General features: G+C 41.7%; 2 protein-coding genes across 6 annotated transcripts in view; both read right to left on the bottom strand.

Annotated features, from left to right (window-relative positions):
- The window catches only part of PACSIN2 (protein kinase C and casein kinase substrate in neurons 2), a 113,671-nt gene extending 107,440 nt beyond the window's left edge, over nt 1–6,231 (bottom strand). For 2 of the 4 annotated variants that reach the window (XM_026652273.1, XM_026652271.1), the window contains exon 1: nt 6,134–6,213. The gene's annotated coding sequence lies outside the window, so the exon portion shown is untranslated. Of the gene's footprint in view, nt 1–5,842; nt 5,864–6,133 lie in introns of those variants that run through there. The other 2 variants (XM_026652274.1, XM_026652272.1) reach the window with 2 other exon arrangements.
- A 15,927-nt stretch (nt 6,232–22,158) lies between these two features.
- On the bottom strand, nt 22,159–49,623 carry TTLL1 (tubulin tyrosine ligase like 1). Of its 2 annotated transcripts, none has more exons than XM_024213960.3 (10): nt 49,592–49,623; nt 43,542–43,658; nt 40,154–40,362; nt 36,394–36,574; nt 34,840–34,974; nt 34,559–34,667; nt 29,053–29,196; nt 26,919–27,005; nt 25,745–25,908; nt 22,159–24,065 (listed from the first exon to the last, which is right to left on the bottom strand). In XM_024213960.3, the coding sequence occupies exons 2-10, from the start codon at nt 43,652–43,654 to the stop codon at nt 23,936–23,938; spliced, it is 1,272 nt and encodes a 423-aa protein (XP_024069728.1). In that variant the 5' UTR covers nt 43,655–43,658; nt 49,592–49,623; the 3' UTR covers nt 22,159–23,935. The 2 variants fall into 2 exon arrangements, with proteins under 2 accessions (XP_024069728.1, XP_024069718.1); XM_024213950.3 differs by lacking the exon at nt 49,592–49,623 and adding an exon at nt 43,781–45,073.
- Nucleotides 49,624–67,373: the final 17,750 nt, after the last annotated feature.

Consider the following 67,373-nt stretch of genomic DNA (forward strand, 5'->3'; position numbering starts at 1 on the left):
GATGATATAGACACAATGAATATCAAGTTATTGCAAATAAATCACTTTGTAGTGAAGATTACAATAACATCACATTCATTCAATTTCAGGATTGTAGGAATCTTATACTTAGCAATTAGAGTCCAAAATGATTTCCAGGTACACCTCTACCTCTATATAAGCCACCCGATATAACACGAATTTGGATATAATGCGGTAAAGCAGTGCTCCAGGGGGCGGGGCTGCGCACTCCGGTGGATCAAAGCAAGTTCGATATAACGCGGTTTCACCTATAACGTGGTAAGATTTTTTGGCTCCCGAGGACAGCGTTATATCGAGGTAGAGGTGTATATGGATAGTGATTGCTCTCAGAAGATTTTAAACATTTTTTTTTCCCAAAGGAGTTTACAATATTACTGATTACCTAGGAACTTTGCACATATTCCTGTGGAATCTGTTTCTCCTTTGTTATGCATCTGTAAGTATATCCCATAAAGGAGTGTTGAAAAGAGAAATTAGTTTCAACACTGACCTGTTACATGTAAAATAGGATTGGAACTGTGCTTTGATGTGCTCTTTCCATTCCATCTGCTCGCTTCCTCTCCATTCCTGAAGTAGTGAATAATAAACTAGGTTACCATACTTTCTTTCCCCCTTTACTATTGGGCAGAGAGCAAAGAGACTTTAGATGCTTTTCTCAATTGCCAGCATGATCACAAATGTGGTATCTGAGCCAGGACATTTTTTAAATATTTGCATGATTTAAACTGTTAAACCAAATATCACCACAAAGCCTTAGAGAAATTTTATTTTTTCCTCAGATCTAGCTCAACTATTTACTGTTGAATTCTTATCCACACATATTTCTACACCTGTTTATCAATAAGGGCTGGGTGCCTTCTCAAATATTGACACATCCTGTCCACTCAATATCATACTATGCCCATGTGCAATAGCTGACAATAGCTCATCAAGCAGACAGAATTGCTCAAATTATTTTAAGTGCACACTAAGGGAGGTTCTGCATTTACGCACCACAGAAATTCTGTCCTACTGTTCTGATTCTACCCCAACCTTCTCTTTTCAAACATGTCTCCCTGCAGGATATCAGATAAAAGAACAATGAGAGTCAAGATAGGGTGACCTTTGCATTATTAACAATAGATCCTAAACTAATTGTTTTTCACTGAATACCCACAGTAGGTTGTCTGCCTTCTCAAGTTCAACTTCAATCAAAATAATTTCTCAATCCTAATGAGCTAATCATCCAGACAACATACACATTTCAGCACAGTATTAAAATCACAGTTCCACCTAAACAGATTCAATGTTTAGCTGTATCTCAGAACACAAGTACATCAGTATTGCTATTTACTGATGTATTCCCCTTCATGTGCCAAAAAGAAATTCCTCATGATTTCAAGTTAAGCTCAAACTAATAATTTGTTTGAATGGAAAAACTAGTTAATATTAAACAAAACCTAATAAATAACTAGTACCTGTGAAATCTCTTTAGCTAAGCACAGCTTTTTAGCATATTAATTTCTGTATGACAACAAGGACAATTTGCTCATTTCCCTCAGTAAGCCTATAAATCAAATTAAAGGAGCACCCTTCAAAGTAAATGCACCAACGTTTCCCAAATGTCTTGCATAAAGGGAGTTTAATGCAGCCAGATAAATAGCTCTTGAAAAAATGAGCACAGAAAATATTGATTCTTGGAAACTAACCTATTGTGCATTTGAAACTGCACTAATACGTAATACACTAGTATGATCTGTATATTTAATGAGAGAGTGGAAGACAAGTTTAAAAATTACATTAATGACAGATAGCGTGAGAGGATAAAATAAGAGTTATTGAATAGGACCACTTATTTCATGCAACCTCAAAGGGCATTCTAGGCATCAAACCATTGAAATGTTATTTAGTTTAAAAAACAACCACCCTGTACTTAGAGTTAGGAATTGAGAAAGTTATTACACAAAAGATTCATCTGAAATAATTGGCCAGAGTCTGAAGTACATGAAGAAAGTTCTAGCATTCCAACAGCAGAAAATTACTCTATAGCTGTTTTACTTAGCCCCTATAGCTGGGGTCGGCAACCTTTCAGAAGTGGTGTGCCGAGTCTTCATTTATTCATTCTAATTTAAGGTTTTGCGTGCCAGTAATACATTTTAATGTTTTTAGTCTATAATAGATAACTAAACTATTGTTGTATGTTAAGTAAATAAGGTTTTTAAAATGTTTAAGAAGCTTCATTTAACATTAAATTAAAATGCAGAGCCCCCGGCCCGGTGGCCAAGACCCGGGCAGTGTGAGTGCCACTGAAAATCAGCTCACGTGCCGCCTTTGGCACGCGTGCCATAATTTGCCTACCCCTGCCCTATAGGCTCTCCTGACCATAGCATGATTTTTGGGTGACAGAGGTGCCATGTAGCTCTATGTCACCCCCTCTCAATGGCCAACACAGAAGACATGACATTTAAGGCACCTTGTGCCATTTTCAACAACCCAGAATCAGAAGAGAACACAAGTAACTTAAGGACATCTTTGCATATGACCCTCCTGAGCTCAGTCAGCCACTATCTGAAACTATTTTTTCCAGGTATGAGTCCAGTAACTAAGAGACTGAAAACTTTTTTTTTTTTTTTTTTAAATCAACATACTCACGGATAGCTAAAAGAAATTGTTGCATTATTACCCAGATTTCTTAGGGGAGCTTCTACATTAACAAAAGACAGCACAATGAATATCAAGTTACTGCATACTTTCATTCTGTGGACCACTTTGTAATTAAGCCTCTCCCTCAAGGACTGTCTACCTTCCCAAATCTGACCCTTGGTTCTCAGATATTTTATTCTATGAAAAGAGAATAGTGGTTCATAAACCCAAGTCTGAGAACCACTGGTATAAACAACAAGCTAACACCCTAAGGCCTTGGCTACATTGGCGGTGTACAGCGCTGCAACTTGCTGCGCTCAGGGGTGTGAAAAAACACCCCCCTGAGCACAGCAAGTACAGCGCTGTAAAGCGCCAGTGTAATCAGATCCTGCAGCGCTGCACGCTATTCCCCTCAGAGAGGTGGAGTACATACAGCGCTGCGAGAGCATTAAATTCAGACATTTTTCTGAAAAAGTTATTTCTAGACATTCACAGATCAAATATTTTGCCCAATTCCTACATTGTATGACATAGCATAAACTGAAAGTCATTATATAAATGTACTTACAGAGTCAAAGTAAACAAAAGACTAAAATAAAAAATAAAATGAGATGTACAATGCTGGAGAGTACTAATGCCACTTAATTTACTTGGACAACTCATGAATTATGCAGGCCTTCCCAGATACCCAAAGACGTGGCTATAAAAAGATTTACATCATCTATGTCCACACGGACATACATCACTAGCCAAACACCACTCACACAGTTAAAACAATCGTATTTGTTAATTCAGCATTAGCTATCACGGATATAGATCCTTAGGCATATGCATTTTTGGTGGGAGGGAGCCTTGAGCAGAGAAAAAAGATGCTACCAAAACTTTATCTCAAGATAGGTTTTTGATTTAGTTGGGGATTGGTCCTGCTTTGAGCAGGGGGTTGGACTAGATGACCTCCTGAGGTCCCTTCCAACCCTGATATTCTATGACTCTATGAAGTGTCTGTCAACCATTAATAGGCTGCTTCACCACAAACTATGTGTGTGTACGCTGTCTTATTTCTGAGGTATTGCTGCTTGACCAGTGGTATGAAGCTGCATTCCCCAAGCAATCTTTACTTTTAAGTTAAGTAAATACACTCTTGTTTAAGCTAGTTTAGTCATAACTAGAAGAACATAGAATAAATATAGTCTCTTCTGAGACAAAAATGTAAGTCTGATAAGTAATTCCAGACAGAGATAAAGTGTGGTATGGAGGATAAGCCAATCATCAAACTTAATACTTAAAAACATAATTAAGAAGACCTGCTCTATATGCTTACTGTACAATGTGCATGCTGCCTTCTAATTTCAGTTTAAAGATGAGAAATCAAACTAAGTCAGTCATGTTTGTTTCATCCCAAAGAGAGCAAAAAAACAAGTTTTTTTCATAGCTTGTCTTAATATTAGACTAGTTTAATAAAGAGACCAACAGACAACCTAAGTCATCACAGTATTTACTCTCATTTCTCAAATATCATCATCTTCATCAACAGCTTAATATTAGCAAATTATTAGTGCATAACCTTTTTGAACTATTGGCCTTGTATTTTAGTTGGCATAACCTTGCACAGTAGCTGGCCAAGCCCTGATTAAGGTTCAAACAACCACAAAGGAAAGTTTCCAATGGAGAACAAGAGAAAACAGTCCTATTTAGCTACCTTTCAACTAGTTTGTGGATGGGAATCAGGTGTAGATAGTATCAGGAGGTAGCCGTGTTAGTCTGTATCCACAAAAACAACAAGGAGTCCGGTGGCACCTGAAGAAGTGATGTTTTTTACCCACGAAAGCTTATGCCCAAATAAATCTGTTAGTCTTCCAGGTGTAGATAGGAGCACATTAAGAACATTTCACACAGCACTCTGACTTGTTTATCAAGCTATGGGGAAAAAGACTTATCAAACTTATTGGAATAATTATAGGCTAAATGAATTTACATTCTGGGTTTGAAATACTTTAATCAGTCTATGATTTTAATCAGAAGGGTGGGCCACCAAGAAAGCTGAATGTTTTAAACTGTGTAAATGGGTATCTGGGGCCACTTTCACATGTTTCTAGTCTCCTTTGCTCTTAAAGAGAGAGAGAGAGCAGAGGGAAGCATGTATAGGCTGGGCATACCAGCTTCTGACTACCTTCAACCAGAGTTAAACCAACTGGCTGGGAAAGACAGATACAGCCAGACAGATACTGTAGATACCAGTCAGTCTTAGTGGGCTTGACCCATATTAAAGAGACTCTGGCTGCTCACTTCCAACAAAGTCAAAAGATGTTTCACTGTGTAGGATGATGTGATCTGATTCTTCCTGGCAAAAAGGAAAAAGAACATAAAGGAAGGGGCGTGACAGAAGGCAGCACAGCCTAGTTGTGTCATTACCGGTATTCATAAGACACCATCCACTCTCAAATTCAAGTCTCCTTGGAGAATTACACTTGCCCATTTTATTTGTGGGGTGTCTGGGTAGTTAGTGCAGGGATCACTACCAGAGACTGCATTCGATTTTCTTAGGATTTGGGGAGCGAGCGCTTTAGTTTTAGGGCTGTTCTTCCCCCCTCCCTACCAAATGGCTCACTAAATTTCAACAAGCAGCTCTCACCTTCCCTGGTACAGAATCAGAACCTTCCCAGTGTCACCCTCCTGGCCCCCTGTAGCCCTGCCCTCCCCAAACTTCCCCAAGGGAAGCTTCACCTTCCCCAGCTCGAATACCCCAGATTGGGGGCCAGGGAGAGGAGTGACCCTGCAACCCCAGTGCTGAACAGAAACAAGCCAGTGGGTCAAAGAAGCAGAGAAAATGTGCAGCAATCAAAATACATTCCCCCTCTGCCCCCATCGACCACCTCCCTCCCCCACAAACTCCCAGCCCCTTCCTCCCTGTCCCCATCCAACTCCCAGCCCCTTCCCCCCGTCCCCATCCACCATCCTCCCCCTCAACTCCCACCCCTTCCTCCTGCCCCCCCCACAAACTCCCAGCCCCTTCCTGCCTGCCCCCATCCACCACCTCCGCCCCCCCCACAAACTCCCAGCTCCTTAGATCTCCAGCACCTCGCCACCCCCACTCAGGCACAAGCTGCTCCCCTCATCGCGCTCAGGGGCTGGGTGCCCCCCCCCCAGGTTTGCCAGTTTTGGTAGGACCTATTCCTGGGGGTTTCCTCACAGGACACACCCTTTATTTCCTGGAGACTGGAGGACACTCCCGGAGGCTCAGGAACCCGCCCCACACGAGCCCGGCCGCCGGGTGACATCGGGTCACGGGCGGCGAGGGGAGGAGGAGGCAGCCCTGGGGCCGGCGAGTCCCTCTGCAGCCCCATCACTACCCCCGGGGGGGGCACTCACCGGCCCGCCCGGGCCCCGCCCTCCAGGATGACCCAGCCGGAGGTGGTGGGGGGCTGCGCACCACCTCCTCCTTCCCTCCCGGCAGCGAGGTACGAGTCCCGCCCGGCAGCGCGTCCCTCACCTTCGGCTGCTCCCCGTTTCCTTTGCGGCGGGTCGGGGTCGGGCGGGAAGGTCCCTGCTTCGCTCGGCTCCAACCGAACCAACTGTCGCCCACCCAACTTGCGCCAGTCCGCGAGCCACGAGCTCCCATTGGCTGCCGCACAGCGGTCTTCTGATTGGACGAGGAAAGCTACGTGTAAACCCGCTTCCCATTAGAGCAGGACAGAATGCCATTGGCTCATTCTACTGTCGATCAAAATCACTTCCTCGGCGAAGAAATCTGAGGAACTGGAGGAACGGCGGCAGAGCGAAGTGAAAGTCAAAGGGGTAGGCGAGTGGCTAGCGCGGCGGACGGTGAACGTATAGGTCATAGGTTCTAATCTACTGATGCTCTTGTTACTAACATAAAATAAAAGCTTGTCTAGGTGTGTGCTTGAAGATACGTTATCTGATGGCAAAGTTCTCAGAAAATAAACACTTTAAAAAATGCCATTGTGTTGCTTGTATTAACTAAGTTTCTTACAGAATCAATGGATGGCCCAACGTTGATAATTTAATATTACTATTTAGATGTTACTAATACTGTTATTAATTCTGTACCTTCTCAGATAGTGTTAACATACAGCTCTCAGGGTTAGAACTCACAGAAAGAGAAGCTTCTTCTTTAATCGTGATCATCTAATCAAAATATTATACATTTCTATAGTACTCTTCATGCTAAAAAATCCTAACACTTTGCCTACCACACAAATGCAGTCAGTTCTCTCAGATGAACATGGCTGCTCTCTAATGGCACAGAAGTAATACTGCGCAATATTTTAGCATCAGAAGCAAAGAAAAATGTCATGTCCAATATTAACTACTGTGGGAATGGAGGAAAGCAAAAATTAATTTTCCTGAACTGGAATTTGATCAAGAGTTAAAAAGTGTCAGGAAATTTTTAATGACCCAAAAAGGTCAAGACCTCAATTTTGCTTTTCATCCTCAGGATGCCTCCTTCAGTAACACAGTGCCCCCCCGTCCTGTCTGACAACCAAAGCCCATAATTAGGACCCTACCAAATTCAGGGTCCATTTTGGTCAATTTCACGGTCATAGGATTTAAAAAATAGTAAATTTCATGATTTTGGCTATTTAAATCTGAAATTTCATGGTGTTATAATTGTAGGGTCTCTGACCCAAAAAGGAGTTGAGGGGGGTCGCAAGGTTATTGTAGGAGGGATTGCGGTACTGCTACCCTTACTTCTGCACTGCTGGTGGTGGCAGCACTGCCTTCAGAACTAGGCAGCTGAGAGTGGCCGCTGCTAGCTGGGAGCCCAGCTCTGAAGACTGAGCCGCCGCCAGCAGCAGCACATAAGGATGGCATGGTATGGTACTGCCACCCTTACTTCAGCACTGCTGCCTGCAAAGCTGGGCCCTCAGTCAACAACTTCCACACTCTGGTCGCCCAGCTCTGAAGGCAGCGCAGATATAAAGGTGGCAATAGCACAACCCCCCTAAAATAACCTTGTGACCTCCCTGCAATTCCCCAGTTTGAGAAACGCTGGCTCCCCATCATGAAATCTGTATAATATTTTCATTAACGACTTAGATATTGGCATAGAAAGTACGCTTATTAAGTTTGCGGATGATACCAAACTGGGAGGGATTGCAACTGCTTTGGAGGACAGGGTCATAATTCAAAATGATCTGGACAAATTGGAGAAATGGTCTGAGTTAAACAGGATGAAGTTTAACAAAGACAAATGCAAAGTGCTCCACTTAGGGGAAAAAAATCAGTTTCACACATACAGAATGGGAAGAGACTGTCTAGGAAGGAGTACGGCAGAAAGGGATCTAGGGGTTATAGTGGACCACAAGCTAAATATGAGTCAACAGTGTGATGCTGTTGCAAAAAAAGCAAACATGATTCTGGGATGTATTAACAGGTGTGTTGTGAGCAAGACACGAGAAGTCATTCTTCCGCTCTACTCTGCTCTGGTTAGGCCTCAGCTGGAGTATTGTGTCCAGTTCTGGGCACCGCATTTCAAGAAAGATGTGGAGAAATTGGAAAGGGTCCAGAGAAGAGCAACAAGAATGATTAAAGGTCTTGAGAACATGACTTATGAAGGAAGGCTGAAAGAATTGGGTTTGTTTAGTTTGGAAAAGAGAAGACTGAGAGGGGACATGATAGCAGTTTTCAGGTATCTAAAAGGGTGTTATAAGGAGGAGGGAGAAAACTTGTTCACCTTAGCCTCTAAGGATAGAACAAGAAGCAATGGGCTTAAACTGCAGCAAGGGAGGTCTAGGTTGGACATTAGGAAAAAGTTCCTAACTGTCAGGGTGGTTAAACACTGGAATAAATTGCCTAGGGAGGTTGTGGAATCTCCATCTCTGGAGATATTTAAGAGTAGGTTAGATAAATGTCTATCAGGGATGGTCTAGACAGTATTTGGTCCTGCCATGCGGGCAGGGGACTGGACTCGATGACCTCTCGAGGTCCCTTCCAGTCCTAGAATCTATGAATCTATGAATATAGGGGAAAAGTGCACACAAGACCAGATTTCATGTGGGGAGACTAGATTTCATGGTCCGTGATGTGTTTTTCATGGCCGAGAATTTGGTAGGGCCCTACCCATAATGCACAGAGAAACAAAATGCATGGGCCTTAGTGTTCCTGTCAGTTAACTACATGTGAGATTGAGGTTGTCCTTGAACAAGTCACCTTTAAAATAATATTCTTTGGTTATTCTTCTATCACTAGAGGTGCACTGTACTTGAATAGTATTTACTATTGATAAAACTCTTCTTCTACGGCTGTTTCGGCCCTTGCAAACCTATTTATTTTAAACAGGGGAACAGCATTTCCTCTTAAGTCCAGCTCAAAGGCTACAGTAATCACATCATCTTAATTTCCCCCCTCCATCCTGTTTTCTCTTGTCTCTCATTAGGAGTCCCATGTTTTTAACTCTTTTTTTCCCCTTAAGTTTTAAAAATTCTCCTCCCACCTGCTGCACTTACTGCCAGCCTGCCTACAATGTTCTCACACTGCACAGTTTGGTTTGGATGTAGCAGGAGTACAGGATCAGCTCCTAGGGCTATGATACAGCTCTATAGTTCCTCATTCTATTATGGCACTTTTTGTTACAAGAGTGAGTATTATAGTCTTCTGTCAATGCATGTGCATAACTCGTTAACATCAATTAGAGTTACATATGTTCTCTGAGGGTGAAATTTATCCTAGTGCAGTGGCACACAAGGCACTGCAACTTTTAAGCAACGCTTCAGTGAGGAGCGTGTTATGAGGCCTCTGCACTTGGATGAATTTTACCCTCAGAAGATATATCCCGAGAAATATGATTCAGATTCATTATAGTCATAGGACTTAATTTGATATTGGATAGGAAAAGGTCAATGCTTCCTAGTTTAAAAAGAAGTTGATGCTTGCAACTTATTTGGTTACATTCCGTTTTCCATTTTGTTTTATTCCCCTGTGGAGACTGTCCCACTGCAGTATGAAATGAAGCTTTGTATCAATCAGTTAACTTCACAGAGGATTACAAACTTTTTCACATGATCATAAATCCAGGGCTGGTGCAAGGATATTTTGCGCCCTAGGCGAAACTTCCACCTTGCTCCCTGCCCCCCTTTGCACATTGGTTCATTGAGGGGCAAATCCCAATTAACCTTTATAGACCCCAGGGGCCCGCCTGCCCAGGGGCTCCTCCCCAGACTAGGTTTCCCCCTCCCCGCCCCCTGAACTCCCCTGGAGGATGCACAGCCCCTCCGCAAGCCCTCCCCACCACACCCTGGCGGCCCCCACCCCGAGTCCACTCACTGGCTTTGCCAGGCTTGGGCCACTGCAGCAGCTCGGCAGGGAGGAGCCGCCTTCCAGAGGCACTGGAGAGCCAAAGTGTCCTGCTTGCGGCGGCAGCGAGCCCCAGCCATGGAGGAGCCGGCGCGGCGCAGGGGGGCAGCAGCTCTGCAAAGGCAGCGGCGCCACTAGCGGGGAGCAGCCGCGCCCCCCGCCCCTCCTGCCCAGGTTGCGGCCCAGCGCCCCCCCCGGGGGCTCCTGCAGGCTGCAGCAGATGCATGCGGGCGCCGGCCCCCATGCGCCCCCGGCTCCTCCCTCGCCTAGGGTTACCATATTTCAACAATCAAAAAAGAGGATGGGGGGGAGAGCCCCACCTCACCCCCATCCACTCCCTCCCACTTCCCACCCCGACTGCCCCCCTCAGAACCTCCAACCCCCCCGCTCCTTGTCCCCTGACTGCCCCCTCCTGAGACCCCCCCCACGCTAACTGCCCCCCTAGGACCCTACCCCCTACCTGTCCCCTGACTACCCCAACCCTTATCCACACCCCCACCCCCAGACAGAACCCCGGGACTCCCATGCCCCATCCAACTACTCCCTGCCCCCTGACAGGCCCCCCCAGAACTCCCAACCCATCCAACCGTCCCCCTGCTCCCTGACTGCCCCCCGGGACTCCCCTTACCATGCCCATGCCAGTCAGACGCTGGCTCCATGTGGAGGCAAAATACGCTGCCGCGCGCACAGCCCCTCCCCCGCAGAGTGCTGAGGCAGCGGGAGGGGGGAGCTCTGGGAGGGGCAGCGGCGGCTCACATGCCCGGGAGCTGCAGAGCCTGAGCGCGGCAAGGGGGGCACATGGGGGCTGCCGACCGCATGCATCTGCTGCAGCCTGCACTAGCCCCCCGGGGGGGGCGCTGGGCCGCAGCCTGAGCAGGAGGGGCGGGGGCGCCGCCACCTTTGCAGGGCTGCTGCCCCCCTGCGCCGCACTGGCTCCTCCATGGCAGGGGCTTACCGCCCCCGCAAGTGGGACGCTCTGGCTCTCCGGTGCCTCCGTAAGGCAGCTCCTCCCTGCCGAGCCAGGGCACTGCTTTTTGGTGCCCCCAACCACTTGGCGCCCTAGGCGACCGCCTAGTTTGCCTAGTGGTTGCACCAGCCCTGCAAAAATCCTATTATGTTTATGGATGTGAATCAGATTTTCATTTTGCCTGAACACTACCTGAGCTAAAACTCACCTTTACCAAAGCACTTAGGCCCAGATCCCTCAAAGGGTATTTAGGCACCTAACTCCCTGATTTCAATGCCAGTTAGGTGCCTAAATACCTTTTGAGGATCTGGGCCTTACACTTTCCTCATCCTCAATCTCCATTAGGCACTTGTTTATTTCTTTAGCTAGACTGCATCATCCAAAAATGCTCAAACTTGTTAGCAGATTTAGGATAGAGAATGAACCAGAAACTAACTGTAGTTCACTGAGCCACTCTTGAAGTCCATACTCAGGCACACTGAAGTCAAGGGGAGTTTGACTGAGTCAGAACTCTGAGACATGATTCTCCACTGCCTTGCACCTTCTGAGTCATTTGAACCCGTGCAAAATGAGTAGCAAATGTATGTAAAACACTATCACCTGTTTCAGAGTTGCAGCCGTGTTAGTCTGTATTTGCAAAAAGAACAGGAGTACTTGTGGCACCTTAGAAACTAACAAATTTATTTGAGCATAAGCTTTTGAGGGCTACAGCCCACTTCATCGGATGCATGCAGTGGAAAATACAGTAGGAAGATATATCAATATATATATTACCTGTGTATCACTCTAATTTTACACCAATGTTACAATAGTGTAAATGGCTACACAAGATGCAAGGCTGTATACAATTAGGTCCCAGGTTCATTTGCAAAAAAATTCAGAGCTGATTTTTTAGCTGAAGAAGACAATTCCTCACTCATCCAAAAATCTGTCACTATGTGTGGACTTTTACATGCCTCATTTCTCCATACACCTGTTTTTATATTGATGGATACACTAAATTGGCCCTCCTGTGTCTTAGTGCAAAAGCAGTATGCCAGTCCCAGTCCTGCAAGCCCTCTGCATATGGAACTCAAATTACTTAAATGATGCCTAGAGGCCTTCCAAGAGTGGGCTCCATGACCCCAATATTGTATGAATCTGAGAATTATATAACAGACTGCCAAGCTTATGATGTCCTGAAGGTGCTTTAAAAGAATCAATAAGGATCTCTAGCTGAAGTGTACATAAATGGAATGGAAGGATGAACAGAACTGAATATTTTTAAACAACAGTTTTATGCTAAAATCTGGATGAAGATTTTTAACACTGCACATTAAGTGAGATTACACTGTCAAATAATCACATTTGCACATTTTTCAATATTTCATGTCAATTTCCCATATTTATAATAAAAGCTCTACAAAATTACAATGACAAAATAAATAAAAACAAAAGAAAATATAATTTAAAAGGAAAACAGAAAGAAAGAATAAAGCTACACTGAAAGAAAAAATTAAGACAATTTACATAATACATCTTAATTTAATTTAATATTTGAATGGTTGGTTGCCTTAGTGCACCATATTAAGGATTACTATTTATACTTTACTTGTGGCTAAAACCCTCTTCTGGTCATAGAATGCCTCCCACTCTTTTTTAAAGTTTGACTGTAAAGTGACAGGAAGTCTCTCAGACACCCGAGGAGGCAATAATATAATAATATAATTTTAATTGCACTTTCCCCCATTTTCTTGGGGGTGGTTTGGAAGCAATTAAAATACAGCATTGTTAAAATCATTCAGTGTATATCTTTGATCAGCTTTATTGACTTCCACGAGTTATACTAGATTTACATCTGAGCGAAATTTGTTTTTACATATAGATATATATGTGTGTGTGTGTGTCTGTGTGTGCGCGCGTGTATATATATATATATATATATATATATATATATATATACACACGCACCCAGAAACCCTGATTCTGTAAGCACCTATGAACATGCTTTACTTGACTTCAGCAGGACTATTCGCAGTAGTAAAGTTAAGCACACGATTAAGAGTTTTAAGAATGAGGACCATACACATTATACACTCAATCTCATAACCAAACGCTCAAACAATGCACATAAACATTTTCTCAAGTAATTTTTTCTCATTCATAAAATGTAAATTTTAGATTAAGAATCTGTTTATGTATATTCAGGCCCAGAGATCTCTGCTTTTACTGAATGACGTGAGACACATATCTACACATATTTCTATATCTACTGACAGATTGAGTGGGTCCTAGACCCTTCTGGCATGATGAGATAAGCGAAAAAGTTCTGCCACCATAAGGCAATCCATGATTTATTGAGAGATGCTGATGCATCCATTAATAGTTTAAATAATTTTGAATGGAACAATTAAAAAAAATCTCATTTTTCAAATTAAACTATTTTCTGGTGTGTTCTAGGCACGAGAAACTAATGGCCAAAATAATATTAGCTCACATGCAAATTAACGGTGGACCTTGATTATTCAAGTCTTTTTGAGTGGATTTAGTGTATGGTTGCAAATTTGGTCTGGCAAAGGTTATTTGGTAATCTTTTTTTAAATAGGAAGGCCAAATGCTGATAGCTCACATAGGCCTCCTGGTGGACAATTACATTTTTGGTTTTGGTATTAGGAACAGAACAGGAAGTTGCCCCGAAACATCTCTGATTTCCTCTCAACTTTGAATGAGTAGTGGATAGAAAAAGCTATTAGCAATACTGTCTAACTATTTTTAAATATACTTTTGTGTCCTTTGATACCTCCCCTAGTTCAATATGCTCTATTATGTACTGATAGTTTTCTCTGTATAGAAATTCCACCTACATTCCTTCAGTTGTTGCATGTCGTATAGCTATGTTTCTGTTATTCTTATATTTACATCACTTCAATTAACACGTTACCATATTCTCTTCAGAATGTTTATGTCCCAGTAAGAGTCCATCATAACTACAAAACAGATAATATCTGTATCTTTTAAAAATGTTAACATTTCAAACCAGTACGATTTTCTTTACGGTCAATATAGTTGCCTTAGTGTTTATATATACCCACACAGAAAACTCTGAATTTGGAGAGAGTTTAGCCCCACTGGACTCAGTTAATTTGACCATTTAAATGGTCAACTTATTTGGAAGGGGCTATTTGTATATCTATAACTTTCTGTGTCTGAAATGGTTTTTTTCCCTACCTTGTTTTTTCACATGTGAAATATTTTGGATCAGTCATTATACACTGTGTCTACTTTTTTAGTATTGGTACTACTAGAAATACTACTTTGCTGTATTGGTACTAGATGGTGATTTATAAATTTATTTTTATATTGATATAAAATACTAAAACAGAATAATCTCAGGAACTGGTGAATCTTGTGTAAGTTACAGAGTTATGTAGGTTACATCAGTGGCTCTCAGCCTTTCCAGACTGTTGTACCCTTTTCAGGAGTCTGATTTGTCTTGCATACCCCCAAGTTTCACCTTACTTAAAATTTTAAAAACTACTTGTTTACAAAATCAGACATAAAAATACAAAAGCATCACTGCATACTATTACTGAAAAATTGCTTACTTTCTCATTTTCCCTATATAATTATAAAATAAATCAATTAGAATATAAATATTGTACTTACATTTCAGTGTATAGTGTATAGAGCAATATAAACAAATAATTGTTTGAAATTGTAGTTTGTACTTACTTCATTAGTGCTTTTTCTGTAGTCTGTTGTAAAACTAGCAAATACCTAGATGAGTTGATGTACCCCCTGGAAGACCTCTGCGTACCCCAAGTTGTACATGTATGCCTGGTTGAAAGCCACTGGTTACACCATCATAATAGTTGGGGAAGTCTCAGCTGTGGGTTGATTTGACAATGGAATTTGCTGGACTTCTTCTGAGTTTGCTGCTACTTCTGTTTTCTTTGTAATTTAATACATATACACATACCAGAAATGCCCAGAGTATTAAATGGACACCTTTTTACTGTTAGAAATCAAGATGAATAATCTTTCAAATAAATTCATCTAATTTGTTTGAATTAAAAAACTGCCAAAATCAGTTTTCCTCAACTATATACTTTTATTCTGGCAAGAAAGTAAAGCAATTATGAGGCTGTTTTTCAGAAACAGCCTCCAGTTCTTCAGGGCAATTAACTGTGGACATCATAAGAACATAACATAAGAACGGCCATACTGGGTCAGAACAAAGGTCCATCTAGCCCAATATCCTGTCTTCCAACAGTGGCCAATGCCAGATGCCCCACAGGGAATGAACAGAACGGGAAATCATCAAGTGATCCGTCCCCTGTTGCCCATTCCCAGCTTCTGGCAAACAGAGGATAGGGACATCATCCCTGCCCATCCTGGCTAATAGCCATTGATGGACCTATCCTACATGAATTTATTGAGTTCTTTTTTGAACCCTGTTATAGTCTTGGCCTTCACAACATCCTCTGGTAAGGAGTTCCACAGGTTGACTGTGTGTTGTGTGAAAAAATACTTCCTTTTGTTTGTTTTAAACCTGCTGCCTATTAGTTTCATTTGGTAGCCCCTAGTTCTTGTGTTATGAGGAGGAGTAAATAAAACTTCCTTATTTACTTTTTCCACACCAGTCATGATTTTATAGACCTCTATCATACCCCCCCTTAGTTGTCTCTTTTCCAAGCTGAAAAGTCCCAGTCTTTTTAATCTCTCCTCATATTGCAGCCGCTCCATACCCCTAATAATTTTTGTTGCCCTTTTTGGAAACTTTTCCAATTCCAATATATCTTTTTTGAGATGGGGCAACCATATCTGCGCACAGTATTCAAGATGTGGGTGTTCCATGGATTTATATAGAGGCAATATGATATTTTCTGTCTTATTATCTATCCCTTTCTTAATGATTCCCAACATTCTGTTTGCTTTTTTGACTGCCGCTGCACATTGAGTGGATGTTTTCAGAGAACTATCCACAACGACTCCAAGATCTCTTTCTTGAGTGGTAACAGCTAATTTAGACCCCATCATTGTATATGTAAAGTTGGGATAATGTTTTCCAATGTGCATTACTTTGCATTTATCAACATTGAATTTCATCTGCCATTTTGTTGCCCAGTCACCCAGTTTTGAGAGATCCTTTTGTAGCTCTTTGCAGTGTGCCTGGGACTTAACTATCTTGAGTAGTTATTATATCAGTAGTATAACAGTTAATATTTAAATATCAAACTACCAGATGGCATGAAATTGTTCCCACAAATGTGGAGGCTTGAATGAGGCTATTTTAAAAATCAGGCCCACAATGTAAATTATCTTCTGGTTATACACCCACTTGTGTAAACTGGATGTTGATTGCTTAAGAAACAGAACTGTTTATAATTACAGAGCATTATTCTCTAGATAGATGAGCCTGATCTAGTGTGTTCCAGTTTTATAGCTTAGCACCGTATGTCTTCTGTGTAAATATGTGCATTGTTTTTTTAAATCTATAGCAGGAAGCCAGGCAGGAAGGACTAGGGGACATTCTAGGCAGAAGTTCTACTGTGAAGCAGATAGAAAAAGTAGATTTAGGGACAATACTATTTCCCTTATTCTAATAAAGCTTCTAAAGCAGAAGCAGAAAGCTATTCTTTGTGAAAGTTTTGTTATCTCCATACTAAAGAATTAATAGAAAGAAACATTAGCGTTTTGTGTCTAGTAAGCAAATTTCACCTATGTATCCAATTCTGGCAAAAAATATCCCCTGTATAGATGTGGTTATAACAATTATCTTACCTGTGTTGTGCTTGTCTGTTTAATTATTCGTACATTGCTGTCAGTCCAATAATCACTTGAGCATGTGAAGAGTAGTATTTTAGGGACAGGGAGTTTACCTATTTTAGCTCTGCCTGTCAAGTTGTTATGCTAGCTGAAGTCAGAATTTTTGCAGACTGTCCTTTCCAATGTATTTTGCTCCCCTGGGGCAGCTGCCAAGTCTCTCCAAACTTCTTTGCACAGCAGACCACATTTTAGGATTGCTTGGCCGAGTGCAGAGGTTAGCTGCACAGGACTAAGGGACTCCCTTATTGCCACAATCATCTCTTACTCTCAAATGAGAGCATGGTAAGCCTTAGGCTTTTCCCAGTCCATCTAGAAAAACCTTTCTGGATGACCTGAGAGTGGCTGTTGTCAGTTTTGTCTTAATTTTAGATTTAGTTAATGAGCAGTACAGGGTACTGTTCATCAGGAATAAACAATTTAAAATAAACTTATGTATATGCCCCCTTTGTTTCTTTCTCCCACTCCTGTTTTGACCCAGATCTGCAAAAGGTATTTAAGCAATGCGAGTTAGACACTTAAATACCCTTGAGGATCTATACCTGAGGCCGTGCTGTCCTCATGCATGAAATACTGTCACTCTGTGTACTGGTTTCAGAGTAGCAGTCTTGTTAGTCTGTATCAGCAAAAAGAACGAGGAGTACTTGTGGCACCTTAGAGACTAACAAATTTATTTGGGCATAAGCTTTCGTGGGCTAACACCCACTTCATCAGATGCATGCAGTGGAAAATACAGTAGGAAGGTATATATACACACACAGAGAACATGAAAAAAATGGGTGTTGCCATACCAACTCTAACAAGACTAATCAATTAAGCAGGGCAGGCTGGGGCTGGGTCGCTCGCTGCTGCTGCTGCTGCTGCCAGAGACTGAGCCCGAGCCCGGGGGGCTGCGAGCAAGAAAAAGAAATAAACACCTGGGCTGGTGAGTACAGGGCGCAGGTCCAACTCCTGCTGCTGGCACCAGGCCCCCGCTAGTCCCCCAGGCCGCCCTGCCCCCCCGAAGCACAGAGCCCCCCAAAACTATGGAGGGGACGGCTCTGCCCATGAGTGATGTAAGTTACACCAACCTAAGTGCCAGTGTGGACAGCGCTATGTCGGCAGCAGAGCTTCTCCTACTAACATACCTACCGCCGCTCGCGGGGCTGGAGTAGCTAAGCCGCGGGAGAGTTCACTCCCATTCGCTTAGATCGGTTACATTTAGAGTTTACAGCAGTGCAACTGCATTGCTGCAGCTCTGCTGCTTTAAACTCTCTAGTGTAGCTGTAGCCTGTATCTTTACTTTGTTTGAGTTCCTTCTAAAGAAGCACTGTTTTTCATTAGGACCAGATGTTAAGAAAAAGAAAAAAAAAATAAGTAGAGAGACAGTTTAACAATTGAGGTTCCTGCCTGTGATTTGCTCTCTGAATCTTGTCTTACTTATCTGTAAGTTCTTCAAGGCAGGGAATGTCTTCCTGTTTGTTTTCTCTACAGTGCTGAGCACAAAGATAGTGGTTAATCACATATTTTATACAATTTTTCTATTCTTGTTTCGTAAACCCCTGTTTGTGTAAGTTTTTATATATTAGAACTAAGAATAATCATTTTTACCTCTGCCAAAGCCTTGAAAAAGGACTTGAGGAGAAAGGGAAGCAGCCCAATACATCCACCCTGTGACCCATTGTTTTAACAACAAAGAGGGATCAGGAAGACAGTCATTCTGGTGGCAGTCTAAACGATTTAATTTTTCCTCTAGAAGAGAAGGACCAAATCCCTGGTTGTTCACTTATATCCACACACAAACTCTGAATTTGGGAAAAGGAGTGAATTTAGCCCCACTGGACTCAGTTAATTTGACTATTTATATGGTCATCTTATTTGGAAGGGACCTGTTACACACACGTTTATGGGTCTGCAGAAGACAGTTACAAAGACATAAAATTAACAGCATATACAATACTATAAAATGCTTTGCTATGCACAAGAGGCTTGAGTCATGGCCAGGACTTTGAATTTGCTGACATTTGGGTGTTTAAAATTAAAGTCACAATCTCCTATCATCACTGTAAATTACATACAAAAACCTGTGATCACGTTACATTCAGAAACATTTTGAGAAGGTTATGGCTTGTAAAATACCATTTTGCAAAGATACTTCACCACTGTGTTCAAAAACAAATTAAGAATATACTTTCCCAACAGAAAAGTGATCACAGATGAGAACCAGCCTCAGTCCCAAAATGACAGACAGCTATGCTACTAAAACGTCCTGAATATAAACAATATACAGATGTTCTATACCTTTGCTATGCTCTGTGTGACAGAATATTATGCATGACTCACACATGTAAATATAAACTTAGTATACACCATATGCAAAATCCTGGCTCTTTTGAATTAAATGGCAAAACTCCTCTGACTTCAACAGGGCCGCAAATTCACCCAAAGTCAGCAGAGGAAGACAACATGATTGGGAGAGATTTATTTATTTTTTTGATTTAAAGAAGGCCTAGCTCTGTAACAGATGGACCCCTGAACGCCCTCCACCTCTTCCCTTTTTAAAACAAAACAATTGCATAAAAACACCCAATGTGAATAGCAGGACTGAACCACTGCTGATTTGTCATCACTGTATCAGGTATAAAACACAATTTAAAAAAAACAGACGAGATAAACCAAATAGAAATGCTATCTTTGTCACAGGGTTGTGAATTTCAAAGGCAGGAGCCCAAGAAAGGACAGCAAGTGCCTCCTAGTTGCACTTAATTGTCACAGGATGATGGAGGTTTTGGAAACAACTATGTCCCAGCCTGGTTAATGCTGAATGTGAATTAATGGAAGTTAAACCTATAGCAGAGATGTACATTGGGATAAAGTTAGTATGTTACAGATAGATTTAAAAATATTGAGGGAGATGATCATCTCTAAAAGGCAAAGTGTCCTAGAACTAAGGAATAGGCAAAGCCAAGGCAACAAGGCACACTCCCTACACATAAAAGTGCTAAGGAAGTAACTGTGGAACACCAGTGATGCCAACAGTAACAGCATCAGTTAGGGGCCACTCGCATACACAGAATATTATCATCTATCACTTATATTGCAGTAATGCCTACCTGCCTTAACCAAGTCAGGGCCCCATTGTGTCAGGCACTGTACAAATAGGCAGCAAAAACCTGTCCCTTCCTCAAAGAACTTATTCTTTAGACTGTCAATGGGATGCCAGAACTGAGCAGCGGCATCACGAGTGTGTTCTGCAGCAAGTCTTTCTGCTAACAGCAGCACTTGCCCCTGCTATCTGTTGTGCAGTGGCCTGTCCTCTAAATCAATGGTTTTCAACCTGTGGTCTGTGGACCCCACTATGTCTAAGATTTCCAAAGAGGTCCCCACCTCCATTTAACATTTTTTATGAGTCTCCAAATGAAAAAAGGTTGAAAACCACCGCTCTAAATTGTCCAGTAATTGAAATCCAATTTAGCCTGTTACATAAAATTATTTCTCTGTCAGCAAAAGTTAGAAAAATAAGACTGGATTAGTCAAAAAAGAAGCTATCTATTGATACCACCCAAGAACTGCATAAGGATCATAACTGGCAAACAAAAAGAGAATGGAATCAGAAATTAATGTGTCACGACATTAGGCCTAATTGGATGACAAAGTAACAAGGGCATGGGCTAATTCCACCCATCACGCCCTTTTGGGTGGACTTTGAGAATTAAAATGGCAGTGGACTCCTGGGAAAAGGCAGGCAGGCCTCTGTCCCACTCCGGAGACTGTGTCCTTCATTGGGGACCCTCAGTCAACAACACCCCCAGACCTGCACACAAGTGGTGACACCCTGTTATCACTAATGGACCAGGAAGGACCCCAGTCTGATGCATGCAAGATCCTGCTGTCTTCCCTTCCCTCATGTTCCTTTCCACCCCCCTCTATCTTACTCCTGTCCCCCCCACCTTGGTTTTTCACCTGATCCTGAGACCAACTACATTGCACAGCACCAGTATAATGGGATGAGACAGCTCATCCAGCTCTGCCCAGCCTGAGAAGGACCAGTAAAGGAGAGGTACTTGACTAGACCACCCAGATGGGATCCCAGACCAGAGAAATGAGCCAGGGTTTAGAGAAACAGCTGTAGGGGCTGATCTGACAGCCCAAAGTATCCATCTGTGACTGAGATCAACAAAAGCCATACTGTATTTCCCCTGTTTTGCTATTCTATCTTCTCCCCTTTTGACTGTCTTGTCAAAAACAGGAAAAGTATGACCACTCAGAGCAGTCCACTTGAAATTCAACAAGACTAACCACTTCTTCCCCACTAAAAAGGATTGCTTGACAGAATAAGAAACTAATAATTATTCTCTGTCTGAAAAAGGGCCTTTAATAGGTTTTAAGTGTTTTGCGTAACCACTCAATTTCAATATGCTTTGTTTTGTTTTTTATTCTTTTTTCCCCTCTTGTGTATCCAATAATTTTCCAAACATATGTATTAATTTTTGAATGTGCTTGCCATGAAACGGTCAATTTTCCTGTACTCCAAACCCCAAATCATGTTTAACTGTTTAATGGTGTACAGTGCTAAGATCATACTATCATCTTTGACTCTAGACCCATTTATTCCACTGAAATTAATACAACATATCCCAGGCCTGTTCCTGCTCGTTCACATTAGCTCCCATCTTAGAAGCAGTCTTAATAATGTCACAATGACTCTAATGAAATAAAACTTAATTATACATAAAGGCAAAGAGTTTGATCTTGACTGCAAAACAGTCTGATTTCTCCATACACCATCTTCACCCCACTAAGTCCCTTCAATGAAGTATTCATATAGAAAAAGGGTAATGAGGTAGTACACATGATATGTAACAGCATTAGAGAGACTACTGTAATGGAACTATGAGAATGAATGTAGCCAAAAGCTACCAGATAGATGCACTGTGCATGGATGGGATGTAGAAAGGGGAGAAAGAGCCAAGAATCACAGTTTGGATGTTCTGAAATGAGAAAAAAAAATGGAGCTATAAGAGATTAAGAAATCAGCCATGGTGTTTAATATGGAGATATACCTATCCCCTAGAACTGGAAGGGACCTTGAAAGGTCATTGAGTCCAGTCTCTTGCCTTCACAACAGGAGCAAGTACTGTCCCTGACAGATTTTTGCCCCAGATCCCTAAATGGCTCCCTCAAGGATTGGGCTGGGTTTAGCAGGCCAATGCTCAAACCACTGAGCTATCCCTCCCCCCTAAAATACTCCTGTTTGCAGTGTAATATTTCCAAAGGCCTACACTATTGCACATTTCCTAGCAACAGGGGCTTAGGAGGTGGAGGAGGAAACTTCTGACCTTAAACAAGTCATCACTAATATGGCATTCAACATCTGACCACAAATCTATTTCAGACATAGGTTTCACCCTGCCAAGGCTCAAATGTACAAACAAGACCCAGAATGAGGGACACAACAATACATGAGGGAGCTGGATATGTGGATTTAATTTCTTTATCATGTAAAAAGTACTCCTTAATCTCAGTTCAAGACACAATCTTCTGATGACTTATTACAGTGCTCCTAATGAAGGGGGTGAATTTCCATAATTTTAAGGACCAGGGACTTGGTGGAAAGACATGCCATATTTTGTATTTGACTTTCTATATTTAAACAGAACATACAAGATTAACAATGATTAGAATTGCATATAAAATGTCCCTCATTCATTCTATATGGCTATTAATTGTTTAGGGAGATCCAAGTGCTCAGCAGAGTTTTATTATGATAGCACAAGTACTTTTGGAGATTTCTTTCTCCCCCAAAATTTGAGCTGTATGTTACAGCAGCTATGAGAATCTTCTTGATGAGTGCTAGAATTGTGACATCAGAGGTAACAGCCAATCATACATTTGACTAGTTTATATATATAATGTTCTACTAGTTAAAAGACTGCAATCATTGCCTTTTTAACTTCTCTCGCTTTATGCTATTTGTAGCTATTGTACCTTCTGACATCAGAGTCATAGGAGATGGCTTATTAGATGCAATGGAATTTTGTTACAGAACATAAAATATGTAAAATACAGACATATCTATATACATACTTACATACATAAATAAAGAGCTGTATAGATACAAGCAAAGATTTACAGGCATCACTGAGCAGTGGGGTTGACATTAATTACAGTATGTTCAAGAGGAAAAGCAGGAAGAAGTTTATTCAGGTATGTCTAAAATCACCTTAGAAGTAAAAATAAATGTCATATGTGATAACACAGCAACTTGCTATGTGAGAAATTCTCCCCTTCCATGTAATTTTAATTCCTGAGTTACAGCTTCAACACATCTGACAATCTCAGTATTTGGGGATTTATTTATTTTTAAATCTCAACATTAGCTAAAAATCATTAATTGTGCATTGACAATCACAGCTCAGCAAGGCTTGTATTGTAAATGTTGCCAGAAGAGACTGCACTTGTATCAAGGAATTTAATTGTCATCATGCCAATGTAAACTATAGAACAATGATAATGCCCAACACCTCTGACCTTTCTGGATTCTATTTTCAAGATTAATCCTGGAACACAGAGGAATGACATCCTGAGGTCCAAATTTTTTTCTAGGTTTTCTACAGAACCTGTAATCAAATCCTGACCACAAATTTTTAACACACTTAATTCATTACAAAGGAGTTAAAACTGTATAATAAATTACAAGTGTAGAGATAGATTACTTACGATGTACAGTCTGGAAAACAAAATATTGAACACCAAACCAGTGGTTCGTTTAAAAATGAATATTTAGAGTTAACACCAGATTTCTTAAGAAGGTTCTTTAAGAGAGTTATAAGCCAAAACAGCCATTTGTTGAAAAAATATCCATGTTTCTCAAGTCTGAGTAGTTATGCTTTTAAAAGTTTAAAGCAATGAATATGTTAATTCTTTATATTACAATAAATTTGCTATAGCCACATGCAGCATAATACTCTTGCAGTAAACTAGTGAGTTTACTATTAGAATAGCTGATTAGGTGCCTCACTTTACACAGACTTGTCTCATATTGGTACAAATATTTCTTTGACGTATTTTGTCCCGTTTCAGAGTTATTAACTCCCATACACAATAGAGAAGGAAGCCGTCCAAAGGAGAGAAAGCCCTGAGTCCTCAGTTCAAAATTTCCTGCCAAAAGCATAGCACTGAATTTCAGTAAAATATTTCTGATTTGATATTAATTTGATTTTGTCACTACTTCCATGTGGTGAGCACGGGCTTTCCTGAATCTCTTGCTCGATTTCCTTTTAGTCCAATGGATTGCCCAGAACGGCTTCTCAAATCACGATCAGCTCCATCACTTTGTGCCATCTCTTCATCATACCTAAAATATAATAATTTTTTCAGTGTCTCAGTCTCATAATCACTGGACAGCAGAGATCATAAGAATGACCTTTCCTTAGTTCTTTTTTGTTTAATATTTAACATTCACATTTTTTAAAGTATGGATCCTATTCTATAAACACGCATCTTAAAATGAACTATTCATGTGGGGTGAAACGCCTCACATAAGTTATTCATGTGGGTAAGCGTTCACAGGATTGAACCCTATGACACTATAGTAAAATGAGCCCTATTATACTTCACTATTTATGAAAAACAGGCACATCATCATCAGAGTTTCTATTATAGCAGACACAAATAATTGTAGAGCTTGTGAAACTATTTGAGGCATGTACTTCTGCATTTCTTTTCTCATCACTTCGTCTAATAGACTTGTGCATAAATAGAAACATTAGCTTGCTGCTTATGCAGTACTGTCACAATCCAGCGTATCAAACACAGAAATAACTGGAACATCAGAAAAGCTGGATTGTGACACGAGTTAATAGAATTAAGCAAGAAGGGTGGGCTGATTAGATATTCAAGATATAAGATTCAATCTGAACACAATCTATCAACATCAGAAGTACCTATTAATTTAATATATTTTTGATAATATGTATTTTGTAAAGCTTGCCACAGTGACAAGTATCTCTTTAAATGTACAAACTCAATATGGCCTGAAATAATCCCACTATCCATTGATTTAACAGTTGCTGGAGGCATCCAAAGGCAGAATTTGACTCTAAATATATAAATGTCAATAATCAAAATAGAAAGATACAGCTACAATATTTTTCAGTCAAACAGGATTCCATCTGTACCTATTAACTAATACTAAATGCAGATCCTCAGTGTTCATAGCTATCACGTAGCTAACATTAATTATAAAGGTATGCTCCAATCTTGCGAACACTTATGCATGTGACTAAATTTACTCACATGCATAAGTGTTTGCAGAATCGGGGCCTTAGATAAAATAGATGGTATGAATTAGTGGGTCAGCTAACACACTGTACTACAGTACTATTAATTCCTGACCAGGCTCTCAAACATTTAGCTTTTGAAACTGGTCCAAATGGAACAGGGAATTTGATTACAAATTCAGCATCCCCCTAAATGCATAAGCCAATCTCATACATTAAAATAGGGATACTCTTTTTCCAACGTCCCCCTTCATCGCACATTCATTATACCAGATTAAAAATAATCTTGCAATTCATGGTTTTAACATCCCATCAATGAATCACAACAGTTGGGTGACATAATTCCCATGATTTAAGAGAATTTTTAAAATTTTCTTGGTACATATAATGCATTTAACTGTTACCCACGCCTTATACTCAGTCTAAAATACATACTATATATCTGTTGGATATATCTTTAAGAGTGAAATTCATTTCACCAACATATACCCTGAATAAATCAACGTTTTTGCAGGTGAAGTGCAGGGGCTCACCAGGAAGGGGACATCAACCCACAACTAAGGCTCCAGGCAGGAGTGCAAACCCTTGGAAGCTGCTATTCCAGCCCTAAACACGGTAATTAAGTGATACAGAGCACTTTATGTTTTTCCTCCACACCTGGATGAATTTCATCACATCTACAGGGTTCTAAATTAATCTTCTCTCTCTCAAGAAGAACATGTTCATATTTACATAGGACATTGCTAAAACTTACAAAATCTCATAATTTCCAAGAGCTTCTTTTGGTGGAGATTTATTCCATTTACAGTCTGGAATTTCACCATTAGGCACAGCAATGTTAAGTGTGTCATTAATAAGATTATATTTGAGGATACGATCATTGGCTGTACTGGAGGTAAGAGAAGGGGAAGCATTGACCTATTAAAAACAAAGACATTTTATTTTCAGCAACTTCCTTTTGACTAAAATATGATCCCCTATAAACTAATCATCAGCATTTCAACATATAGCCTTTTCTTTGAACAAAACCATTGCAAGGAAACAGTGCATTTCCTACAGATTTTATTTTTGAAGTATCATTCATTCTCCTTAGGGTCTGACTGTAGATTTTTGTTGGGAGCAGGTTCATCTGTGCTAATCAAGCAGCCTCTGGGGATTTATACCTTTAGTTCACACCAAATAAAGAAGAGGCAAGTTTCTCACTCGCTTTGCCCCTTCCTAGCAGTTGTTACATATGGACTGGTGGGGCTCTTTATTCTGGAGTTATTGCTTTTTACCTGTATCCCTCCTCTGAACTCCCCATTTCCACACATTTCTCTGGCTGGCAAAGTGGGTAAGAAGTCTGACAGTTTTTTAAATGTATGCTTAACCATTATATATAAAGATAAGATGTAGGGGAAAATAATAGGGTAGTGATACATTAGACATGGGGTTTGGACAGGAGTTAACATACCATGGAAGTTTGTATAATTCATACAATAAATGTATACAACCCTGCATTATTTCAAGCTTATTCTTCTAATATGTATATCCCTTATTTTCTAGCTTTCCTACAATTTCAAGCTGTGTAATACACAGTATCTAAGCTTTAGCAGGGTTAGATTTACACTGCACTGAGCCAGTGCCAATCTTCCATCTACTGGTGCACTAGTAAGGTTGCTGGCATTCAGACAGCTCTTGGAGTCCAAGCACATCATGAATGCACCTGGTTTTGATTTTTGCTGACCAGACCAGAACACAGGTTTCTCCTGAATTCTGATATCCTGCAACTCCCACAGCCCATTTTGTTGCCTGTTTTACTTTCCAACAGCCTTCCCCAACCACCTTCATCTGGAAAAGGGAAAATAAAGCTCAGGTTTGAAAAAGCAGATGTATACTGTGAATGGAAATTGTGAGGAGGGTTGTTTATAAAATGTACATAACTTTACCTCAATAAGCCATGGTTTAAGCTTGTCATCGATGATAATATCGTATCCATAGCACTCAAAGCAGTGTTTATCATTGTTCATTACAGGCTGAAACAAGTTAAGAAGAAATGTATATTAAAGAAGAAACATTTACTAAGTAACTTGAAAGATTATACATTACTATATTTCTCTACTATTATTTTTCTAGGTATCACATACAAATATAATACCAATTGTCTATGGCAGTTTTCTTAGTACAAGTTTTCTGCTCTGACTTCCCAATACAACATTAATATATTTAGGATTCATTTTTTATAAAAATGTCATCTTCTCAAGCTGTGTCTGAGTATTATCATACTAATCAGTGTATTAACAGAACATATTTGACTACAGCGCTTTCATTTAGTTTCACCTGTGTATCTTACAGCATCTGGTGAGTATGAAAACAAGAATGTTAAAGGCTTTCATGCCATACGTGAAATTAGAAATAATCTTACATTTTTATCTATAAAAATACAAATTTACCTAATCATTAACGCTTTCACTTTCAAATTAAATGTGACTTATCCAAAGACACTTGTTTATTATAGTGTTGTAACGATGCAGCAAAGATGGAGTTCAATCCCAGTTACTGACTAGATCCTTATATTTAAAATACTTTATCTCTATATCATTATATTTAGCTCAAGTCCACTATGGCCATGAAAACTAAAACAGGTTAGGGACTGAATAATGCTGGGATGGAAATTCTCAAGAGATTCACTCGTTTTCCAGCATCAGCTAAGGTCTTAAAGTAGGAATGCCAGGGCATCTCTTCTCCTGTGCAAAAACACTCACCAAATCATTTCAAGCAGTGGTTCTCAACCATGTGTATGCCTACCCCTGGGGGTACGTCAACTCATCTAGATATTTGCCTAGTCTTATAACAGGCTACATAAAAAGTACTAGCAAAGTCAGTACAAGCTAAAATTTCATACAGACAATGACTTGTTTATACTGCTCTATATACTATACACTGAAATGTAAGTACAATATTTATGTTCCAATTGATTTATTTGATAATTATATGATAAAAATGAGAAAGTAAGCAATTTTTCAGTAAGAGTGTGCAGCAACGCTTTTGTATTTTTATGTCTGATTTTGTAAGCAAGCCGTTTTTAAGTGAGATGAAATTTGGGGTACACACGACAAATCAGATTCCTGAAAAGGGGTACAATAGTCTGGAAAAGTTGAGAACCACTGATTCAAAGAACCCTTTGTAGCAGGTCAGTATAGATGATTTCCATAAATTAATACTGAAAGGTTTTCAGTCTTGCAGGGCGTAGGGGAAGGAAGGAAAAGCATTTCTCCTGTTAAGTTTAGGAAATAGAAAGGAGCACTGAAGCTATCAGAACACTTCCTTCTCTGTACATTATTTGTTTTCCTTCCGCTCCTCACATTGTTTCTCTTCTCTTTTACAATTCTGTTAATATTGGGATGAACTGCCTTTTCTTCTAGCATCTAATTTGGCACTTTGGGAAACTGCCTTCTGTAAATGCCTGCAGCTACCCATATACTATAAAGCTCTGTCAAGCTATTCAGGAGGAAAGGAGATACATGATCGTGCCATAGTTTTTTGACATGAGTTTGGGATAACTATATTACTCATATATCAGAGAGCCGCAAATAAGTTACACAAATTCTCTAAACAAAATGGAAGAAAGAACCTTAACACCCTGGCATTTTGTTTGACAAATTGTCTTCCCAGGCTATTTCCTTCTACGACAAATTTGTTACTACTGAAACATGTCATGGCTGGGCAGAGGTTAGGGTAATTCAAAAGGGCAGTATACAGTGACTTTAAATGAGAGTAAGAGTTTGTGATGGTTTCAGCACATTAATTTACTCATTTAATATACACACAAAGAGCTTGCCCCCACAATCAGGTTTCTCCAAGCACTCTCAGCTCTACAGGGACACTGAGAGGTGACAGAGTTTTTAAAAAGAACAAAAAGGTAAGATGGTAGCTCGAGAGCATCAGCATTCAAAAACAACAATCCAGCAGCAGGAAATGAATTGCTTTAGTTTTTTTCTTTACTGTAAACTTGTTTTCATGACTATTGAAAGTCTGCAGCCACGAGGGTAACTCTGGCAGCATTCCATTAACACTACTCACTGCAACGGCCTTCAGCGACTGCACAATTATCCAATGAATGTCATCGAACAGTTTGCTAGTGACCTCCTTTCCACGAGTACTCTCTAGATACAAGCGCAAGTTACTCACTGTCCATTTGCCTCCGTGGATATGATTGTAGTCATCCTATAGAGTTAAGGAGTTAATTCAGTCTCATGGAGTTTGCAATTATTTAGCAGTTGTATTCTCATCCGTACAAACTTACACTTGTTTCTAAGCACAAGTTTATTTTTTAAAACTATTTTTACTGTATGACATTTTGCAGGATATGTAAGGCCCCAATTTGTACTTTGCACAGCCTTCTATGTAACACAGAACACATTTTAAATCACCTACATATAATTACATAGCAAATCATAAAAACAAGTGTTAGAACTTGTCTTGTGGTAATTACAATTACATAAGAACAATAATTAACCAGAAGCTGCATTTTGACAGTCTAACGATGTAAGAGAGGACAAAGGAAATGCAGTTTAGGATTGGAATGATTGGGAGATCAGATTTTCAAGACTGAAAGGAAAGGGCTAGGTTTGGGGAGAGGGTTGTTTCATTGGAGAGGAGGACTAGAAGAGTGGTTAATTTAACAATGGTTAAACCACTGTTAAGTTAACCTTTTAAAAAACATAGCACTGACAGCAAGTTTGAAAGTCTCTGAAACACATGAAATATGACCAGTCATTTCTATTGTGAGTAGTCAGTCTTTTCCCCAGCAGGAAAAAAATTTGATCTAATAGTCAGCACTCACTGGGAGACACCAGCACCAGTCTCAGTCATGAACATACAGAAACAATGACAGCAATGTTCTTCAACACTGTATTTAAAATTATTTTTAATTCATAATTTTGATAAAGTATATCTGGCTACCTCTAGAATTTTAGACTGTACTGCAACTGTAAATGGAAAAGAGGGCTACTCTGTATTTATCCCTCATATTTATCCTTTTAGGAAGCTAACCTGTGAAGTCTTGAAATATATTGTGCTTGAAAGGCAAAGAAGACAAACTGAGGGTACTCCAGAACTGGCAAGCAAGACACACACTAATCAAGCTCCTGAGTAACTGTGGCAGTTTGTATCCCTATGTTCACCCTTTTTACAAAACTCTAGTGGATTTTGTACGAAGTATGCCTTGTGAGGTATCATTTGAAAACTCATAATTTGCTGATCATTATTACCCTGGTAAAATATCTGGCAACACTGTATGTAAAATTATACGGTTCTACTGTATAACATTACTGAGACACATTCCAAGTTTAGAAAAGCAGGCACAAAACAGTTCCTCAAAGACAAAAGGCAAACTGATGCCTCAGCCAGGTGTCAACAAAATCAAATGGACTATCACCTGTTTAAGTGGCCACTCTTTGGTAGGAAAAAGGGTGCGAGCAAGAAATCTACATTTTGGCAAAGAAACAGCTGTAGATTCCCCTTCCCACAGACCATCTGTCTCCTGAACCTCAGCTGGAGATGACTTTCAAAGAAAAAGAGGACTATAAGAAAAGGGAAGAGAGGCTCCAAAATACTCCTCCCTTTCTTCTCAGGCATCAACGCCACCTGAAGGACAAGAAAATTAACACTGAACTGGGGGAAGTGGTCCTGGCTGAAATAAGACTAGTGAAGCATGTGACGAGAGAAACCTTTGCTTTAAATTCATTTAGCTTGTTAAGTAAGATATTCATATTCATCCTTTTATTTTCTTGTAACCAGTTCTGACTCTTATGCCTGATTACTTGTAATCACTTAAAATCTATCTTTCTGTAGTTAATAAATTTGATTGTTTTATCTAAACCAGCGCGTGTTTGGATTGAAGTGTTTGGAAAACTTCATTTTGGGATAGTAAGATTTGTGCATATCATTTCTATTAATGAAATGATGGATTTTACATCATTTTGTATTGTCCTGTGCTGGGCAGTACAAGACACACATTTCTGGGGGAAAGTCTGGAACTGGGCGTTTGCTGGTGTTGCCTTGAAGTGTAATTGAGGTGTGGCTGGCTATAGCACTCATACAGTATAGCTGGGAGTGATTTACATGCTGAGGGCGGTGTGAGAGCAGACCAGAAGTGGTTGCTCTCATAGCGAAGCCATGTAAAAGGCACTACAGATTGGAGAATTGAGGGAACACAGCTGTCTATCGGTCCAGATTGTACCCCGAAGAATGTCACAGTGCCTCTCAGTGTATATTTTTTAGCTTTATAAAGGCTCTTCTCAGAAAGTTTCCAAGAACGTTATTTATTTTGTGAGGCTGCTAAATTATAAACCACAATGTGCCCTGGAAACAAAAATAAAACTTTAGTGGAAGACTGTGTTTACCCATCTGAGAACAAAGCATAAGAAGCCTCTCTATTTATTTATAGGCTTTTCTACAGTGCTCATCTTTGTAGTGTCTGAGAACTTGTACAGAATGAAGCATCTGAAACATGTGATTCTCACAACTTGCCCCATGAGAAACTTCTTAAGATTCCAAATTCCTGCTAGGGGATGTACATCAAAGCTTCAACCCCGTTCAATCTACACTTTGATTCCAGAATACCTGTCCTGAAAGTCTGAGCAGATGTGACTAGATAGAGTGATGCATATCATGTGCTGGTTAACAAAGAACATGATAGCAAATTGGACCACACCGTGTCACTTATATCTGCCATGAGGCCCACAAGAAATCTCCAACCAATTCTGGCTAGGTAGAGACAGAAGGGATTGCTGTTATTTTGTTTACATTTTACACACACACACAAAAGTTCAGTGATTTAGACCCAAATATCCAAGTGTTTGTTTATTATTACTGAAAGAGAATTTCCCTTCCCTTTGTTCCTATTTTTTTGTTTCACTTGCTTGCTTGATCTTATCTGAAATTAGATTATAAACTTTTTGAGGGATGGACTATGTCTTCCCATGTATTTGCACCACACATAATACAAAGAGACCACAATCGAGAACTACTGGAATACTAATAAATAATTTAAGTTAAAAGTTAATTTCCCTGGACTTGAACTAAGATTTCAGAGGAAACCCATGACCTTAATCTCATGATAATTTGGGCACTCATAATAGTTTATACAAAAAGCAAGAATCTTGTTCTAGCATTTACCTATCTGATTGATTAAGATCGCTTCCACAGCTACAGAGCTTTCATATAGCAGAACAACATATATTGACTTGTCTATGGGCCCTTCAGAGGTGGATAGGGTTACTTAACAATTTCTGCTGGCATTTCCTCTCCCAAGTAGACTTTACATTCCTCAATCATTTCTAGGCTGAACTACTCTAATGTGCATTACTGGGAGCAGACCTAACCTTGAAAGTAATACAGTCGAGCTGATAGGGAACATGGCTTGCTTGCTAACTGGGACACGTATACCTAAAACCTGAATTCCAATCTCAACCCCATCAGCCTGTTCACTGCCAAGTGCAATGGAGGGTGTCAATTATGTATAAAGTTCTAAATAGCTTGGGCCACAGCTACCTCCAAGACCAATTCTCCTTGTGTCCTATCTTATCAGTTAACTAGCTGGAATGTTTTTGAGAGCTAAGGGTACGTCTACACTTACCTCCGGGTCCGACGGCAGGCAATCGGTGTTCTGGGATCGATCCCGGAAGTGCTCGCCGTCGACGCCGGTACTCCAGCTCAGCGAGAGGAGTACGCGGCATCGACGGGGGAGCCTGCCTGCAGCGTCTGGACCCGCGGTAAGTTCGGACTAAGGTACTTCGAATTCAGCTACGTTATTAACGTAGCTGAATTTGCGTACCTTAGTCCGAAGTGGGGGGGTAGTGTGGACCAGGCCTAAGTTCTCAGATGACAAGGAATATTCACTATTGGGGAAAAAGAGCATTCATTGGTGAGCGACCTTGTCTTTCAAATTTACTCCTGCTTATAGCCACTAAAGTCAGAACTTAACGATGTTTAAGATTTGTGTTATTATTGCAGTACTGCCCAGAGGCCCTGGTTAGAATCCGAGCCCTGTTGTACTATGCACTGTACAAATACAGTAGGAGATAGACCTTGCCCTAAAGAGTTTAGGATTTTAAATAAAGTAACTCCTCACTTAAAGTCGTCCTGGTTAACGTTGTTTCGTTGTTACGTTGCTGATCAATTAGGGAACATGCTCATTTAAAGTTGTGCAATGCTCCCTTCTAACGTCGTTTGGCAGCCGCCTGCTTTGTCCACTGCTTGCAGGAAGAGCAGCCCGTTGGAGCTAGCTGGTGGGGGCTTGTAACTAGGGTGGACCAGCAGCCCCCCTATCAGCTCCCCGCTCCCCTAAGTTCCCTGTGCTGCAGCCACCCAGCAGGCTATCAATTGCCGGGCAGTTCAGCTGTCCCTCCCCCCCACTGCCATGTGGTGCTCCTGCCCTCTGCCTTGGAGCTGCTCCCAGAGACTCCTGCTTGCTGTGCAGGGAGGGGAAAGGGGGGGCTAATGTCAGGGTGTCCCCCTCCCCCCTCCACCCCACTTATCCCTTCTTCATATAGAGGAGGGAGGGAACACGGATGGAGAGAGATAGAGAGAGCTTGGGGCAGCAGCTGCTGTCTCAACTTCCTGATCCACTTAAAAAGACAATGCACTTAAGAGTGGGTCAGCTTACTTAAAGGGGCAGTGTGCATCTCTCTCTCTCTCCCACACACACAAAGTGTGTGTCTGTCTCTGTCTGCTATGCTGTCTCCCCTCCCTCGTGTTCGTGCTGCCTTGTGTGAGAGGCTACATTAACAACGTGTTAACCCTTGAGGGCTCAGCCGAATGCTAGTTCATCATTTAGCAGCAAGGCATTCCCTGGGAAATATCCCTCCCTCTTCCACCCTCTAACTTCACCACCTTCACAATCATCATAGCTGTGAACAGTATTAAATTGTTTAAAACATATACTGTGTGTATATCTATATAATATATAGCTTTTTGTCTGGTGAAAAAAATTTCCCTGGAACCTCACCCCCCTATTTACATTAATTCTTATGGGGAAATTGGATTCGTTTAACATCATTTCGCTTAAAGTCGCATTTTTCAGGATAGAACTACTACATTAAGCGAGGAGTTACTGTACTATATTTAATCTATTTTAAGACACCATCAAAAATGTAAAATACAAAACGATCAGGTACAATTTGATTAAGTATTTATAATTGATAGTTGGGGCAATGATATAAGGTACAAAGCTGTACATTTATCTATAGCCACATTTATGGCCACTTTAAAATGCTAGTGCTTAGGTACAGCTTTATAGACTTATGAATACATATGCTTTTAACTGTTGCAGTTTGAAACTGAAAATATCCACATTATAGTGCTGCTCTGTGTTCCATCTATTATCTCATGTGCTTTTGAAGTAATATGAATCAATTACGTTTTGCAAATAAAATGCATAACATAAATATTTAGCTCAGATGACTTAATGAGGAGGAGGGTGAAGAACAGACCAAAATACACAAGCGCTTATATTCCATTTTTATGCCATTTAAAATAATCCAGTCTGCTATTAAATTAGCATTTTTGAAACTCAAACACTTACCCCATGTTTCTGAATGGCAACATTTGTAAGATGTACAAACATGTTATCTAATTCGCTTGTACTTGGTGTATATTTTACTGTGCAAAACCGGCAAAATCCAAGTTTATACCTTAAACAAAAAAAGACATTTAATATGTTAAATGCAACTAGAGTTGAGGAAAACAGCATTCTAAAATACTAGATGCTTGGTAAATTTCTCTGTACAATGCGTGCAGAACCTTTTGGCTGAATATATCTTAACATTAAAAAAAAAAAAGAGCTAGAAATTAGTTTGATCTTACATGTAACACCGCAGCGGACGATACGTAGACACTAAAACATACAAGCGCAGGTCAAATTTCTTCCCACCAATCAGTAATGGATTGTTGATATAGAGAGAAATTACATAGGCTTCTTTAGAAGATTGAGAAACAAACCTGGAAAAAGTACATATAGTATGTTTCAGAATGTGCTGATTAAATGTTGAAACGTTTTCCTCCCTTAGAAGCAGTCTCTCAAAAAGTAATGAAGTTCTAACTTTACTAAAATCCTATATCACACTTCAATTAAGTTTTAATATTATGCTGGTTAATGTGTGCAGGGCACTTGGTTTCACTGTGTACAAAAACATAGCTAAAACAAATGAGTGGGATTAGCTGTCCATTTAAGTTTTTTACATTTCACTGTTATAAGAAGAGCATTTAGGCTCTGACTCAGCAAGCTATTTTATTTAGCAAAGCCCTTAAATACAGACTTGAGTGCGTCACTAATTGGGGCCTTTGCAATTATGTTTATCAGTAGTCAATATCGATGATTTAAACCATCAAGCCACGTTAATGGCAACATCAGTTTGCCTCTTAAATTATCAATAATTTTTAATAAGATCTGACTGTTAAAAGTCCTCTCGGAAATGCGGTCACCAACATTTTTAAACCCGAGGGGAAAAAAGACAACTAAGAAAAAAAATGCAAAAAAGAAGTTCTTCAGGTTGCTTTTGTATTGGAAGGCTACTTGTCTCACAGTTACTTTGTATTGGAAGGCTACTTGTCTCACAGTTACTTTTTTAATCAGAATGGGATAATAAAAATGGTCAAGCGATACAGATTTTTCTCTTGGTAGAGCAGCCACATTCCTCCTCTGTGTTGGGTGGGATAGGCGACAAAAACAAGGATCATGGTCCCTTTCCCCAAGCTTCTTCCTCTTCTGACTCATTGTGAGGATGCTCTATTCCTTCCTCCTACTTTAATGCAAGTCTTAGATTTTATGGCTTCCCTATTCATGAGGCCCAGCTGTCAGCTCTGCTCTTTAACTGCCTAATAGGCCACAGCCAATAGCTCCTCTCTCCAGGCCCCTTATTGAAGGCAGTCCATGCAGGCTGTTTTTTTGTACGCAGAACAGTGAAAAGATTTCATGGTTCAACTGAGGATGGGGTTGCACAATGTCACACAATCTTCCTCAGACTGAAAATGAAGTCACTTACTAGAAGCGAAAGACTTTCCTCTAACTCACAATTCTTTAATGCTGTGAAGCAAAATCATTATTCCAGTCTGCCCATGCAATTTTATTCCTCACATAGCTGGGCATACAAACCCTGCACCTTCACAGAAAGCATATTTATATAGTGTAGCTCACTGAATTAGTGCTTGTGCCACATGGCACCAAATGCAATAATTGGCACTAAGAGCTGTTTGAAGCAGGAAGTCATTAAATGAGAAATTGCAACTATAATGAAGTAATGCTAAGTGGTTAGGTGCACGGAAAGAGTTCTCCGTTAGTGAATTGATATTAAGCATGCCAGACTGTGATAGAATATTACAAAATACACCAAAAATGGGGGAGAAGGAGGTTAAACTTACGAAGATGTTTTACTGTCTCGAGACCACTTTTTAATTTGAGAGAGTTTATTGATAAGAAATATCCCCTTCCCCTGGGCTTTCCCGCAAGGTTTCATAATCCAGGTGCTGGAAGGATTTTTTCTGAATTCTTCAACAAACAGGTTGTAATCAGCAGGGAGCATAAAGGTGACAGGCACAAAATCTACATCAGCAAACAAAAGGCAAGATTTAGAACTTCAGTTCTAGCAAGGATATCAATCTATGCAGGTAAAAATATCTTCGCTGGCTTTCCATTCTTCAGTACAGATTGACTACTGTGTCCTTGTCTGATCTACCCCCTTTTGATATGAGAGAACATAAGACCACAACATAAGATCAGCAATACTGTGGAAGACCAATGGTCCATCTAACCCAGAGTCCTGTCTTCCGACTGTGGTCAGTGCCAGAACAGAACAGGGCAATTACTGAGTGATCCATCCTGTATGGTCCATTCCCAGCTTCTGGCAGTCAAAGGTTTAGGGTCACCCAGAGCACAGGTTGTATCCCTGACCATCTTGGCCAAAAGCTATTGATGGACCTAACTTCCATGAACTTATCTAATTTTTATTTTTACCCAGTTATAATTTTGGCCTTCACAACGTCCTCTGGCAACACATTCCACAGATTGACTGTGCGTTGTATGAAGTACATCCTTATGTTTGTTTTACATCTGCTGCCTATTAATTTCATTGGGTGACCCTGTTTTGTGTGTTATGTGAAGGGGTAAATACTTTCTTATGCACATTCTCCACATCATTCATGCTTTTATAGACCTCTATCATATTCCCATTTAGTCATTCCTTTTCTAAGATGAACAGTCCCCGTCTGTTTAATCTCTCCTCATATGGAAGCTATTTCATACCGAAGTCATTTTTGTTGCCTTTCTCTGTACTTTTTCCTTTTTTGAGATTGTGCAACCAGAACTGCATGCAGTATTCAAGGTATGGGTATACCATGATTTATATAGTGGCATTATAATATTTTCTGTCTTAGTATCTATCACTTTCTCAATGGTTCCTAACATTGTTAGCTTTTTTCACTGCCACTGCATACTGATGTTTTCAGAGAACTATCCATAATGACTCCAAGATCTCTTTCTTAAGTGGTTAACAGCCAATTTAGACCCCAACATTTTGTATGTATAGTTGGGATTATGTTTTCCTATATGCATTACTTTGCACTTATCAATGCTGAATTTCATCTGCCATTTTGTTGCCCAGTCAGCTTTGGACTTACGGTAACTATCTTCAGTAGGTTTGTATCATCTGCAGATGTTACCACCTCATTGTTTACTCCCTTTTCTTGATCATTTATGAATAGCACTGGTTCCAGTACAGATCCTTGCAGGATCCCACTATTTACTTCTCTCCACTGTGAGAAATGACCATTTATTCCTACCATTTGTTTCCTATCTTTTAACCAGTTACGAATCCAGGAGAGGACCTTCTCTCTTATCCTAGGACTACTTACTTTAGTTAAGAGTCTCTGGTATGGGACCTTGTCAAAGGCTTTCTTAATGTCCAAGTACACTATATAAACTGGATTACCCTTGTCCACATGTTTGTTGACACTGTCAAAGAATTCTAATAGATTGGTATGGCATGATTTCCCTTTACAAAAGCCACGTTGACTCTTTCCGAAGATATTATGTTCATCTATGTGTCTGATAATTCTGTTCTTAGCTACAGTTTCAACAAATTTGCCTGATATTGAAGTTATGCTTACCAGCCTGTAATTGCCTTTTGGAGCCTTTTTAAAAAATTGGTGCTATATTATCTATCCTTCAGTCATCTGGTACAGAGGCTGAGTTAAGCACTAGGTTACATACCACAGTTAGTAGTTCTACAATTTCATATTTTGAATTCCTTCAGAACTCTTAGGTGAAAACCATCTGATCCTGGTGACTACTGCTATTTAATTTATTAATTTGTTTCAAAACCTCCTCTACTGACACCTCAATCTGGGACAACTTGGAAAAAACGGAAAATGGAATTTGGTAGGTTCTAAAGTGAAAAATCTTTTAAAGGTTTTAATATTTTGTCCCACGAATAAGAGAAAGCTGTTTTAGTTTTGAAATAGTTGGTAAAAAGTTCTAGAATCTCACAGCTAAGTCTCTGCATGAAACCCCAAACCTTCCCAACAGCCTCTTCCATCCTTCTTCTTTTGGTTCTGTGGCAACACACCTCTTTCGTCATATCAGGGCTGAGTGTTTCTCTCTCTGCGTTGAGAGGGTCTGGGGTAAATCAGTCCCACTCTGGAGGTTTAATACTTCACACTGGTTTATTGACAATATTTACTGGTTAGGCCTTAGGGTTGGCCCGAGGTCTTCTTTAAACAAAAACAAAAAAATTACATTTCCTAACTCCCACTGGAACACTGATTCTTCTTATGTCGGCTACTAATTGCCAGCCACCCTCTCTAACCCACTTTGGGCCCAGCTATGCTGGGAACCAAGGCCTCCTCTCCAAACAGAAATAAACACTAAATTTCCCCTTATGGGGAAAACCAACTCTTTATCTAGAAGAAGCCTTTTCCCCTGGCTGCACACAACCCTTCTGCAGCTTGAATCTCATCCCTCTTCTCTTTTCACTGTTAATGGGAGAGGTTTTTAAAGGCCGCAGGCTGCCCTTAATTAGATTCAGGTGTTTATAATTAACCTGAGCTAACCTCTTCCACTTCATAGGGAAAAAGGCTTTAACTATTCTACAACTGATATACCTGCTTTCAACCACACTTCCAGAACTGAGGTCTAGTTCTGATTAAAAAGTGAGAAAATTCTTAACCTTAATAAAAGGGAAATAATGGCTTTTTGTGATAGTGATTCAGAGTAACTTTTAAAAGGGGCCACCCAAAGTATGTCAATTAAAAATAATGTTAACTTTGTTATCAGCACCAATTTAGAAGCTTAAAACATGTGTCTGCAAATTGGATTTGTCTTCCTCCATATATGTGACTAGTGGTATACAAGAGGAGCATATGGTTCGGTACTCTGAGTTTAGAACCGGGAACAAGGAACACCCAAGTGTTAATCCCAATTATTAACTGCCTCTGAAGCCCTGAGCAAGTTACAGGCCCTTTGCCTCATTTTCTCTATTTGTAGAAGATTTATCCATTAACTTTCAAGGCAATGTTTGAGAAGAGCTTTAAAAATGTAATACACTATATAAAATACTAAGAATTATTTGTGTTCTTTTTGCTAGTGTGGTGAGTGAGCCTGAAGTTTTTTTTACTCACTTGTTCACACGCAAGAACAATATCATGACTAAGGCTACATTTATGTCATGGAAGCCCTGCTACATCACTAGAACCACTACTATAAATGTACCGTTGGCAAGATACTAGCAAAGATGCCAAGGACTGAATGTGGACATTGAATTATGGCACCCTTAAAAACAGTCTTTAACGAGCAGCACCGAGGCACTTTGACAGGTAATTTGGTGATACTTGCAATTTCATTGCCTATGCCAAACATACTCTGCAGATTAAAAAAAATACGCAATTTTAGTCTCCAAGACTTTCTGACATCTCTGAGCACTAAATTTTCTGAAAGCATCATACTAAAGCTGTGACGTGCAAATTTATCTAGCTTAGGCAAGAATCCCAAACGGATTCCAACATCCAATACTGCTTTTGTTTGAAGTGCATTAATCTGCAGTTTTATCCTACTATTATCACAAAATGAACATGTATAATCTATGTGTGGTCAATAACAAGAACGATGCTGGCAGTCAGAAATATATACCTAAATAAATATATTTTCCATTCTCATCTTTCTCTGCAAGAGGACTCCCTTCTTTTTCTAGTTCTTTCCTATATCTCTTGATATTTTTCACCATCAAGTCCTTCCTTGTCAGCTCATAATGGTTCGGGAAATGGTTGACGATTTGGTCATCAGAAAGCCGGTAACCAGTTTCCACACTGAAAACATTGCGGATGGTTTGTACGCTCATCCTAGAAGGTGAAACAAATGTCAGATGATTTCCTCACAAGCAACAACATTCAAAAGGAGGACAATCAAGTTGTTGTCTCCTTTATTTTCTAATTTCACTTTGGTTAGTGTACTGAATTTAGAAGATTAAAAGAAAAAAGACTAAGCATAATGTTAAGGAATACTACTTTTAAGGGAATCTGTGACCCTCTCTGTGTTTAACATTTCTCTTTATAGGATGGATACTTAGGTTATGATTGAAACTTCAGCACATCCTGAACCAATGTTAGTGAATCCAGATGAAACCCTGCCAGACAAGACTGCAGGCCTACAGGCACTATTTACTCCTACGCCAGTTCTGAAACCAGGGCAGGGACAGAAGGGAGTCAACTTGTGCCCATCCTATCTTGGCACTATCAGTGGCCAATCAGTCAACAACAGGGCTTGGGAACACCCAATGCATGTCCACACACCATAGCAGCACCTCTCTGGAGCTACTATCTTGTTCTTCAAAATCTCAACTTTCCTTTTCTATAAAAAGAAAGGAAATCTAACTTATGTTTTGAATGAAACGTCAAAAATATGAATATGATTCAGAGACATCTGCAAGTCTGCAAAGAGCCTGGAACAATAGCTCTGGGAGGTGTGAACTGCACTATTCAGCTCTGTAAGGTGCGGGTCCCACTTGGACACCCACATTGCTAACTATTTCATTCCTCATCTAAGAAAGGAGAGGGAGGGTCACAGATCTGCACCATTTACTGTGACTGACTATGACAATCAAGGTCCAGACACTCCAAGGGGACAAGAGGCCTGAACTCCAAATAGGCAAATGAATCAACTGGTTCTATACAATATTGACTAAAGTCTTTTACAAAAGTCTGTAATGTTCTAAACATGGTCATTATGAGATCTATATACAGACCATTGTTATGAATTCATGTATACAGAAAACAGTGCTCATGATTTGTAGTGCCGTCAAGCAGGGAGGGGCTGCCTCCCCAACCAGAAGAGACTAGCTCCAAGCACCTAATATTGTACAATCCAGGAAAAGACAAATGATGGGCCTTTAGAGTTAGGCTATGTCTACATTGGCAACTGGACGACAAAACTTTTGTCTTTCAGAGGTGTTAAAAAACACACACACACACACACGTACACACACACACCCCGAAAGACAAAAGTTTTGCCAACAAGTGGCAGTATGAACAGCTCTTTATCGGCAGGAGTGCTCCCCTGCCGACAACGCTAATGCTGCTGGTTGGGAGTGGAAGTTTTTTTGTCAGCAGGAGAGTCGACAAACAGCAGCTACACTGCGCGCCTTTTAGCGGCACAGCTGTAGCGGCACAGTTGTGTTGCTAAAAACTGTGTAGTGTAGACATAGCCTTAGTGAGAAAACACAGACATCCCAGCTAGAATTTCCCCACCCTGAATAACCAGAAGTCACCGAGACAAGAGAAAAAAACAAAAGAAGAGAAAAAGCCCTTTCAAATAGGAGGCTTGAAAGTGAGGTCTCCATTCAGAAACTAAGGGACAGTCAATTGGCGGGCACTGTCCGTGAAACCGTGGATCCTCTCTATGACATGGGGTACGCTGGGAAACTGTTCAGAGGCAATAGGCAACTTATGTTAGAAAGTGAAGTTTATCTAATTTGGAAATGTAAAGCCTAAGGTTATATCTTTGCATTTATTTTCTGTGTAACTTGAATGTGTATGCTTCCCCTTTCAATCTATGATTTTTCTATTAAATAAACTTTTTGTTTAGTTGCACCCCAAGCAGGTCTCTGATGTGCAAACTGTGGGGAGTGTGTGCGCCAAAGCAAGCTGGTATCTGGGGGGCTGGTTTCATGCCTTCAGGGATGATGAACCAAAGGGGAAAAGTCTGAGTGTCTGGTGATTAACAACTCAGGTTGGATGAATTTGGGGAGACTTGGGATCAGAACGGCTGTTGGGGTCACCCTGCAAGGAGCAATTAGGCTGGTGGAAGCCAAGGTGAGACCTTTATGCTTGTGGGTTGGCTACCAGTGGCAGGGCTCTGAGCCACAACAGCATAGCATTAACCCCCAATCAGGGGCAAGGGATTCTTCCTAAAAGCATGTGCGTGGAGGTGGGGGGGAAACATGAGGCATGGCCTGGGGGCAGGGCCTATGGGGCTGACAAGCTGCAGCTGGACCATGGTAAGAGCCACCCGGGCAGCTGTGGGGAGCCGTGGCCCCTCTAGCTGCCTGGACGGGGAGCCCGGGGGGGAGGGGAGGGACACGGGCTGGGGGGCTGCTCTCTGGGGCCCACCTCCCCCCAGGCAGGTGGAAGATCCGCAGCTCCCTGGGTTCCACGGACCACTCTTACCCGGGCCGGGCTCCAGCTTCCAGCTTGGCCGGGGAGGGGTGAGGCCTCAGGAGTTGATGAGTGGCAGAGGGCCGGGCCCGTGGCAAAAAGTGGACCTCTGCAGTCATAGGGCAAAAAGGGGGTTAGTGGGGTACAGATTGTAATAAGAATCCATAGCCCACTAACCCCCCTTTTGGGCCCATGAAAGCAGAGGTGTTAACGGACCAGTCTAACTTGAACGGTCCCTTAGTATATGTGCTAACTACTTATGCTAAACAATCTGTTCCATCTTGCATTTAGCTGTGATGCTCAGAGTACCTTTTCCAGACCTGAAGAAGATCTCTGTGTGGCTCAAAAGTTTGTCTCTCTCTCCAACAGAAGTTGGTCCAGTAAAACTAAAAGATATTACCTCACCTTGTCTCTCTAATATCGTGGGACTGACATATCTAAAACTACACTGCATGTGTTTCAGGTGGCAGCTTTTGAAAACAAAAACAAAAAACCAACCTACGAAACAATCAAAGAAAAAACCACACCTACCTCCTATGCCTCAATCCTACCACTGGATTAATACAGACAGGCCCCTGCACCCCTGGGGAGCCCTAATGACTTCAATGGGGCCTGCACAGGTAGAAGGGTCTCCTCATGCAGATGTAACTGCAGGATTAAGGCCCTGCAGTGCTGCAGAAAACACTGGCACTTTAATGGAGGCATGCTTCCCTTCAGTGTTACAAGACATCAGTGATATTCTACATTTGTATGGAGCCTTTAATTTTTAATATTAACAATAAATCATTAACACTGGTTTTAGTTATGGAAAAGTTCATTTTAAACTGTACCGCAAATTGAAAAATATGAGAATTCTTATATGTACTTACCAGTAAAAATTCCAGTCTTCATTTTCTGCCACCTGAATCCATCCTCTCTTTTCAAAGTTATTTATTAGCACGGACTTTTCTATGTCAGTTACCCATTTCACTTTTCCTGCCATTATCCTAAAGAAAAATCAACTTGTAGTATTGCATAGTTTCAAGACTGCCTCTCTTTCATTTTGTACTTAATACAGGCCAGATAAATCCAAATGGAGAAATGAAAGTGTATCCACAGGGTAACTTACCTTTAACCTTTTTAGAGGAGGAAGAAGTAAATTCATTCAGTATTTGAGAAAGACGATGGCTCCATTCGCACTAGAGACTGAAGTCCTATATTTATTCCCAGAACAGATATAGCATGGGTAGCAGTAGTTGCAAGCCTCTTTCATGCTGCCCTGACAGCATCCCTCAAATCTCACCTAAGGGACCACATTTAGGAATGAGAACGTAATTCAAGTCTCTATGGCCTCTCCAAAACTGCTAACAAGAGTACAGATTAGCATCAACTGTGCTAGTGACTATCTGTCCACTGAACTGAGAACACCAACTTGCCTTTATCTTGGATGTTTACAAAATAAAATTTCGTGTACTGGAAATTTTATCATTTATAGTCAACACTTAAATGAAAATCTCTCTTTTAAATGGGAGATATTTCATGGCCCACCTTACTCAGTAACTATGGAAACAACAATGTGAGACTATGTAAAGGATTTATGTTGTGAATCCTCTATCAAATATTCACAGTATACTGTAGGACACAACATTTTTTATTTAATTTCAAAATCTCCTTGTTGTTGTCATATGATTGTTTCTTTATTTCATATAACTGCTAGTTAGCAACTTGCTTCTGGTTGGGTGCATTGACAAGCAACTCTCAAGAGAGTTAACAATATTAATCTCCAGAATCAAGATCTTTACAACGCTTATTGGAGAAGAGCCCTTAAAAGCCACACCCTGATAAAATAGTCACTTCCTGTCATCTAGAGCTTATTTCCTATATCCCATTTCTCACATAGCAGCATAACACCCTTCTAATACACAATTAAAAAAAAAATCTAACAGAGACGTTATAATGAAGTCACTGAGGATCTCAGTGGGTGCAGGCATCTGGCAAAGTGGATCTAATTGGAAGAGCATGGTTTAACTATAACTATTATGCAACTAAATTAATTAGTGGAGCCAAAGATGACCTGTCTTTGTCTTCAACAGGGTTAAGTTATGATATGCAAAACCCCAATGTTACTATTCAATCCACAAGTCACTTTTAAAATTGAACTCCAGAGGAGTTGCCTAGTTAGCTCCCCCATAGCTATTTGAAAAAATGGAAAATTGCTGGCTCGTAATAGGTTAAAAAACCCACCCATCATTCTCTTCAGATCAAATGCTACTATTCTGACTGAGACAAACAAGAGTTCTCTTCTGGCTCTGCCTGGGACAACAGGCAAAGGATAAACTGCTGCCGAGAGCCAGAAAAAAATGTAAAAAACATCTCACACAATGCTCTGCATCTGTTCTGATATGTAAAATACAGATATCAAACGGAGAATAACTTAATAAATTAATTAAAGTGTATGATTTTCAAGTGAATCAGAAATTAAAACTTCAAACTCACATTTACTAGTGGACCCTCCATTATGCTTTTATTTTTTTTTACTGAAGATTAAAAAATAGTTCTGAATTGATATAAGGCAGACTTGTGTGAGAGAAAGTGTGATCTTGTGGTCAAGGCACAGGGAATAGAACTCAAAAGATCTGTCATCAATTCCCAGCTTTGCCACAGACTCTTCTTATGGGACCTGGGATAAATTACTTAATTTCTCTGTGGCTCAAGTTCAACCCTCACAGGAAGTATTATCCCCATTTGATATTTCTCCTACGTTTGTCTGTCTTGTCTATTTAGATTGTAAATTCTTCAGGGCAGGTGCCTCCTACTCCTATCTGTGGCCCTGATCCTGCAAAGATTTATGACCAGGCTTTAAAGGGCTCATTTAGCTGAAGGGAAGTGTGTTTTTCACTGTCAGTAAATGACTCACTAATGTATGTGATCTCACAGTAGTATTAAAAGCGCAAGCATTCAGGGCTTCTCACCCTTTTCTTCACTTCAAAGTAATCTATTAAAAACTAGAGGCACAATAAACTAATTTCTGAAAACCAAAATTAAATACAAAGGAAGTTGGCTGCCACAGCATCTTTTCCCGCATGGCCATCTTTTTACTAAGCCCTGGTCTACACTACGAGTTTAGGTCGAATTTAGCAGCGTTAGATCGATTTAACCCTGCACCCGTCCACACAATGAAGCCATTTTTGTCGACTTAAAGGGCGCTTAAAATCGATTTCGGTACTCCTCTCCGATGAGAGGATTAGCGCTGAAATCGACATCACCGGGTCAAATTTGGGGTAGTGTGGACACAATTCGACGGAATTGGCCTCCAGGAGCTATCCCAGAGTGCTCCATTGTGACCGCTCTGGACAGCGCTTTCAACTCAGATGCAGTACACAGCAAAAACCCCGGGAACTTTTGAATTTCATTTCCTGTTTGGCCAGTGTGGCGAGCTCATCAGCACAGGTGACCATGCAGTCCCAGAATCGCAAACGAGCTCCAGCATGGACTGAACGGGAGGTACTGGATCTGATCGCTGTTTGGGGAGACGAATCCGTGCTATCAGAACTCTGTTCCAAAAGACGAAATGCCAAAATATTTGAAAAAATCTCTAAGGGCATGATGGACAGAGGCTACAACAGGGACCCGCAGATATATATACCCTAAGATATTACAACACATCCTATATTTTCTTAAACAAGGCATCGGAGATACTGGCCTAGCAAAACAGCTCTACACTACCATACGGGAGAGAGAGGTTCAGTTACTAGTTCTGATATCTTGTTCCCAAGAAGGTTATGCACTCAGACCTGTGAGGAGGGTCTTCTAGAGATTTTTAAAACTGACTCCTCCAGTCTATTAAACCGCAGCTGACTAGTTAGTCCCCTCCCCTGTTTAACACCCTGGGCATATAACCACCTTCCAGGGTAAAAGGTGAATTTCAAAGCTACAGGAGAACTGAACCGTGTTTGTATCCTCCTTTATTGCTTCTTTGTGGTGATTAAAGACTGCCACAAAGTTTCTTTTTCTGCTCCCCCCCCCTTTTTTTTTAAATTAACACACACACACACACACACACATACTCTATCTAGGTACTTAAACAGGCCCTCCTTACTGGAGCATCTGAGTTCTTCACAAATGTATATGAATTTATCCTCACAACACAATTATGAGGATGGGAAATATCCCCACCAGGGCAACAGAGAGATTAGGTAACTTTTTGAAGGTGACAGAGGAAGTGTGTGGCAAAGTTAAGCACAGAATTTAACCTCCAGTGTCTAAACCACAAGACCATCCTTCCTTTCATTTAGGAACATTAAATCTTGATGTCCCTATTTTTAAAGGACCCAAGATCTAATGGGAGGTCAATAATACAAGAGACTCCAAATCATCAAAATATCCTGAGTGCTAAATTTATTATCCCAGGAGGATGCATAATTAAACTGTTTAAAGCTTTGTATTTTTTATAATGTATTTACAAATAACTGCAAGCAAAAATATTTGTCTTAACAGACTACAGTAACCCTGAAAAAGATTACAGGAAAGTAACAACATATATTCAACAGTATAGGTAATACTTTAAGGCTACAATCAAGGTAGTATAAATTTAATCCAATATCTAATGCTCAGTCTATAGGGATTTATATCCGATATGCCTCTCTCCCTCCTCCACCCCCACGCCCCCCACAGTGTGATTAGATCAGTGGTCACCAACCAGTAGATTGCGATTGACTGGTCGATCCTGGAGCCTCTGACAATCGATCACGATCTCCAGCCACTAAAAGTCTGGCCGCGCAGCATGGCTAAGGCTCTTTGCCTGCCCGTACCCCCACTCCTGAAAGAGGCCAACGCGTCCCTGTGGCCCAGGGGGTGGGGGCAGGGGGTCTCCGCAGGTACCGCCCCTGCAGCTCCCATTGGCCGGGAACGGGGAACTGCGGGAAATGGGAGCTGCAGGGACGGTGCCTGCAGGGAGGGGCAGCATGCGGAGCCTCATGCCCTCTTCCAGGGTCTGCAGGGACGTGCTAGCCGTTTCCGGGAATGGCACAGGGCTTGGGCAGGCAGGGAGCCTGCCTTAGCCCCGCTGTGCCGCCAACCGGGAGCCACCCGAGGTAAGTGCTGCCTGCCGGGAGCCCGCACCCCTCCCGCACCCCAACCCCCTGCCCTGAGCCCCCTCCAGGAGCCAGCACCCCAAACCCCCTGCCCCAGCCCTGAGCCCCCTCCCAGAGCCAGCAACCCATACCCCCTCCTGCACCCCAACACTCTGCCCCAGCCCACAGTCCCCTCCTGTACCCAAACTCCTTCCCAGAGATTGCACCCCTTACCCCCTCCTGTACCCCAACCCCCTACCCCAGGCTCAGCCTGGAGCCTCCTCCCACACTCCAAACCCCTCTGCCTCAGCCCAGAGCACACACCACCTCCCACATCCCTACCCCAGCCCGGTGAAAGTGTGTGAGGGTGCGGGAGAGTGAGCAAGGGAGGGAAGGGGGATGAGTGAATGGAGCAGGGCCTCGGGGAAGAGGCGGGGTAGATCCTGGGTTGCATTTACATTCAAAAAGTGATCTTGTGCATAAGAGGGTTGAAGACCACTGGATTAGATGATCTAAAAGGTTCTCTCCATCTCTGATGTTTAAGACTACAATTCTGAGTTCATACTCAAACAATACCCTTTAAAGTTAATATAAAAATCTCATTAAGTCAGTGGTAGTTTTGCCTGTGTAAGAGAACTGCAGGATCAGATTATCTGATACCAGGTATATTTTAAAAGTTCTTAAATATCAAATAAATGGGGCCTGAACAGTAAAAGTTGTACAATGATCTGATACATAACAAAATAAAAATATACATAAATTAATTAGAACTATAGAGATCAGTAATCCAGAATTACTAGAAACACATCACATATAAAGTGATAAATATAAACTAGATAAATACAAACTCCATAGGCCCACTCCCACAAGTGCTTACCACTACTGAACACAGTGTTTGCTACTGAGAGTAGTCCCATTGGGATAAGTCATGGACTAGGAACTCATGGTAGTACCAACTCACTAAGGGCTGGTCCACACTAACCCCCCAGTTCGAACTAAGATACGCAACTTCAGCTACGTGAATAACGTAGCTGAAGTCGAAGTATCTTAGTTCGAACTACAAGGTACTTACCGCGGGTCCACACGCGGCAGGCAGGCTCCCCCGTCGACTCCGCGTACTCCTCTCGCGGAGCAGGATTACTGGCGTCGACGGCGAGCACTTCCAGGATCGATTTATCGCGTCTAGACAAGACGCGATAAATTGATCCCAGAAGATCGATTGCTTACCAACGAACCCGGAGGTAAGTATAGACGTACCCTTAGTAGTAAGTATTTACAGGGTCAGAGCCCCAAGGCGTACCAGTGTCAAGGCTATGCAGAATTACATTTGGTATACTTAAAAGTGTATTAAAATACAAAGAATTACACACATACAATTTTTAAAAAACAGTCCCAAGATACTAAAGAGAGTGGGCCCTTCAGCAGTGTCTACAGATAGATAACATGTATTTCAATGTACATTTCTATAAAGCAGGTCATTAAAGATGTATCACGAGTACACGGTATAGAGTGGCTTGAGACACACCAATACACAATCACGGTGACATGGGTTATCACCATAGCAGCAATGTAGTTGAGCTGGGGCAGAATCTCCTCTTCTGGCACCCAGGGATGGAGGGATTAGTATGGGGTGGGCTGGGGAAGGTTGAGCTGGGCGAAGTGGGTCCCCCCCCCGGGGGGCGGGGGGGGCGGGGGTGGGGGGGGGGGGGGCCCCCCCCCCCGGGGGGGGGGGCTGGTGTGTCGCTGCGTGAAGGGTTCTCGGGCACCGTTCCTCTCCGCTGCTGCCTGGGGCGGGGGGTGTTGAACGGGAACCGCTACCCGCCGCGATGGGTACCCGCTCCAGGCCCCGCGGAGTCTCCGGCTCTCACCTGCCCGCGGGACGGGGCTGTTCCCGCCGGGACTCCGGCTGGGGCTCCCCCGGCTCCTCCTCACACCCCGCCAGCCACCCCCATGGCCGCCTCCGCCCCGCTACTGCCCGCCCGCCGGCTCCATGCGCCGCCCCCGCTGCCGCCTGCGCTGCCGAGAGGCGCCGGCCGGGAGCATCCCGCGGGGGGCGGGGGAAGCGGGAGCAGCCGCAGCAGGGCCACCGCCCCTACCGCTTCCGGGGCCACTCCCTGGTAACGGGCGACGCGGCCACCCCGCCGGGGGATACTTCCGGGGAAGGGGCGGCGGCTACGAGAGACCCCATAACACAGATCCAGCTACCCCCAATCACTGAGACCCCAGAGACCCCCTAGGCTCTGCCCCACAGCCATCCCCAACCAGAGATCGCCAAACCCACACGGCCACCCCCAAATTACTGAGACCCCAGAGATCGCTGCCCCCCACAACCATCCCTGAACCACTGAGACCCTCACACCTGAACAGCCACCTCTGAACCACTGAGATGACTCCTCCCCCCAACAGCTACCCCTGAGACCCCTGGACCTGCATAGCCACCCTTGAACCATAGAGACCCCAAAGACCCCTGCACTGTACAGCCACCCACTGAACCACAGAGACCTCTGACATCCCAGCACTGCACAGCCACCCTTCTGCACCACTGACACCCTCTGCACTGTGGAGCCCCCAGACCTGTAAATCCCTCATAGCCACCCTCCCACCCTATTTATTATTTATTTATTTATTATGGAAGCACACACTTACAAGCCACAGTCATGGACAAGGACCCCATTGTGCTAAGCTCCATAAAAACACAGAACAAAAAGACAGTCCTTGCCCCAAAGAGCTTACAATATAAGCATAAGTCATGACAACAGGTGGAGACAGACAGGCAAATGGGGGAGCACAAGAAGACACTATCTGCCAGCATGATAGGCAGCAATTTCAGCACACCAGCTGCCTAACCTTGTCACATTTTTACAGGCATCAGAGCAAAGAAGAGTTTTAAGGAGGGATTTGAAGGAGGAAAATGGGAGAACTCTTTCCAAGCGTGAGGGGCAGCATGTGAAAAAGAATGAAAGTGTTTGCTTGTAAAATTAAAAAGCCAGTCATTGTATTACAGAGACCCCTTACAACCCTTACAGACACCTTGGCACTGTAGAGACCTCCTCCCTGCCCCCAGACACCCTCTGCAGTATAGAAATCACTATTCACACACACACTCTACCCCCCCCCCCCCCCAATTTATACAGCCTTTTCTTCCCCCATGGTAAAAAGCAGTATATAGTAATGTAATTAAAGACTATATCACAATTACGGTTAAAATTTTGTCATGGTTATTTTTAGTAAAAGTCAGGGACAGGTCATGGGCAATAAACAAAAATTCACGGAAGCCTGTGATGTAGCCTATAGGGCTAGTCTGCTTGCTTGCCTATATATCTTCTCTTATGAATTTAACCACTTGTTACAGGTTTATTATTTATTATAATTAGAGTATTTTGGCTGTTTGTATTTGAGTATTTTAGCTGTAACACAAGGAACCTACAGGCCACATCCTATATGTTGAGCTAGGGCAAGTTAGCATACAGATATTCGAGATACGTGATGATGAGCTAGAGCAGGGGTCTGCAACCTTTCAGAAGTGGTGTGCCGAGTCTTCATTTATTCACTCTGATTTAAGGTTTTGCGTGCCAGTATTACATTTTAACGTTTTTAGAAGGTCTCTTTCTATAAGTCTATAATATAACTAAACTATTGTTGTATGTAAAGTAAATAAGGTTTTTAAAATTTTTAAGAAGCTTCATTTAAAATTAAATTAAAATGCAGAGCCCTCTGGACCAGTGGCCAGGACCCAGGCCGTGTGAGTGTCACTGAAAATCAGCTCGTGTGCTGCCTTTGGCACGCGTGCCATAGGTTGCCTACCCCTGAGCTAGAGCATGCAGTATATATGTTTGGGATCTTTAACAGAGATAAGTGGGCATATTAAAGCAAGTTGGTAGGTAAGGTTACCCAAGTTCATGGCCTTTTTCAGACTTAACAGATACACTACAAAGAACATGGAAACAACCAGTTAGGACAGAAATAACAGAGGTGAGGATGAGCTAATGGTCACTAATAGTTATGAATATGTCATTAATACGTACAAACATGCCATCCTAAAGAGTAAGTGTACCCTAACATTTTTGTGGGTGAGGAAGTTAAGTTTGGCCATGGAAGGAGGGCACCTAGGGCTCAGGCCCTATAAAAGGGGCAACCCACTATGTTGGGTAGGTTCAGCTCATTCATTGTTAATTTGTTTCAAGCAACTGAAATAAAAAGAAAGGCAAGTTGGAAGGGGCAAATAAAAAATATTAGGGGAGTATTTTTTAAATCAAGTTTAAGTCCCAAAAGTTTTGTGCAAATTGTTTTCTATTTTCTTCTAAAGATATTGATTTATCTGATTTCTGTTTTCCATTAATACTAAAATTATTAGTGGAGTGTTAAGTTCTTCACCTCTCACTCAAGACTTCAGGAACGTGGAACATCGAACTCTCTTGACATGCCAGAGGCTAGACTGATCTTTTGTCTCTTATCACCAGGTAATCAAGGAAGGGTGTGAGTATATTAATTGAAAAACATTTATAGTATATAATACCACATATATTGCTAGAACAATATTATTGCGGTTGTAATTGATTAATTATTTGGTTACAATTCTATTACTATTCCATTTATCTCAATAAAAGGCTTTAAGACTGCATTTTGTTCTCAGCGTGAGTTTCCTTGTCATACATCCCAAGGGTCCCTGTAAATTCTGTGTAGCCTGATTCTGGGACAAGAACCTTATTATCTTCTGATCAGAGTAATTGGTGAGCCTATAACCCATATTATCTAAATATTATTAACCTCCCAAAAATCAGGCAATAGTGACCTGTCCCTGACTTTTACTAAAAATAACTGTGACAAAATGGGGCTGATGGGGGATGAGAGCCGGAACCCTGCTGTGGTAGAGGAGGGGGTGGTCCAGCATCTGCTGCAGCTGCACCCTCTGGTGCCCACAGCGGCTTGGAGCTCCGGGGTACCCTGCCACCTGTCGCAGCTCAGAGTTCCAGAGCCGTAGGGTTCCCCCTCTGCCTGCAGCAGCTGAGAGCTGCCACCCACAGTGGCTCAGAGCTCCAGGGTCCCCCCACAGTGGCTGGGAGCTCCAGAGTCCTCCTGCCACCTGCCATGGCTTGGAGCTCTGGGTCCCCCAGCCACCTGGGGTGGTTGAGAAGTGCAGGGGTCCCTGCCGCCCGTGGCGGCTTGGAGCTACGGGCCCCCCTGCTGCGGCTGGGAGCTGTGGGGACCTCTGGCACCTGCAGCAGCTCGGAGCTCCAGGGTTCCCACCAGCTGACAGCTCCAACCCCATTTCCGCAGGAATGAAGCGGAAAATGTTACGGAGGTCTCTGGAAGTCACAGAATCTGTGACTTCCGTGACATAATCTTAGCCTTAATCACAGTGTATACCCACATGGGGCCAAATTAAGGTTGCACAGGCAGCCTTAATTCTGGCATTTCCTAACTTTTGAGTATTTAACTTTGCAACTTTAATGGCAACTTTGCAACTGTAATGTAGTCTTTTTAATGTAATTTCCTAGGGTTTAAAAAAAAACAGAAAAAAAATTAAATTCCATCATGTGGAACTATATGGACACTCACATGGGTCATCAACAGGGCTAGAACCTTCAGATCCACTGCATAGACCTCTGCCTCTTGAGATAACAGAGTAACAGATAGCAGGTTATCATCTCTGGTGTGGGCTAGCACTAGAGAAAGATGGGACATTTTGCCAGCGTATTTCACAGATATTTGCTGACAACAGAGGAATGGTGAGACTCAGGAATCCTGCATTCTACTCCAGATTCTGAGGGCAATGTCTAGTGGTTTCAAACATTTGTGCCCCAGCCTCTCCACCTTGTCCTTGTCGCAGTCAGAGACCTCATATAGACACCTTCCCAGTCCCCTCAGATTCACATCCTCACCCCAGTCCCTGGCTTCCCCAGACCCAGCTCTTAGTCCTCTGTGCATTTAAGTCAGGGTGTTCATCCCCTCCTCCTCATTGCTTAGGCACCAGAAAAGAGTGGAGCATTGAAAGCATAGGAAAGACAGTCCTATTCTCAGTTCCTGTGCTTGGAACCACACCTGTCCCTTGTGGCTAGGAGGATCAATGGCAGAAAAAGTCCCACTGAGCCCCTGCAGACCTGGGTTGGAACATGCTCAGTACAGACAGAATCTTCAGAGATTTTAGCTGCCAAACTCAAAGAAGCTTCTACTAATCATGTGCAAACTGAGATTTTCAGAGGCTCATGATTTGGCCAAATGTGGGTGTATTTTCATAGGAACAGCAAAAATTACATCCCTGACACCAAGGCAACCCAGCCAAATTTCAAGTCCTGGCTCCAAGGCATGAAGACACTAGATCTTCTAAAAATAAAACAGTTTAAGAAAGTTTTGAACATGAGCAAAATTCTGCATGTTTCCCTTAACCTTGTTCTTAGAAATGGCTGAAGCATTTTTATTATTAAACAAATAAATAAATTCAGCTTGAGGCAGACACCCCCTGCATGAAAAATTTCAGCCCATGTGGTCAAAGTTTAGCAAATTTAATGCAACGGAAAACATGGTTTTATACTGGAAAGAGTCAGACAAACTTTATTATAAGTGTCACTACATGTGCCTCCTATCATATATAAATTAGATACTGCTTTGTATTACCTAATATAGAATATTTTGCTACTTACATCCATTGTTTGACCATCTTAGAAACATTTACTAATTTACATTAGTCAGCACAGAATTTTACCACTATTGCCATTTCTTGTGAAAACTCTTCAGTCTATTTCCTTCTTACAAACTTCTTTCTCTTTCTGCAAATTACTCTGGAAATAAGAAAAAGCTAGTTGCTAGAAAGTGAGAGATTAAGGTGCCCAAGTCTGCTCCAGATGAATGTGATGGCAAAACTCTTATTGATTTTGGTGGAAGCAGGATTGGTCCCACGGTTAGCAATTGGCACATTCAAGCATAATATAAAGAATAACACACACACTTGCTGACATGAATAGTCAGCTGTGCTATGGAGACCTTGAAAGAAAGATGCCAGTAGATGGGTGAGTCATGCAGCTAATAGATTAGTGGCATCAGTGCCAGCATATGGCAAGCAACAGCTATTTTAAGATTAGACACTATATAGTGGAACTCCTTGCAGAATGTCAGAGGAAGGTAAGGAATCTGACCTCCAGTGATAAGGTTAATAGAAAACTAAGTACATGTTTCATAACAGGCTGTAAAGGCCTGAAGAATTATAGTGGAAATAAAGGGGGAAATTAATGATTAATGGTAATGGATTTAGACAGCTGATCACATTTAAAAATAGAATAACCTGACCATAGCTGAAATAAGGTTAACTTTTGCAGTATGCTGGAATGAAACTAGATAGATAACAGTTCCTAAATCCATAAATCAATCTGAATATAATACTTATGCTTTGTTTTCAGGTGATAAGGTCAGTTCCAGGGACTAACTATGAAGCAATAATGGATTCCAATTATATGAATTCTTGGAAGAGACTAATAATACTCCACAATTTTTTAGAATTTTTGGGACTAAAGCCTACAAAGCCCTATATTTTCTTGCTTGTGTCATATACAGTGGCAATGACAGGATACAACAGTCATGGGCGGTGAATATCAAAGGCCAGGGAAGGCTAAGCCTTCCCTGACCCAGGCCATGGTGCCGCCCATGTCCTGCCCCGAGGCCCTGCCCTTCCTCCCCCTCTACCCTGAAGCCGGCAGGGGCTCACTGAGCTTCAACCGGCGGCCTGGAGCTCAGGCCCATTGGTGGCCCAGGGCAGCACTGGGGCTGGCCCAGCGCTGGGGGGCTGGCGGCTCAGCCCGTCGCTAAGGGGGCCGGCCAGCATGGCTGGGCTGGGGCTCCTCCGACCGCCGGGGGGGAGGGAGTTGTCGGGGCTCCAGTGGCTGGGGGTGGGGCCTCAGGTGGAAGAGGAAAGGCCAGCGGACTAGCCTTCCCGAAGAAGGGGGGAGTCACCCACGGCCTATGGCAACAGTAGCTCTAGCAAGGAGTGACAACAGTCATGGAGAGGTCCTCCTCTAACCATGAAAAAATATCTACTGTGACAACTGACATAAGTGAGAAAAACTAAATGGACCTGGAGTGTCAGTATCAAGTCCTTGGGCAGTGGCATCCATCAAGCTTATGGGGACATAAGAGAATTCAGTCAGGACAAAAAGAGTTTTTATTTTCATACCAAAAATAAGTCTTGAGACCAATCCTATAGTCCTTCATCCACAACATTAGACCCTTTTATGACACAGTCCAAATCTGTCATTTTGCAGTTTTCCTGAAAATTTAAAATTAATTTGTCAATATACATCAGCGGTTATCAACCCGCAGACCATGGGCTGCATGTGGCCCAATTAGCACACAGCTGTGGCCCAGCTCAGCTGTGTGCTAAGGCCAGCCCATGTGGCAGGGTCCGGGTTCCAGGCTACCTGGTGCGGTGGGGTCCAGGCTGTCCCGCTGCCCAGTGTGGCAGGGTTGGGGTCCTATATTGCCTGGACCTGCAAACTCTGGGGCTGCCGCCCAGCCCCACACAGTGCAGGGTCCAGGGCAGCCGCACAGTGGGGATCCGGGGTCCAGAAACGGGGTCTGGGCTGCCACTGCCCTGCCACCTGGCCCCTGCAGCCCAGGTAACACATTGTGGGCCACATATGCGGCCCACAATGATAAATAAGTTGAGAACCACTGATATACATCATAGCTGCAATTTACCAATGCATTTATTTAACTTTTTATATTATGTACTTTAATTTTTAAAATTATAGTTCAGAATATTGTGTAATTAAGGCCAAACACAGCTTTACCAGGATGCTTATAATTATAAAAAAGTTCTATAGCGGCATCGATGCAATTCTGCAATCACTTATACATGCGTTTAGCTTTAAGCACAAGTACTCTTATTGACTTGAGTGGGACTACTTATATATTTAAAGTTAATCATGTGTAAAAGTCTTTGCCGGAATGAGGCCTCATGCAGTGCAAAACACAATCAAAATAAGGTTTACATTATCAGAAGATTAAGAGGAGTCTGCCTATAGGAAAAGCTCAAATAAGTTATTAACAAATTATAGTTTTAAGATTAAATCCCCTTTTAAAATACTTATAAAGTACTTTGCACTTTCATAGCACTTTTTATCTGAGGATTGTACTTTGTAAACATTACCAACAAGGAGTCTGGTGGCACCTTAAAGACTAACAGATTTATTTGGGCATAAGCTTTCGTGGGTAAAAACCTCACGTCTTCAGATGCATAGAGTGAAAGTTACAGATGCAGGCATTATATACTGACACATGGAGAGCAGGGAGTTACTTTGCAAGTGGAGAACCAGTGTTGACAGGGCCAATTCAATCAGGGTGGATGTAGTCCACTCCCAATAATAGATGAGGAGGTGTCAATTCCAGGAGAGGAAAAGCTGCTTCTGTAATGAGCCAGCCACTCCCAGTCCCTATTCAAACCCAGATTAATGGTGTTAAATTTGCAAATGAATTTTAGTTCTGCTGTTTCTCTTTGAAGTCCGTTTCTGAAGTTTTTTTGTTCAATGATAGTGACTTTTAAATCTGTAATAGAATGACCAGGGAGATTGAAGTGTTCACTTACTGGCTTTTGTATGTTACCATTCCTGACGTCTGATTTGTGTCCATTTATTCTTTTGCGGAGGGACTGTCCGGTTTGGCCAATGTACATGGCAGAGGGGCATTGCTGGCACATGATGGCATATATAACATTAGTAGATGTGCAGGTGAATGAGCCCTTGATGGTGTGGCTGATGTGGTTGGTTCCTCTGATGGTGTCGCCAGAGTAGATATGGGGACAGAGTAGGCAACGAGGTTTGCTACAGGGATTGGTTCCTGGGTTGGTGTTTCTGTGGTGTGGTGTGTAGTTGCTGGTGAATATTTGCTTCAGGTTGGGGGGTTGTCTGTAAGCGAAGACTGGCCTGCCTCCCAAGGTCTGTGAGAGTGAGGGATCATTTTCCAGGATAGGTTGTAGATTGTGGATAATGCGCTGGAGAGGTTTTAGCTGGGGGCTGTATGTGATGGCCAGTGGTGTTCTGTTATTGTCCTTGTTGGGCCTGTCCTGTAGTAGGTGATTTCTGGGTACCCGTCTTGCTCTGTCAATCTGTTTCCTCACTTCCCCAGGTGGGTATTGTAGTTTTAAGAATGCTTGATAAAGATCTTGTAGGTGTTTGTCTCTCTCTGAGGGGTTGGAGCAAATTCCATTTTATAAACATTATATATCTCAGTCTCATAACACACCTAAGTAAGATTGAAGGTAAGTATTATACTCATTGTACAGCTGAGTTTCAGAGAAGTTAAGGCCCAATCCAAAGCCCCTTAAATTCTTGAAGGCAATGGAAAGACTTCTATCCTGCAAAAGATCCTTGGGGTCACTCACTAGGGATGGGAAAAGAAACATCTATTTTATATTTCTCATTTTCTTTTACATTTAAAAAATGGTTTGTGTAATCTATGGACAGCCTCGCTTCATTTAGAATTCTGTATCTGTGCCACTGTTTCGTTTTTTCATGTTGTTTACCTTCTTGTGCCATAGAGATGATATCATACAATAAATACAGGGCAAAGTCCTTTTGCAAGCATGAATTGATCCAGTCTCCCTATTTGACAGTACAATAAGGCATGGAGCAGTAGTTTTGTTTTGCCTTTTTAATGTTTTTCCTCAAGTGAAACTGTTCACCCTCACTAACCTCAGTGAGAAAGATGTGGGGAGGGTATTCAGGGGTTGAAAGCTGGAGTATAGCAAGTAGACTCCATCTTTCTTACACCCTCCTTCAACTAGCAGAAACATTTTAACTTTTTTACCATATACACAATAGAAAGGATTAGTTGTGGCCTTGTGTTTGGGGCCCTGCATGTCTGAGTTCATCTTCTCGTTCCTGCTTAACCTGGAGGGGCAAGAAACTTACCAACAAACTTTCCCTCTCCGGTGGACCATATGAAAGAGGATTGTCTCTTCCAGGCCCTCCTTTCTGGCAATGCAACTGCAATAAGGAAGGAAACACACCACTAATACCCCTCGCGGGTGGGCCTGTTACACATGAAGAAAATCGCTACTCCAACCCCCTTTCCACCAGTGGGACCACAATGAGAAACGAAACCCACCAATCCATTCGCACTCTGGCAATGTGGGAGAAGGCTTATTTGGAGCCCTAAAGCCAGTCCTGTCGTGACTAGCTAACAGAATGTTGAATATGACCTGTCCTTGTTTACACTGACTGTAAACTTGCGGTCAGCATGAGTGTTAAACTTGCTAGAGTCAAATTCTAATATAAAATTTTATAGCAAAAATAAGGCCTCTGTGTCTGTGTATTTATATACAAACACACATAATTTAGGAATAATGGTAATCTTTATTACCTCAACAAATTCCAGGACTTTTTTTCCACCATGCGAATCATCACCAAAGAAAATGTTAAAATATGTATTCTCATGTTACTTTAATATTCCCTTCTCATGTATTCCTTGATTCCTTAGTCTAACACAGCCTCAATCTAGCACTAAGCCTTATTGATTTATTTCTGCTCTATTTCCAAAATCTTCTCTTTCCCACTAACACCATAAAAACCTTAGGAAAGTCCTTTCAGCCTTTGACCTTGACAATATGACTTTCTTATCCTCTCTGAGACCCATGCTTCCATACTCTCTAAGCTGTTCAAAATAAAGTTGTGAAAGTAATCAACATCTTCCAATGTTATGGCCACATTTATCCCTCCTAAAGGTCAGTCCGAGACACACGAAAATGTACCTCAATTGCTTTCTCTTGACACCAGAGAAATTCTTCAGACTCCATTTTGTGCCCCTAGCTTTTATTTTGAATAAGCAAAAGTCACTCCACCATTAGAAGCTGCAGGTCAGATGATAAGGTCAGCAAATCATAGCTCTGAGGTAAACAATGGCAATGAGCATGTGCAGAGTGTTTGCAATATTGGCATGCATCCAAGAATGAGGCAATGTTGGCATGCCTTCAAACTGATAAGTAGGGCCCTACCAAATACAAGGTCCATTTTGGTCAATTTCACAGTCATAGGATTTTAAAAAACATAAATTTCATTATTTCAGATATTTAAATCTGAAATTTCAGGTGTTGTAATTATAGGGGTCCTGACCCCCAAAGGGAGTTGTGGGGAGTGGGTAGCAAGGTTATTGTAGGGAGGTGGGGAGTTGCGGTACTGCTACCCTTACTTCTGGGCTGCTGCTGATGGCAGCGCCGCTGCTTTCAGAGCTGGGCAGCCGGAGAGTGGCAGCTGCTGGCCGGGAGTCCAGCTCTGAAGCCAAAGCCGCTGCCAGCAGCAGCACAGAAGGATGGCATGGTATGGTATTGCCACCCTTACTTCTGAGCTGCTGTCTGCAGAGCTGGGCCCTCAGTCAGCAGCCGTCACTATCTGGCCGCCCAGCTCAGAAGGCAGTGCAGAAGTGAGGGTGGCAACACCGTGACCCCCCTAAAATATCCTTGTGATCACCCCTGCAACTCCCTTTTGGGTCAGGACCCCCAATTTGAGAAACACTGGTCTCCCCCCATGAAATCTGTATAGTATAGGGTAAAAGCACACCCAAGACCAGATTTCATGGTCCGTGATGCATTTTCCATGGCCGTGAATTTGGTAGGGCCCTACTGATAAGAATGTTTGGCAGGAAGCATGCACAGAAAAGCTCTGGTAAGACAATGAGCATGTGACAGCTGACAGGACAGTATAAGAGGCAGATGGTTAGGATGATTGAGTGAGGAGTGGACAAAGAATTCAGAGAGAAGCTAAGTAGTTGAGAGGCAGAGAGCAGTTGAACTGGCAAGAGACCTGAAGAAAGCTGATTGAGAAAGGTAGCTATAACAGGTATGAAGGTAGCAGCAGCACCAGAAAGCCAACAGGACAGAGTAAGCCTGCCAGAGTAATCATAGTTGAGTATTAGTATGTATATGTGTGTGATGTATGAGAGTGTGTTAACTGTAACTTATATATGTAAAACAAAGTACAATTTAAGAACTGCTGTCAGTGATCTGTGGCAGACTGGCCATCTGTAACAGAGTGCGACAACTTGGAATCACTTGGACTGTATGCAATTGCAGTTAGGGTGACCAGATGTCCCGATTTTATAGGGACAGTCCTGATTTTTGGGTCTTTTTCTTATATAGGCTCCTATTACCCCCCATCCCCCCGTCCCAATTTTTCACATTTACTGTCTCGTCACCCTAATTGCAGTTTGTATGTTCTTTAACTTGCAATAAGGGATTTGTGTTTTATTTATGATTTTAGATGTATTTTATTAGGGATTGTTAGTTACATTAATAAAAAGATACTTTGTTTTGGAAAGAATACTGTCTGTGTCAATCACTTGTCAAAAGGCTGTATCTGTGTCCCCCAAGTTTTGCATCTGAAGAAGTGAGGTTTTTTACCCATGAAAGTTTATGCCCAAATAAATCTGTTAGACTTTGAGGTGCCACCGGACTCCTTGAAGTTTTTTCTTAGCTACCTCGGAGATCCAGACCTTAGATTAAGGGGGTTATAGGGAGGTTAGTCTAGTGGCACCCTAAAGCCTGTTTTGTGGGGTAACAAAACAGGTTAAAAAGTCTTTGGCCTAAAACCCATCTCTCACTATATGTAATCTTCCTGGAGCAATACTATGGAGTACCGTGGAATCCTGTGAAGTGCTGAGCTCCCTCAACTACTTCTGAGTTTAGCAAAAGTGTAGGATCGACAGCTGCAAGTATCAAATCCTTGGGCCACAATCTAGCAAAGCACCCGAGCACATGCTTAATTTCTATGGCACTCCTTGCTTGTTTACAGTTAACTGGACTACTCCCATGCTTAAAATTAAGCACGTGTTTAAGTGTTTTGCTGGCTCGGGGCCTTAATGACTAGCCCTTTGGAAAAACCAGGCTGCAGAGCCCTATTTTTGTTGACATTTATTTAAAATAGGAAATCCGATTAGAAAAGCTTTCCCCCCCAATAATCCCTGCTCCGCTCGTCCCTCCACCCATCCAGCCAGCCCCACTCCGCTCAGGTATCGCTCCTGTTCGTCATCCCGGCCTCTCAGTTCCTCATCCCTCCACACGCTTCCTCCCCACACGCCGCTCAGCGCGCTCTGCTCCTCGCAGCTCCGCACCACTTCCCACCCCTCCTCCGTGTCGCTATGGGAACATTTGGGGCAGGCTCAGCCACGCTCCGTGCAAAGGGCAGCAGCTCTCTCCTGCAAGGGGGGAGGTTCGTACCACTTGGCACGCACACCCCGGCTCTGGCTCGGCAGCGGAGCATGGGCAGAAGCACACAAGGCACATGCCGGGGCAGGGCAGGCGGCTCTGCTCTTCCAGCCAGGGGCGGGTCGGGGAGAGGTGGTTGGCGCTCCGGGAGCAGGGCGGGGCACGGCGCAGGCTGGGCGGGAGCCGCGGCGAGTCGGCTCCAGGCGCAGCGCGGACAATAGGGGCCGTTCTGCAAGTGACGCTGCGGTGAGTAGAGTGCCCCTTTCGCTGTCCGCGGGCCAGCCCCTGCCCTGGACGAGCCCGGGAGAGGGGGGCTCGCGGGGCACTAAGGCTTGTGTCTCTCTCTGTGTCTGCAGGGCAGCGGTCGCTTCCACGCCGGCCAGAGACGGCAAAGCACAGCTAAGGTAGGGGCAGCGGCACACTTGTTGCGTTGGATGCTGAGGATTTCGCCTCCAAGGCGGCCGGGTGTGGATCGGGTGCACGGAGGTGGCTGGGGGAGTAGTGCACTCTCCCGGGAGAGGGGCTTGCATGGTCGCTGGTACACACGGCGCGCTGGGGGTGCGCCAGCTCCGAAGAGTGAGTGCCTGACCTGGGCTGAGGGGGGGTCATCCCCTGTTTATTGCCGGGGCTAAGCGTCTGCATCCAGGAGCTGAGACCTGGAAGGGAAGTAGGCACTGTAACTTGTGACTGCGTGTCGAGAGACGTGCTCGCTCGCGGCTACATTTCAGTCCTCTTCCCATTACTTTCTCCGAGGTCTTGCTGCTTCTCTTCCCCTGCGTCGTGTTTGCTTGTTTCGAGGTGTGTTGTGCACGCTGTAGCATTTCAGGAGGCGATTTTTTTCGGTTCAGTGAGAAAGGGACTATGTAATTTTTTTATACAGTGATAAGCTTTCGTTTTGGTCAAACCTGAGTAGGGTTTGTTAAAAAAACTACCGAACTCATTCTTATTTTAGAGACACTAGAAACCACAAGTCAAAGTCTTTTTTAAAACATTGAAGGTAACAACAGTAGAAGTATATCACCTGCCATAACAACTAATAAGCTTTTAGAGCTTTGATTTTAAAAGGAGGAAATAGGTATGTTGACCTATGTGTGTGTGTGTGTATATATATGTGTGTGTGTGTTTCTCTTCCTTTAAGGATCACGTACATTTCAAAAACATTTCCTCTTGCATGAAGTGAGAATCCAGTCCTGCATTTATTTAAATCAAGCAGTACTTTGCAATTGACTATAATGGGTACAGAATCAGGTCTTCAGCATATGGAAAATAAATCTCCATAGGGTAAAAAAAGTAGAGTGAATAACTCTCATTAGTAGTAACTTGAGTGGATCTACTAATTTTCAAAATGCAAAAAGGTATGGAACCCTTTTAGGCAATAAATGTTTGTTTTTAAGACCGATAGTGTAGGGGCGGAGGCCTAGATCTGATAGTGCTGGGTGGAAGGTGGCGGGGCTGATGATTTTCTTGGATTGTTTACATTTACAGTAGGGTTTTAAAAGGGACATGTACTGTGTATTTTTTTTTTGGAAAAAAATGTTTCTTTGGTAGGGATAGTATTTTTTGCACTCTGCTACTGTAGTCTAGATGTATTCTACATAAATTAGTTGAGAATTTGTTCTTTCCCTCTCAGCAAACCAGGAAATAAAATTAAAAGGGCCTTTGAAGGAAGACTAAAGTTTATAACTTTATAAATTTGTAGGTGATAGAGATTGTCCCTGGAAATTTAAAAACATTATTAAATAATTTTTTCCCTGCCTTCCTCCCCAATTTGTAGAAATGTTTACATTTCCTGAGTGCTGAAGTTAGCAATGGCAAGATTCTTGAGCTAGTGCTAGAATTAATAAATCCATACAATTTTATAAACTCTCAGTCCCTGTTATGAATACAACTAAAACAATCTTTTGACTTAATCCAGATGGTGACTTACTAAAGTCAATGTAAAGAGTTCAGATAAAGTTTAGACCATATCAGAAAGTGCCATTACACAAATGTGGTGAAGACTGATAGCAGTCCTATTATAAACCAGATACACAGGGGTTTAAATTGAGACGTGACTATTAGCCTCAAGCTGAACTGTAATATTTTAGGTCTTATCAGAAACCCTCTTTCCTTTTAGAAAAACAAGACAAAAATGTTCCTCAGCTCCATTCCTTTCACACACTGCCATATGTACAAAAGTGCTGTGGGTAAACTTGCATTAAAAGTTTGTGTGTCCCCCCAAAAAAATTTTTTTTGGACTCTGTATAACAAAAAATAAAAATTTCTCAGCCTGTTAGTTGAAGGTGCTTTGTCCCTGTTTATATTAAAAAGCCAATTTAGATATAAACATGATCTGACAAAAAGCAAAAATTTAAGAAGGTAGTCCACTGCAACTTGATCAATTTGTTTCCCCAGAACTGTCCTTAATGATTTTTAGTACAGATAATGTCAGTGACATAAGAGTATCTAAAGGTGACAGAAAAGGAATAATTATGGTTTCAGTCCTGCAAACCCTGCTCACATTACATAGTAGCTCACTCCACTGGACAATGGAACTGCTTGCAGAATAGGGTACTGCATAATGGGCTTGATCCTGCTCCCAGTGAAGTCAGTGGTAAAACTTATATTTGTTTCAGTGATACAGGATCAGACCTAAGGTGAATAAGGGTGGCAGAAATGGATCTACAGATAATCGGATTAAAATCCAACCCTTCCATGAATAAAGGCTGAAAGATCAGGCTCTGTATATTTACCCAAGGAATGTGAACAAATAATATGTAGTTTACCCTCATTATTTCCTGTTTTAAAAAACAATTGCAAAAAAATTAGTTTGATAAAATGGGAGTGTCACATTAGTTGTGACAAACCCACAAAAGCAAGTGAGTCAAGGACACACTGTTGTGCTCTTTATTTTTCTTTCAAAAATGTTGTGACTAAAGGAGAGGACAGTAATCTTTAAAAGTTTTAAATGATTCAGTTCCAAAAGTATTTTATAAGACAATTTGCCTTTCATATGCCATTTCTAACATGTCCAGTCTAACTGAATAAAATGCTGTATTTTTTGCTGCTTCAGTTACAGTTTACAACAATTGTGGAAGTGTTGCTTACAAGTCTATGGTAACATGACTTAACGTGGTTATGTGATCACTGTTTATTATCCCATGCCTAACAAAGTAAACACTGAAGTCTCTAAATCTATCTGTTTTTAAAGACGTATGTAGCAAAATACACACTGAAAAAAAATGTTTCTACTGCATTTGCAATCTCCAGTACTTCAATGGGGGCGGGGGAAATGTTAAAATTATTCAAAGTTACAAAGGATTAAGGCCCTGATTCAAAAAGCATCCTTTATTTGAGGAAAGGAGCTTAAACATGTGCTGACATTTTGCTCACTTGAGCCTTGTTTGGATAAGTTAAGTGACAGAAGTTTACTATGATGGACTTGGCAACCAACACAGTTAATATGAGGAATTCTAACACCAGATAAGATGAACAGCAGTGAATATTGTGTTTAAAACAAGTGGATACTGCAATGAAAGTCCTGACTTCTTCTCTTCCTGTTTGGAAACTCAGGCTGCAGTTACTTCAATTAAGCGATCTCTGCTTCTTTGGTCTTTGATTTAAGAACCATGTCTCTTGAGATGCTACAAATGATACTGATTTGAATACTATTAGAGAGATGCTTTAAAATGCTTTGACTGGAAAAAATGTATAAGAAAACGTTCTCTGGCAGTTAACTACAACAAAAAAAATCTATCTGTTCCTTTTAATGTGATTGTGATAAACTCAAAGAACTCAGTTTGTTTATCTTAACAGAGAGAAGGTTAAGGAGTGATTTGATTAATCTACATAGGGAACAAATATTTAATAATGGGCTCTTCAGTCTAGCAGAGAAAGGCATAATATGATACAATGGATGGAAGTTGAAGCTAGGCAAATTCAGACTGGAAATAAGGTGTACATTTTTGACAGTGAGAGAGATAAACCATTGCAACAACTTACCAAGGGTTGTGGTAGATTCTTCATCATTGACAGTTTTTAAATCACGATTGGTTTTTTTTCTAAATGATCTGCTCTAGGAGTTATTTTGAGGAAGTTCTATGGCTTATGGGAGGGCAGAGTAGATGGTCACAATGATCCTTTCTGGCCTTGGAATCTATGCCTGTGTTTTAAAAACAAACTTTAATGTGAAAGATAACACCACCACAATATAGCATAAGAGGGATTTCCAAGAACTAATATAAATAGGAATGTTTTCATACAATTTAATAATAGTTTTTTATTCAAATGTTTAACATCAATACAATAGCATTGTGTAGTACATAAGACCCAAAAAGTGAAAGTAAGAACTATTTTCATTGTCTGAACTAACGTGTAAAAAGTAAACAGACAGCATAAACGGTGAACAAATTAAATGAAAATCTCAGTTTTAAAATCTATTTGTAAACAATTTTCTCATCATTTAAATCTAACAGCAGGAAGGGAGAATCCCATTGGGTCCTATAGAATAAGACTGTCAAGGGGCTTGACCCTACCAGTTGCTGAACACTCCAGCTGCAATTCAACAAAACCGCTAACCACTTTGACTTAAGTGGGATTATTCATATATTTATAGTTAATGGGACTACTCATTTGCTTAAAGTTAAGCACATGTTTAGATGCTTTGCTGGGTCAAGGTCAGCATGTTCAGCACCTTAAGAGTGAGCCTGATACCAGTAAAGGTCTGAATTCTTCAGCCCAGTCAATAAAAGTGGACTCTGATGCTAGTGTCCAGCAAATGGACTCATTGTGGGCACTTAACATATGACTGCAGGGTCAAGTCCTCAAGTAGTCCAGGATAATATCTCAAATGATTTAAAAAAATACAGATGTTAGATTTTATAAGAAGCCCAACTCTATTATATAATAATTGTAGTAAAAATGCAACATAACATTCACAGATATCCATCTATGAGGCAAATTTATTTTTTGCCAATGTAGTTTTTGTACTGTTATTAGCACAAAACTAAAAACAAAAACACCAAAACAAAAAATACACGTTTTAGAAGGAATTTATACCTAATAGAAGAAAAATTATTTTCCGCTGCTTTGTGGTCTACCTACGTATTACCAAAATACGGATGTTTTCATGCCTATATTGCACAGGTTGCTTTAAGACAACTTTGGGGGGTAGTAATTTTTAATGTAATCTTAATTAATTTAAAGATTCTTTGCCTTTGGGGGGGATGTGGGGAAAACAAAAGGCAAATTCTGATTTTAAAAGTAACAGAAATACTAAAGCAAAATCTTTCTGGATGGAGATAAAGAATTATGTTAGTATCATTCCGAGAGCAGGTAGAACAAAGGAAATATGAAAAGATCAGTGATATTTCTTTAATACATGGAATTGTCACAAAATGAAGGAAATTCAGTATCTCTTTGGGAGATACTAATACCTTTTTCATAGATTCATAGATTCTAGGACTGGAAGGGACCTCGAGAGGTCA

This window comes from Terrapene carolina, unplaced genomic scaffold (assembly GCF_002925995.2).
Source record: "Terrapene carolina triunguis isolate 2854851 unplaced genomic scaffold, T_m_triunguis-2.0 Scaffold112, whole genome shotgun sequence".
Classification (NCBI taxonomy): Eukaryota; Metazoa; Chordata; order Testudines; family Emydidae; genus Terrapene; species Terrapene triunguis.

Coding starts and splice junctions, on each gene's coding strand:
- TTLL1 (XM_024213960.3), bottom strand. CDS start 43,654: ATGGCAGGAAAAGTGAAATGGGTAACTGACATAGAAAAGTCCGTGCTA. Junction 27,006..29,052: donor AGTCGCTGAAGGCCGTTGCA/GTGAGTAGTGTT, acceptor AACTTGTTTCAG/CCTGTAATGAACAATGATAA. Junction 25,909..26,918: donor TTAAACCATGGCTTATTGAG/GTAAAGTTATGT, acceptor TGTTTTTAATAG/GTCAATGCTTCCCCTTCTCT.